This window comes from Gopherus evgoodei, unplaced genomic scaffold (genome assembly GCF_007399415.2).
Source record: "Gopherus evgoodei ecotype Sinaloan lineage unplaced genomic scaffold, rGopEvg1_v1.p scaffold_131_arrow_ctg1, whole genome shotgun sequence".
Taxonomy (NCBI): Eukaryota; Metazoa; Chordata; order Testudines; family Testudinidae; genus Gopherus; species Gopherus evgoodei.
In genome coordinates this window covers 18,452-89,219 of record NW_022059794.1, presented here as the reverse complement: position 1 = coordinate 89,219, position 70,768 = coordinate 18,452, and the positions used below count along the sequence as shown (strand labels likewise).

The 70,768-nt window shown below is 49.6% G+C and overlaps 1 long non-coding RNA gene and 7 other non-coding genes across 8 annotated transcripts; 2 read left to right on the top strand and 6 right to left on the bottom strand.

Annotated features, from left to right (window-relative positions):
- The first annotated feature begins 11,001 nt into the window (after nt 1-11,001).
- On the top strand, nt 11,002-11,074 carry TRNAF-GAA. The gene has a single exon. It is a non-coding gene; the product is annotated as a tRNA-Phe (tRNA).
- Nucleotides 11,075-12,057: 983 nt separating this feature from the next.
- Nucleotides 12,058-12,130, bottom strand: TRNAR-UCG. Its single transcript has one exon. It is a non-coding gene; the product is annotated as a tRNA-Arg (tRNA).
- Nucleotides 12,131-19,510: 7,380 nt separating this feature from the next.
- TRNAI-UAU lies at nt 19,511-19,604 on the top strand. Its single transcript has 2 exons — nt 19,511-19,548; nt 19,569-19,604. It is a non-coding gene; the product is annotated as a tRNA-Ile (tRNA).
- Nucleotides 19,605-30,302: 10,698 nt separating this feature from the next.
- On the bottom strand, nt 30,303-34,512 carry LOC115639822. The gene is made up of 2 exons (XR_003997749.1): nt 34,474-34,512; nt 30,303-30,406 (listed from the first exon to the last, which is right to left on the bottom strand). It is a non-coding gene; the product is annotated as an uncharacterized LOC115639822 (long non-coding RNA).
- Nucleotides 34,513-42,359: 7,847 nt separating this feature from the next.
- Nucleotides 42,360-42,432, bottom strand: TRNAV-AAC. Its single transcript has one exon. It is a non-coding gene; the product is annotated as a tRNA-Val (tRNA).
- Nucleotides 42,433-50,110: 7,678 nt separating this feature from the next.
- TRNAA-UGC lies at nt 50,111-50,182 on the bottom strand. Its single transcript has one exon. It is a non-coding gene; the product is annotated as a tRNA-Ala (tRNA).
- A 1,247-nt stretch (nt 50,183-51,429) lies between these two features.
- TRNAE-UUC lies at nt 51,430-51,501 on the bottom strand. Its single transcript has one exon. It is a non-coding gene; the product is annotated as a tRNA-Glu (tRNA).
- A 3,841-nt stretch (nt 51,502-55,342) lies between these two features.
- On the bottom strand, nt 55,343-55,425 carry TRNAS-AGA. The gene has a single exon. It is a non-coding gene; the product is annotated as a tRNA-Ser (tRNA).
- Nucleotides 55,426-70,768: the final 15,343 nt, after the last annotated feature.

The window sequence follows — 70,768 nt, the reverse complement described above, 5'->3', positions numbered from 1 at the left end:
ATCTCCTTTCCAACAAGAGAAGGCCCTGACTGAGACATCAGGCAAGCCACTATGGATCATCCGTGGACAAAAGACCTGGTTGATTGCTCCCCCTCACACACCCAGGAGGAGGCAAAGACCTGCACAAACACTTGCCCCTGTCAGCTTGAGCTCTGGGGGAATGGAATAAAAATCCCTGTCAGGAAGAAACTGTTGTCCCCACCCCGGATGCTGCTTGGACTTCAGGGAGACCACACACCTTCTAAGCATAAGCAAGGGATCCTGGCTGTTTTGCTAGGGTTAGCCCTATGACTCCCTGTTAAAGCTATTCTAGTGCCTGAGAAACTCACACTTGATACATGGTGGGTGAGCTTAAAGCATGGAACACACAACCATGAGGAGCCCCACTGCCTTAGGGTTAGGGTTATGCCATTCAATCTCTTTGTTGTTGTTAGTGCTGCAGTTGTTTGCCTTAAGCTTATGCCATTCAATCTCTTTCAGGGTATGTTTTGGTTCCTGAGAGGTAAAAGGCTGCTGTGTGGGTGGTGTTATGGAGTGAGGTAGCAAAGGTTGGTTGCAGAGGTTGTGCAGGTGCCACAGAAATTCGGCCCCACCGCCAACCCCAGCTCTGGTCCCAGAGGCCAGAATTTGCATTAACCCGCCTGCTGACCTCTGACTAAGAATTTCGCCCTGCTAACTCTTCCAGCAAAACAGGCCAAAGAAAGTGTACGCAAGCGTTGTACCGCAGCCCCAGTGCTCCTCTCGGTTCCTTCCCACAGAACTTTCACTGCATACCAGTCCAGTTCCTTGCTGTGGCTTGTCTAAGAGCTGCATGCATATGCTAGAGCGTACCCTGTGCTGATTCCCGACTTTTGTGTTCCATACAGCCTTGCATGTCTGTGGTGCAATGGGTAAGTGCATTTAGCTGTTAACTGAAAGGATGGTGGTTTGAGCCCACCTGGGGGCGGCAATGAGACTGTGCTGCTTCCCTGAGGCCTGCGGGGAGCCTCCAAAGTCCCATTTTGCTGCCTCTTGGCCTCAGTGCTTTCAGCTGGTGGCCCAAAGTGCGTGCTGGATGCCATTCAGAAACCCGTCTCCCAGCAGCCGTGCCGGAGGCTCAGGCTTAATCCTCGAGGCCGAGCACAAAAACTTCCAGCCGGGAACATTTTGCTCCCTTCCCGCCTCCGCCAAAGCTGCAAGGGAGAAGGGGACGAGACACGCCTGCTCAAAGACACCTCCCTCCCACTTCCCTGTAGGCTGTGCAAAGCTCTTGGCCTGCCTCATGCCTCGTCAGGAAAGAGCAGCCATTCTGCCCAAGCCTGAGTCACGTGCGCAGCCTGGCCCGCCCCGGCAGACGGCGCGCAGAGCCACGCGAGTCAATGGCAGGTTGAGTCGGTAGCCTCGGCTCTTTCCCCTGACAGCCACACAGCACTGCCTAGTGCCCTGAGAACCTCCCTCGTGTTCTTCCGCAGCCCGCCGGGGTGGGTGGGAAAAGGGGACCAGGAAGCACTGCAGCCTCATTCTGGGACAGGAGGCCCTTGCCACGCCCAGACCTCCCTCTTGCCTTCAGCCCAGGCAGCCAGGGAGCTCTCTGGCAGGCCACCGCCTCAGCCACCTCTTGCTGCTCTGCTGGTCACTGCCTCGCCAGAAGGCCCAGAGGGAAAAGAAACAAACACACACGCAGCAGAGGATGGTTTGGATCCATCGACCTCTGGGTTATAGGCCCAGCATGCTTCCGCTGCGCCACTCTGCTGGCTCTTCACAGCCTTGCCACCCAGCTGGCACTATCCAGATTAGTGCCTTACGCGCTCTCGTGCCTGCAGGCGGATGCGCAGGCTGCTAGGCAGCTGCCCTGGTCACAGGATTTTACAGCATCTAAAGGGTAAAAGGGATCTCTTTGGGTTTGGACCCCACTGGGAGCTGGGTAGCTGAGTGCCGGTGACGGGAGCACTTCTTTAACTGTTCTCAGTTAAGCCTTCAGCTGGTGGGGGACGAGGTTCAACCTTGGATCCGTGTCTGCAGCAGGCAAGCGCCTCTGGCTCAATCGGCCCCCCTTGCTGTCTTAGCAGACTAAAACCCAGAGCAAACGCACACGCCTTGCAAAGGAAGAGGAGCCGGGATCTCGAACAAATGTCAACATTTTATTAAGATGACGTTCAAAGAAAAAAAAAGGGTACGGTACAGCGTTTAGGCGCAAAAGTTTCTGGTGATCAGGGAACAACGTAGAGATTACCCAGGGGGTGCGAAGTTCGGTTTAAGATCGGGTGGCATAAGGAATACATAATCTGCAATAGCCCCGACTGGGGGTAAAAGGTTAACGTACAGACACTGAGTTAGGAGGGTATGTTGTCCATGTGAGGGCTAAGTTCAGGTGTGGAGTATAACGAGCAGATACGACGATGAGGATGGATTGACCCGCATTTGGTGAGTTTGAACGTTCAGTGTTTTTTAATCTTTTCCATAATCTAGTTTAAGCAGGGTCGCTATGAACTCTACCCTGCCATCTGTTGGTGATCTGTTGTAAAGGCCTTTTGAGGCTGCTGTCATTTGCATGGTTCCACCCACCCCAGATTGCATGATGGGAGTGCTTGTCCAAAGGGTCATTTCAGCTGCTGTGGGATCCCCAGTCTCTTTGTTATTGGGGCAGGAGTAATGCAGTGTATTTTGCTGTTCGTTTTGGATCAAGAAGAGAGTAACTGTAGCTGGCATTTGAGGCCTGAGAGTTTCACCCTCGCCTGAAAAGTACTCATCATTAAGGGGTCTGGGTTCCCAATGCCCAAGGTTTGTGTGAGGCTGCAATGGATGTTTGTTTGGCCTGTTCCTGTTGGCTTGGTTCTTGGTGTCTAAGGACAGAGATATTTTTGAATCTCTTTGAGTTGTTGTTAGTGGTGCAGTTGTTTTTCTTAAGCTTATACCATTTGATCTTTTTCAGGGTGTGTTCTGGTTCTGAGAGGTAAAAGACAGCTGCTGTGTGTGTGGTGTTATGGAGTGAGGTAGCAAAGGTTGATTTGCAGAGGTGGTGTATGTACCACAAAAGTTGTGGGGGCCCACCCCCAGCTCTGGTCCCAGAGGCCAGAATTTGTGTAAACCCACCCATTGACCTGTTACTAAGAATCTGGTTTCAGAGTGTGTCACAAAAAGCTGTGTCCCACAGCTTAACTCCCAGAATCCAATCTGCAAAATTTTCTTGCTGTCTGAGTGGTAGGGAACCTTTTCCCCAACTATGGAGTTGTTTTCAACTTCTAGTGTGGAAAAGAGATCACAGCCTAGCCCTTTAGGAATACCTGAAAACTGCATTTAGTCACTAACCACTTTTTATCTATGGCTAGTTCTAAATATGGGTTAGAAATACAAAACATCCTATTTTTAAACTGGAGAGACACAAAGGACATAAAATGTGCATTTAAAGATTTCACAAAAAAGCCATAGCAATAAGTACAAATATTTTTTTTCAATTTTTCTTATTTCACCATGTTTTGGAACCCATGTCCCTTGCCTAACGAGATTTATGTAGGTTCGGGTGAGTCCCGAAATCGTGAACCGCTAAGTTCCGTTCTACTGTCCTTGATTCATATCACTGGAATAACTGCACTTTATTACCACTGCCCTAATAAGAAAGAGACTGAGGATCCCACAGCAGCCGAAATGATCCTTTTGACAAGCACCCCTATCATGCAATCCGCGGTGGGTGGAACCATGCAAATGACAGCAGCCTCAAAAGGCCTTTACAACAGTCAGCTGCAGCGGCACAGGAGGCGGCGAACAGAGCGGCTAACAGGGGAGTTTTAGTGGGAGTTTCCAGGGGGAAGTTACAGGGGAGACCCAGGCAGAGGAACCAGGAAGGCAGACTAGGGAAGAGTCAGGGGTCTGCCAGCAGCCCAACGCTTGTTGGTGGCCTGCGGTGCGGTGTGAGGCGTGGATTGCCAGGCACAGACTTGGAGCGCTATGATGGAGGCGGAGGCAGCAGGTGCAGACACACTGAGGATGACCGGATGCGATAGCTGCGGCATGTACATGGTCCTAGAGGGAGCACCTGAAAGGAGTTTCATCTGCATGAAGTGCCGCCTGATAGAGCTGCTGGAGGAAATGGTAAGGGGACTGGAGATGCAAGTGGAAACTCTGGCTGAGTTTAGAAGGGGGTTTGAGCAGATGATGGAACACAGACATGATGAGGCACAGGGGACAAGCTCAGATGAGCGGATAGAAGCAGGACCAAAGGACTCTGAGGAGGGGCTGCTGGGTGAGGAAAGTGGACGGTGGAAGCATGTGACTAAGAGAACCAGGCAGAGGAAAAGACTGGCCAGCGATGGAGAAATAGAACTCAGGAACAGGTTTGCTGAGTTGGGAAATGAAGGCTGCTGAAGGACAAATGACGAGGAAGAAGAGGAGAGCAGCTAGTCCTGCAGAAGGAGGGGAGGAATCGATGGAGGCGACACCAAGTACGAGCCATAGGAGGATTGTAAGGGCGAATACAAATTGAAAGGAATTGCGACCACCTGCTGTGGGGGATAGACCGCAGAATCGCACTGTCGCCAGGAAAAGGCAAGTCTACGTGATTGGAGACTCTTTACTGAGAAGAGTAGATAGGCCTGTAACTAGACCTGATCGGGAGAACAGAAGGGTGTGCTGTCTGCCAGGGGCTAAGATACAGGATGTGGACCTGAGGCTGAATACGATCTTAGCGGGAGCGGGAAAGAATCCGTTGATTATCCTTCATGTGGGAACGAATGACTCGGCTAGTTACTCGCTGGACTGTATCAAGGAGGACTATGCCAGACTGGGGAAGAGGCTCAAAGACATCGAGGCTCAGGTGATCTTCAGTGGGATTCTGCCGGTTCCTAGAGCGGGGCGACGAAGGAGTGACAAGATTATGGCGATCAACAGATGGCTTAGGGAGTGGTGTTATAAGGAGGGCTTTGGGATGTACGGTCACTGGGAAGCGTTTACGGATAGGCGACTGTTCGCTCAGGATGGACTTCACCTAAGCAAGGAGGGAAATAGAATTCTAGGATGGAGGCTCGCCGACCTCATCAAGAGAGCTTTAAACTAGGAAGTTGGGGGGAGATGGTTGGGAGATGTTCGGGAGATCTCCACGCCGGAATATAACCTGGAGAGGAAAGTAAATAAAGTGAGAGGGGATACCCTTGCGGTCCCAAGATTTGATCCAAGGAGGAATAGTGGAGTAGAAACCAGAGTAACGGGTGATGCTGGTGGTAAAAGGTCTCTGCACGACGGGGGAAAGAATGTCACTGATGCCAAACGCCGAAAATTAAAAGGTCTGTACACTAATGCGAGGAGCCTAGGCAACAAGATGGAGGAACTGGAGTTACTGGTGCAGGAAGTGAAACCGGATATTATAGGGATAACTGAAACCTGGTGGAATAGTACTCATGACTGGAGCACGGGTATTGAAGGCTATGTGCTGTTTAGAAAAGACAGGAAGAAAGGCAAAGGTGGTGGAGTAGCCTTGTACATCAATGATGAAATTAACTGTAGCGAAATAAGAAGCGATGGAATGGATAAGACAGAGTCTGTCTGGGCGAAAATCACACTGGGTAAAAAAGCAACTAGAGCTTCCCCTGAGATAGTGCTTGGAGTGTGCTACAGACCGCCGGGATCGGATTGGGATATGGATAGAGACCTCTTTAATGTCTTTAATGAAGTAAACACAAAGGGGAAATGTGTGATTATGGGGGACTTCAACTTCCCGGATATAGACTGGAGGACGAGTACTTGCAAGAATAATAGGGGTCAGATTTTTCTGGATGTGATAGCGGATGGATTTCTTCATCAAGTAGTTGAAGTACCTACGAGAGGAGATGCCATTTTAGACTTGGTGTTGGTGAGCAGTGAGGACCTCATAGAAGAAATGGTGGTAGGGGACAACCTTGGTTCGAGTGATCATGAGCTGATTCAGTTCAAACTAGATGGAAGGATAAACAAATGTAGATCTGGGATTAGGGTTTTTGACTTCTCGAGGGCTAATTTTAAAGAGTTAAGGAAATTAGTTAGGGAAGTGGATTGGACTGAGGAATTAGTGGATTTAAATGTGGAGGAGGCCTGGGATTACTTTAAGTCGCAGCTGCGGAGACTGTCGGAAGCCTGCATCCCGAGAAAGGGGAAAAAAACCATGGGCAAGAGTTGTAGGCCAAACTGGATGAGCAAGCAACTCAGAGAGGGGATTAGACAAAAGCAGAAAGCTTACAGGGAGTGGAAGAAAGGCGGGATCAGTAAGGAAAGCTACCTTGGTGAGGTCAGAACATGTAGGGATAAAGTGAGGAAGGCTAAAAGCCGCATTGAGCTGGACCTTCCAAAGGGAATCAAAACCAATAGTAAAAGGTTCTACAGCCACATAAATAAGAAGAAAACAAAGAAAGAAGAAGTGGGGCCGCTATACACTGAGGATGGAATGGAGGTTAAGGATAACCTAGGCATGGCCCAACATCTAAACAAGTACTTTGCTTCAGTTTTTAATAAGACTAGTGAGGAACCTTGCGATGATGGAGGGATGATAAACGGGAATGTGGATATGGAAGTGGATATTACCGCAACTGAGGTAGAGGCCGTACTTGAACAGCTCGATGGGACGAAGTCGGAGGGCCCGGACAATCTCCATCCGAGGATATTAAAGGAACTGGCGCGTGAAATTGCGAGCCCGTTAGCGAGAATTTTTAAGCAATCGGTAAACTCGGGGGTTGTGCCGTATGACTGGAGGATTGCTAATGTCGTTCCTATTTTTAAGAAAGGGAATAAAAGTGATCCGGGTAATTATAGGCCTGTTAGCTTGACGTCTGTAGTATGCAAGGTCTTGGAAAAAATTTTAAGGGAGAAAGTAGTTAAGGACATAGAGGTCAATGGTAATTGGGACGAATTGCAACACGGATTTAGTAAAGGTAGATTGTGTCAAACCAATCTGATCTCCTTCTTTGAGAAGGTGACGGATTACTTAGATAAAGGAAATGCGGTAGATATAATTTACCTAGATTTCAGTAAGGCGTTCGACACGGTTCCGCACGGGGAACTGTTGGTCAAATTGGAAAAGATGGGAATGAATATGAAAGTTGTAAGGTGGATAAGGAACTGGTTAAAGGGGAGACTCCAGAGGGTCGTATTGAAAGGTGAATTGTCAGGCTGGAAGGAGGTCACTAGTGGAGTCCCTCAAGGATCGGTTTTGGGACCGATCTTATTTAACCTTTTTATTATTGACCTTGGCACAAAGAGCGGGAATGTTCTAATAAAGTTTGCGGATGACACGAAGCTGGGGGGTATTGCTAACACGGAGAAGGACAGGGATACTATTCAGGAAGATCTGAACCACCTTGTAAACTGGAGTAATAGAAATAGGATGAAATACAATAGTGAAAAGTGCAAGGTTATGCATTTAGGAATTAATAATAAGAATTTTGGATATACGTTGGGGGCGCATCAGTTGGAAGCGACAGAGGAGGAGAAGGACCTTGGGGTACTGGTTGATAGCAGGATGACTATGAGTCGCCAATGTGATACGGCTGTTAAAAAAGCAAATGCGATTTTGGAATGCATCAGGCGGGGTATATCCTGCAAGGATAAGGAGGTGTTAGTACCGTTATACAAGGCGTTGGTGAGACCACATCTGGAATACTGTGTGCAGTTCTGGTGTCCCATGTTCAAGAAGGATGAATTCAAACTGGAACAGGTTCAGAGACGGGCTACAAGGATGATCCGAGGAATGGAAAAACTGCCTTATGAAAGGAGACTCAAAGAGCTTGGCTTGTTTAGCCTGGCCAAAAGAAGGCTGCAGGGGGATATGCTTGCTCTATATAAATATATCAGGGGGGTTAACATTAGGGAGGGAGAGGAATTATTTAAGTTTAGTACTAATGTAGGCACGAGGACGAATGGGTATAAACTGGATATTAGGAAGTTTAGACTTGAAATTAGACGAAGGTTTCTAACCATTAGGAGAGTGAAGTTCCGGAACAGCCTTCCGAGGGAAGTAGTGGGGGCAAAAGACTTTCCTGGCTTTAAGACAATGCTTGATAAGTATATGGAGGGGATGTTATGATAGGATCGTTAATTTGGGCAATTGATCTTGGATTACCACCAGATAGGTCTGCTCAATGGTCTGCGGGGAGATGTTGGATGGAATGGGAACTGAGTTACTGCAGAGAATTCCTTCTTGGGTGCTGGCTATTGACTCTTGCCCACATGCTCAGGGTTTAGCTGATCGCCATATTTGGGGTCGGGAAGGAATTTTCCTCCAGGGCGGATTGGCAGGGGCCCTGGAGGTTTTTCGCCTTCCCCTGCAGTTTGGGGCACGGGTCGCTTGCTGGTGGTTTCTCTGCAGCTTGAGGTCTTCAAACCAATTTTGAGGATTTCAATAACTCGGTCCTGGGATAGGGGTTGTTATAAAATTGGATGGGTGGGGTTCTGTGGCCTGCCTTGTGCAGGAGGTCAGACTAGATGATCAGATTGGTCCCTTCTGACCTATGAGTCTATGAGTCTATGAGATCACCAACAGATGGCAGGGTAGGGTTCATTCTCACCCTGCTTACATCCTCCCCGCAGCCAAGAATTGGTGGTCCTGATAAATCACATTCTCTATTATATCAACTCATTGGTAATGAATGCGAAGTTATGGCTAGCAAAAGTTGTCACTCATCTCTGCTTTGTAGCATCCAGCTTAGCCCTTGTTAACACAAAAGTCAGTGGATTTTTCTCTATCCACACCTGAAACTGAGCACCACACAAGTAGTCTCAAAATTTCTTAAGGATGGCCCATTTCAAGACCAAGAACTGCAGCTGGTGGATGGGATAGCGAGTTTCGCTATCAGACAGTCCTCAGCTGGCAAAGCCTACAGATTTACATTTCCTTCTACTTCCTGGTACAGGACTGCTCCCAGACCTTCCACACTGGTATCAGCATGCAGGATAAACGGTTTGTTTGGGTTAACAAGGACTAGGACTTGCACATGAATCAGGCAAATAATGATTTCCCATAAAGCCCTGTCACTTCTCTCATCCCGCCATGTCCCAAATGGAGAAGAGAGGAGCCCCTCCTATGTCCCAGGCCAGGAACACTGGGGAGCGGTGGGGGAATGAAGTGTTCATGACTCAGTCCAGGTTTGCTAGTGCTGCAGAGAAGAAGAGTTCCTTTCTCAGTCTAGGTCAACTGGAATTGTTGCAGTGAGGGAAAGATGTCTCTCATCTGGATCTTGGATGCTTTGGTAAGAGGGGACAGGCAGAGGCTTTTTTCTTCCCTGTGCAGCTCAAATTGCACAATTCTTCTCTGCTTTTTGCTCCAGCTTGATTTCTCTCTTGCATCTCAATTTTCTCTTTCCTGATCTCATTCCAGAGCATTCATAGCCCAATTCTCTATCCTAACCCTGAGTCCTCTACTGCACCCTCAATGTCTCATTCTAACCCCACCCCAGAGTCTGCACCCCCAGAGCCAGTGCCTTCATCCCTCTGCATTCCAACTCTCTGTCCCATGTAGCCTGATTTAGGGAATACTAATAATATTAATTTGGATAATTTGATGAAAATTTAATTTATTAGCTTACATTTAATTTAATTTAATTGAGTTACAAAGTTACAGTTGCATTACTGCTATTCAGAAGATACATATGGCATTATATGCAACAAAGTTTTGGTGAATATACTCACAGCCTTCCTTGATTACCTGGTGGTAAGAGACACAGGACCAGCCTTGCAGTTCAGGTTTCTCAATTCTTAATTGAAAGATGCAGTGCTTAGAAAAAGCTGGTGTTACTTAGGGTTTACTTGAATATGTTAAACTTTAGAATCAAAACCTAATAAACAAAGACTAAAAAGTTTGGGAAATCAAGCTTAGCCTAGTTCCCTTGAAACTTAAAGTTTAAGAACAAGTACAGCCTCCTGATAGTACATAGAGAGAGAGTGGAGGAAGTAAGTCAGAATGATAGAGCAAAGTGCTCTAGCGAGGTGGGTTACCTCTTTTATAGGGCACAAGGGCCTGAAATCCTTCCTCCTATGCCCAAATTTCATTCCTCACCCATAAAACATTAGGGTACGTTTACTTCATAGGCTAGTATGTTTGTGCTTGGTGATGACATGTACATATGCACATAAGTTACCTTGTAGTGTACTGGTTAAATCTGTGGGTACAACACTGAAAAAAACCCTATGCCATTCTCCATTGTCGATTGGTCTAGGTAAAGGTCTTGGACAGGCATGGTTACTTATCTATTTAAGTAACCTGATAAAGGGGGAGGAGCAGGGGCTGGAAGAGGTGGGCGTGGTTGAGGAATGGGGCAGAAAGTTGCAGGATGGGAAGAGATGGGACAGGGGTGGTAACTTGGGGAAGGGGTGGAGTAGGGGCGGGGCCTGGGGACAAAAAGGGGGATTTGTCCTTGATCCCAGACCCCTCTAGGGCCGGTCCTGAAGGGAAGCGCTGACTATCACAGTGACAATACAACTGACCAGCCTTGCGGGGGAGGCTGAGGGAGATCTGCACCCATCAGGTCTCTTCTCTCCCCCAAGGTGAGCCAGACACTGCTCTCTCCTGGCTCTCACTCTAGCAGCTGGACGCCAATGAGCCATTTCCCCACAGGAAGTGCATTGAGTGCCCCTGTGGTGCTGGGGGGTGGGGCTGGTGCTGCTGCTGGCTGTGGGGCTGGCAGGGGGTTGATGTCTGCCCAGACTCTCAGCTGCCAGGCCGGAGGGGGCACGTGGGACCTTACCAGACTGGCTCAGTGAAGACGGGGGGTTGACAGAGCAATACAGACGCTCTCCAGAGCACGGAGCAGCATCCGCCCATGCAGCCAGTCAATGAGCATTTCCCACAGCCTGGAGCCGAGGGGGAGGCAGCAGTTGCTGTTCCAGCTGCTCAGGGACAGGCCCTGTCAGCAAACAGCCACTTCTTACTCACCACAGCTAACGGTGCAGGGTTCCTCCGGTGGGGGTATGAAGCAGCCGTTTTGTTTTCCTCTCCTTTTTGTGTGCAACTGCTGATAAAAACATCCCAGACAGAGAAGCAACAGGCCAAAACACTGTCTTGCAGGTGCTAATGTAGCTCAGCTGGGAGAGCGTTAGACTGAAGATCTAAAGGTCCCTGGTTCAATCCCAGGCTTTGGCAGGCCCTTTCGTTCCCCTTTGTGCAGGGATGGCTTGTTTTCTGGGAGCACAGCAGTACTTGTACCCAAGATAAGTTACTGATCTTGGGCTCTGCAGTAGGAAAACATAGAATGGGCTTCTGCCCCTAGTTGACCCACCTGACCTTTAATAATGAGAGCTGTCTTTCCCAACATGGTAGGAAGAAAGTGAGGCAGGGCAGCCCTCAGGAATGGTGCCAGAGGGCTGCTAGGCAGGGATTGGGGATGAAAACTCCTCTGTGCGGCTGAGCAATGGCAGTACCAGGGAAGGGGCATCTGTAAAAGTGACCCCACACACCTCTCCTCCTCTGGGCACCTAGAGCAGAGGCAGCTGGTGCTGACAGCTCCAAGGGAAGGCTTAAAAGCCACAGAGCAACTGAGGTCAGGGCTAGAGGAGGGCAGGACCATGCCTAGGTGTGGCCTTCAAACATGCACAAAAACACCCAGCCAGCCTTCTCCCTTCCAGGCCGAACACCCACTGAAGGTCACCAGCATGCAGGGCAGCTGCTGATGCTCTGTGGTCAACATCACAAGATGGTAGGAAGGCAGGGCCAGCCCCCATGGTGGGGCCTCTGACTGGTCCCACTCACAGTGCTCACTTTTGCAGTGGGGCAGGAGATTTTTCCCCAAGAGGCTTTTTCCCAGCTGGTGAGAAGCAGAGAAACACCCAGGCTCCCAAGGTGCTATGTAGCAAACCCCCTCAAGCACAGGGACTGGCGCACATTTGGAAGAGGGAAACTGCTCTACACACTAGCCCGGGCTGCCGCCCATTTTCTTTGGCAAGTCAGGAAGGGCAAAGGCTAGACCAGAAGCACCTGGGACTTCTGCCCCAGCCTTTGTGACACCCATCCCCCAACTCCTTCCCAGGGCTCTAGCTGAAGCCAGAGCATTGGCCTGAGCAGCCAAGAAGAGGTTCCAGCCCTGAAGGGAGCAGGACTTTTAGCCCAAAGGTAAAACTGGACAAGCACAACCACGAAGGGACTCGAACCCTCAATCCCCTGATCCGAAGTCAGATGCCTTATCCATTAGGCCACATGGTCACACGAAAAAAAAGCCCTCCAGGCACTTCTTTGGAAAAGACAGACACTGATGCATCTGACAAAGTGGGGATTCACCCACGAAAGCTCATGCTCCAATATGTCTGTTAATCTATAAGGTGCCACACGACTCTTTGCTGCTTTTGCAGACACTGTGTTTCTCAGGTCAGCTACTGAGGGGGGCCGAGACTCTCTGAGCACAAGAAGTCGAGTTTCCAGTGAGATGTGAGACTTAATTCTCTGGAGCCGGGTGCAGGGCTTTGGCAGGGAGGCTCAGGCATGGGGGACTGTGGTGCAGCAGATGGACCAGCTGTCTAGGTGCGGAGATTTAATCTCACTGAGGAGGAGGAGGAGGAATCCTGCTGATAGGCAGTGTCCACAGCTGGTGCAACCACTAGGCGAACTAGTCAGCCACCTAGGGTGCCAAGTGTTTCGAGGAACCAAAAGCCACACTCAGAGGAGGCAGTGGAGTGGAGATGAGCTGGGGCAGGGGGTTGGGGGGGTGCGGGGAGAGGGCTGCCCGCAGCAAGTAATGGGGGCGGGAGCATGCAGGGGAACCGCTCCCTGTCCGAACTCACCTCTGCTCCGTCTTCTCCCCTGAGCACGCCATCCCCGCTCTGATTCTCCTCCCCTCCCAGGCTTGCTGCACTAAACAGCTGATTGGCACCACAAGCCTGGGAGGCAGGAGAAGTGGAGCAGTACCGGCATGCTCGGGGAGAAGGCGGAGCAGTGGAGAGCTGGGGTGGGGAGATGCTGCAGGGGGGGCTGCCTGGCTCTTCCCAATGGCTCCTGCCCCTGCTCCGCCCCAGTCCCGCCCTCCTGCCCCTGCACTCACTGCATGGTAAGTGGAGTGACCCAGCCCCTGCCTGGTCCACTCCCCTGGTTCCCAGCCATGCTGCCAGCGAGTGCTGTGGGGTGCTTTCCCCCACTCCCCAAACTTGGGAGCCAGGGGAGTTCTATGGCCCTGGGTCTCTCATCCCTCCAGCCCCTCCCCTGCCCCCAATATCCCTCTTGGGCTCTGTGGGGCTGGGTCCCTCTCCCTGCCCCTGGGCTCCCCGCTGCACAGCATGTCCTGGGAGTGACTCAGTTTCCCTGGACCAACATTTCACCACTCCACACATGTCTCTTCTGTTCCCCACCTCCCTCCACCCCATCCCATTTTCGCTGCACTCCAGGCTGGGTCTCTGCCAACCCCCTCTCCTCTGCTCCTGACCCCAATATCTCCTGCCCCTATGGGAAAATGGGGCTGGGTCTCTCCGTCCCCTCATCCTCTCCCCCAATATCTCCCTGCCCCTATGGGTCTATAAGGCTGGGTCTCTCCCTCTCCCATTCTCCCCTCATCCCCTCCCCCAATATCTCCCTGCCCCAGGCTGTGACATGCTATGACGTGTGCTGGGGCTGTGACGTGCTGGGGCCAGGGCTGGGTTTTTGCCGCCCCAAGCGGTGGGGAAAAAAACAACAACCCACGATTGCAATCGGTGGCAGCTCCACTGCGCTGCCTTTTTCTTCGGCGGCAATTCGGTGGCAGCTCCTTCCCTCCGAGAGGGACCGAGGGACCCGCCGCAGAATTGCTGCTGAAGAGCCCGACGTGCCGCCCTTTTCCCTTGGCCGCCCCAAGCACCTGCTTGCTGAGCTGGTGCCTGGAGCCGGCCCTGGCTGGGGCTGTGACGTGCGCTGGGGCTGTGACCTGCTGTGACCTGCTCACTCCCCAAGGGCAATTCACTCCCTTGAAACCAGCAGGACAGAAGGTGTCACGTGTCCATGGGCGGGGTTATGCAGATGAGCAGTGTCTGGCGGCAGTAGGGAGAGCAGCGAGATGAACCGAAGGAGCCGGGCAGAGAGAATTCTCTGTGTGTGGACAGAATCCGGTGTGGGGAGTTCGTGTGGGGAGTGCCTGCACCGGAGTCACTTCGGGGCAGTGATTGCCACTGAGCTACGTACTGACAAAAGGTGTGTGAATGGGGTGTGGTGCCTGGCTGGGAGCAGCTTGTGGTGATAAGAAAAGGGGTGGGAGCAAGAGGTCCTGTCCTAGCAGGGGGTATATACCCTGAGAGGGTGTTTTGTGGGTGCAAGTAGGTTTGGGGGTTTCCTACAATGACCAGGGTTGTCTGGTGGGTGCAGCTAGAACCCTCCTAACCCCACTAGTTTTCTCTGTGTTGGGGGGGGCAGATTCTGTGATGTCACATTCCCTGGGGGAGGAGTTTGAATCATAACTGCAAAGTGGGAGAACAACTCCCCCCACTCCTGCTCAGTCTCCACTAGGGGGCTGGGCTGGGATCTCTAGGGAGGGAAGCACAGGGAAAAACAGTCTCCCCTATGGAACCCAGGAGTCCTGGATCCCAGTCCCCCTGCTCTAGACCCCCTCCACTTCCAGAGTCAAGGATAGAACCCAGGGGTCCTGGTGTCCAGCCCCCTCCCTGCTCTGACCACTAAACCCCACTGCCCTCCCAGGGTGGTGCAGGGGTCACTGGGTCTGTGTCCCAGCTCTGCTAAGGGCCTTGACTGATTTTCCCAAAGTGCTTCCTTCTGAATCTAGCTGACAAAGTGGGAATTCACCCACAAAAGCTCATGCTCCAATACGTCTGTTGGTCTATAAGGTGCCACAGGACTCTTTGCTGCTTTTACAGATCCAGCACATCTGCCCCCTCTGCCCGGTCACTGCCCACCCCCGTGTGGGGGCACCAGCATTGTGCCGAGTCATGATGGGAAATTGTCCAAGCTGGCCCAGGGGAGACGTGTGTATCCCTGCTGCCCTCTGCTGGTGGGGCTGAGCCCTGCTCTGTGTGTGTGAGTCTGTGACACTGTTTGTATCAGTGTGTTGCTGGGCTAACCAGTAGGAAATGGCTTTGCAGAATTTTGTACTCTGCAGCAAGTGACTGACACACACACAAAGGGACTCACACAATCCCAAGAACGCTCACACACAACACACCCAGAGGGACATGCTAGCCCAACCCCCAAAGAAAGAAACAATCACACCCGCAGCCACACTCACAATCACCCCCCTACACACACCATACTATTCACAAAATTGTGCTCAGAGACACAACTGCACGCAGTTCACTCCCACTGCTCCAAATAGAAGGACCTCCTGCCCCACACAGTTGGACAGCTACGAATGACAATGATCCCCTCATGCTGGATCATCTGCTTAGCCCCCCACTCCCTCTCGGGGCACGCTGTGTGGCGTGGCTGGGGATTGTGCAATGGCCCAGCACCAGGCAATGCAGAACGGACACCACACGCCCTGCCCCGCCTCACCTGAGCTGCTCTCCAGGTGCATTGGAGCCCAGCACCCCACACCTTGGCACTCCTGCCCCACAGGGGGTGAGCTGAAGCCCCTGCCACACTCTGCAGAGGGGAGAAGGGTCAGGCCAACCAGCCATTGTAAGATGGGGAAATCACTATCAGGGTCAACAGTATGGGGGCTGTGACATATGGAGAAGCGGTTGTTGCGCTGGCAGAGGGCAGTAGAGCATGCACATACACACAATTGCAAACAAACACATGCATGAATCCAGCCACACACACACAATTGCTAATATACACAATCACTCGCAGAAATCCAGCCAACACCAACACAAGCCTGGGAACCAGGGGAGCAGAGCAGCCTGGGGCTGGGTCACTCCACTTCCCACAGGAAGTAGCCAGCCCCCCTGGTCCCACGGTGGCCTGAGGCCAGCCCCCTTCTGCTCCCCCCCATGGAGGCCTGGGGCCTCAGCCTGCTCTGCTCCCCTGGCTCCTAAGCTTGAGGGGAGGGAGGAAACCACCTCACACACTCGCTGGCGGCATGGCTGGGAGCCAGGGGAGTGGACCAGGCTGGGGCTGGGTCACTCCACTTACTATGCAGTGAGTGCGGGGGGGCTGGGGTGGAGCAGGGGCCGGGGCCATGGGGAAAAGCTGGGCAGCCCCCGCTGCAGCAGCTCCCCACCCCAGCTCACCTCCGCTCCACCTTCTCCCCTGAGCATGCCGGCGCCGCTCCACTTCTCCTGCCTCCCAGGCTTGCTGTGCCAATCAGCTGTTTAGTGTGACAAGCCTGGGAGGGGAGGAGAATTAGAGTGGGGGCTGCGTGCTCAGGGTAGAAGACGGAGCAGAGGTGAGCTGGGACAGGGAGCGGTTCCCCTGCACACACACCCCTCCGTTACTTGCTGCAGGCAGCCCTCTCCCTGCGCCACCAGCGCCCCCTGCCCCAGCTCACCTCCACTCCACTGCCTCCCCTGAGTGCACTTTTTGGTTCCCCCAACCACTTGGCACCCTAGACAGCCGACTAGGTCGCCTAGTGGTTGCACCAACCGTGGACACTGCCTATCAGCAGGATTCCTCCTCCTCCTCCTCCTCCTCCTCAGTGAGATTAAATCTCCACACCTAGACAGCCGGTCTATCTGCTGCACCACAATCCCCCATGCCTGAGCAGCCTGCCCAGAAGGGGTAGACCTCTGTTGTTTTTTTTGTCTTTCAGATAATCAGAGAAAACTGATGCCAGCTGAACAGCATTCAACGTACCATGCATTTACTGGCACAATGGGAATTGTGTTTTGTGTTCTGTCTTGTGGTGTTTGTCTCGTGGCTGGAGTTGTTGTGTTTGGTGTTTTCATGGGATGGTCTGGTTTGGAATCAGGAGAATGTGATATACTAAAGTCTAATGCATTTCCTTAAGTAAGAAAAGGAATCTTCATTGGCCAAGTCTTTTAATTAAAAATTGTTGTTAAAATTTGCATACCAACAGTCTTTGAAAGCAAGGACATGAAAAGTTAACCCACTCCCCATATTGTACATGGGATCCTTCTGGCTACCTCAGATTTCTAGCCAGAGGGCTGGGGATGGTGGGAAGCTATTGGACTAGAGGTTGTATTAAATGAACTCCTCAAAGTGGGTGTGCTTGTCCTGGCTTGTTGCTCCAAAGCTCTGTAATAAGGTTATTTTAGTGGAAGGGTATATGTGGCATACATTCGTTAAATAATAAGACTAATGTACTGTATAATGGCAATGTTTATGTGTTCATTGTTGGAAAAAGGTGTATAAGTGAAAAGTGGAAGTTTCCTTTGTAGGTTAAAAGAAGCCAAAAAGGGGAAAAGGAAAAAGAACAGAATGAGTTAACTGGAAAAAAAGAATTAGCTAGCAAGCTCAGGCTATAGATAAGACACTGACTCCATTCAAGGACACTGCTCACAGTTAAGACTTGGCTAACAACCAGGAAAAGGAGGGCTTGAATATGCCCACACACCTATGAGATCTGAAAAACACTGCCTGGCACTAATGAAATGTGTTGTTTCTTTTCTCACAGGTAAAGAAGCGCTACCCAAAGACCCTAGCAGCCCTGCCACTCCTTGGAATCAGGAAACTGGATTGATGTAAAGGTCCACCAATGAAAGACTGCCTTGGCTCCATGCTGGAAAGGCCCTTATTAAGTCCTGCTGACTACCAACACCACTGTGAAGTGCCGAAGACTGACTGTCTGTACCTATGATTCTCACTGCAAAAAGACCCCTCCACATTGGGAGAATTCTCCTACTGAAGATTAGCCTGTTTCGCCTTCTAGCTCCACTGTGCCTTCTGGACAGCAGGGAAAAAGTACAAGGTGAAGTGCTAGTAACCTCTCCCTTGTCCACTGACAGATCTATTGTGCCTTTGAATTTTTCTAGTAAAAGCAAAACCATTACAGGGTGATGTGCTGGTAACCTCTCCCCTGTAGGATGCTGCACTACAACTGTTTTTGGGAAAGAAGAAGAAACACTCGCTCCACTGAAATTGCCAAAGTCCAGGAATTCCTGACTAGAAAGGACATTAAGAACTGACCCTGGTGAAGAAACAAAGAATTATACACTGGCCGGAGGACATTTGTAGGACCCATGCTTGGGAATGTGGTATTGATTGGGTTTTGGGGTTTATTCTACAGGCTGTGCCCTGTGTTCTGGATAAATCCTTCAGCATGTATTGCTCTCTCTAATTGGATTTTAAATAACAAATACCCAAAGAGTTTGTTCTGCCACTAGAAATTTTATCCGTATTGAAATCATTCCAGTGACTAATAATGTAACCCCCTCCTATGCTATTAATGTTAATGCCTTTTGACAGTACCTGAGAATAGTTAAATAACATTTGTATTATAGTACTACACCAAGGAAAGATGGTATTGAATATCACTGAGGCTGGGAAGGCATTGCAGTGGGATCTAGTATGTGTAGGAATTCAGGATTTCCTGAATGACCAGCTGATGGCCATTCGGAGTGATCTTGAGTACCAGACTTGGCCCACTGCCCTTACAGATGCATCAGGAATACCATCTGATCTGTGATTATGGAGACATACTTGGACACTTTCTGGGTGGACGTGTGGCTTCACAGGGTGGGCTGTGCGCCCTTATAGGGGATGAATGCTGTACTTATGTCCCAGAAAATGCACAGGATATTAACAAGCACATCATGTCAGCCGAACAGACTTTTGAACAGTGGAAAGCTGAGGAAAGGGAACCCACTATTTCTGATTCCCTCTGGGTCTGGTTACTCAACCTGGGGAAACTAGGGGAAGGCATTGTTCGCCTCCTGCTCACTGGTGTGGTGTTGTGTATCGTTACTCTTCTCTTGCTTGCTTGCTGTAAAGCACCCCAGCTCCCTAGAGCTTAATCGCATGTTATCCTTTGAATGTGAGAACACTGAGCCAAAAGTTTGTTGAGTATTCTCAAAGGAGGGGGTTGTTGGTGTCACTAGGCATAAATATAGGTAGCTTGGGAGGGTGGACGATCACGAGTGCCAATGAAGCCCTCCTGCTCAGGCCTCAATGAACCATTGTTCCTCCATGTTAAACACTTTGTGTAACCTAGTGTAACTTAATGTACTAATAGCTGCAAAAATGTAGTGTTAGCAGTTAGTTTTTGGTTGTAACAGCCAGTTTTGTGCTGTAACACGCTGAAGCGAGCTCAAGGTTGTTTTGAATACTGTATACATGTCTCAGCAGCGGAGAGGGGGGAGGAAGGGGGAAGACAAAAGATTGAATGAGAAAAGATACTGCAGCTGGATGGGAAAGGAGGGGGGAGTGAGAGATCAGCTAGTCAGCAAGAAAAAGTTTTGTAGTAAACAACTGGGATATAAAAGGAAGAAACTGCTTGTTTTAGGTGTGCAGGATTTGAGATTGTTATTTCTCCCTTGCACCTTATTTGAGCTCAAATAAACTTGGTTGTTTGCTTCTCCACCCTGGTGTGTTTATTGGCGCTACGCACTCTGGGCAACGAACCCCGCTGCTGCTGCTTGCCTCGGGCACCCTGTGCCGGCATCACCACCAAGTACAATGCTTGTTGATACCGGCTCTTAACCCCACTGAGAATGTTTTGGGGTCACTCCTTGCCTTTATCAACCTAGAGGACTGAGAGATTGCTAATTAACAGGTGCTCCAGTGGCACAATTGGTCAGTGCACAGTACTTATAGGGCAGTGCTGAGAAAAGCTATGCTGAGGTTGTGAGTTCAAACCTCACCTAGAGCACTGGTTTTCATTAACTAAATGGCTTCACCCCCCTCATTTGGCCCTATGGAATGTAGAATTCCAGCCCTGGGGACATTGAAGCAGGGGAGGAATCAAAAATTCCCCCTTCACTTATTACCTCCTCTCCAGAGTGCAGGTCAGAATCTACAATCTTTTCTCCCCCACCAGCCCCTGTGCCAGGATCCCTCCAGCAGAGCCTGGAGTCCTGCCCATCCTTGACCCCTGAGCCTGGGGAGGGAGAGGAGCAAGAAGCCATTGTTAGAGGGCTTTCCCTTCCCCTGCCCACTTCCCTGGCTCTTGTCATGCAGACAGCAAGCAGCAAAAGACCAGAAGTCCGAAGCGCAGACAAAGGGATGTTTACTGGGGTTAGTTTCCAAGCAAGCAGATTCTGAAGCCCTTCACATCAGTCAGGCTGATCTCTATACACGGACAGAGTCTGTTCCCCTGTGTTCCCTTCCCAGCTCTGACACCACAGAGCGTTTACCCCACATCCCTACAGACAATTCTTTCCTGGGTGCTGGCTGGTGAGTCTTGCCCACATGCTCAGGGTTTAGCTGATCACCATATTTGGGGTCAGGAAGGAATTTTCCTCCAGGGCAGATTGGCAGAGACCCTGGGGGGTTTTCACCTTCCTCTGCAGCATGGGGCATGGGTCACTTGCTGGAGGATTTTCTGCACCTTGAAGTCTTTAAACAATGAGTTGAGGACTTCAATAGCTCAGACATAGGTCAGGGGGTTGTTACAGGAGTGGGTGGGTGAGTCTGTGGCCTGCGTTGTGCAGGAGGTCGGACTAGATGATCATAATGGCCCCTTCTGACCTTAAAGTCTATGAGTCTATGAGCTCTGACACTGCAGAGTGTTTACTTCACATCCCCCTTCCCGGCTCCTACACTGCAGAGCCTTGCCTGTGTCCCTGTTCCCCATTCCCTATTCCCATCCCCCCATATTAGCAGCATGAGTCCAATTTCCCCGTTCACTTCCTGTTTGACCTCAGTTTATACAGTAATATTCTCAGCTAGAACTTAACCAATCATTTTACTGAAATGTAACTAACCAATTCTAACCTATTGTAACAGAATTCTCTAACCAATTACATCCCACTCCCCTAATTAACTTACACCCAGCAAAATTAATTTTGCAGCAGACAGAAACAATTAGAGAACCAAACAGATTGCCAATAGAAAAGTGGGGGCCATAAAGATAAACCCTACAGAAATAAGGGTTTCACAACCACACCCATGGAGAAGGGATTTCTTGCCAAATTAGATGCTCCCTTAAGGTCATGCATCCGACGAAGTGGGTATTCACCCACCAAAGCTCATGCTCCAATACGTCTGTTAGTCTATAAGGTGCCACAGGACTTTTTCCTCCTAAAGATCTGTTTCTTTATCTGGTGGTGACCTCAGGACCCTCCGCTACCAGCATCATCTGGGAACCCCGACCAGTTCAAGCTTCAGGGAGTGGTGAGATCCCCTCTCTCTCTCTCTCTCTTTTCATTTTTCCTTTCTACCTTAGGTATTAGCCTTTAATAATGTAGGTTATGTTGCTTTAGCCTCCTTGCGTAGTTATCACCTGTATTCAATAAATAACTTGTACGGTTAAGCTGGGTGCTTCTCTCTCTCTGGCTGAACCTTACTCTTGTGTTTTTAGCTTCCCCCATTCACTCTGCAGCAACACTTCTTTTACCTAAGCTAAAGATCCCTGCACCACCCAAATCCTGTGGGGTTTGCTCATCAAGTAGGTTACTGCCAGTACAATTGTGATGTGAAGGTGGGGACAGGGACGTGCTGAATCTGGGACACACAAGGGTAACAGCTTGACAGTGCTGATTGACCCGGTCCGCTCAGACTTGCTCTGTTAATGCATGTGTGCGTGGGTGTGTGCTCATCCGGTTTTGGAGCTGGAGAAACCCAGCCCTAGAGAGCCTAGGTCCTGCAGGATAGCTCCATTGGGAGGCGACTTGTGGGAAGGGAAAAGTAGAGCTCCATATGAGCACACAAGTGACACAAGCAGTACATTGATAGAATTACAGAATCCCCTTCCCCAGAAAGGTAACCCGAATAAATGAGCCTATCCCAAAGTAATGGGCAAATCTGGTAACATTTGTTCTTAGTTCGCTCTTGGGGCTAAGAGGCACCAGACGTGCAACCAGGTTTTCTCCAATCTTTCTGAATCAGTCTCTCATGTTTCAAAATAGTAAGTATAGCCAGGAAACGTGGATTAGTCTTATGTTTGTTTTCTTAACTTGTAAATGTGTCTTTTGCTGGAAGGATTTTTACCTCTGTTTGCTGTAACTTTCAATCTCAGGCTAAGTTGAGGGGAGGTCCCTCTGGGCTATATAAATCTGAATACCTTGTAAAACATTTTCCATCCTGATTTTACAGAGATAATTTTTACCTTTTCTTTCTTTAATTAAAAGCTTTCTCTTTTAAGAACCTGATTGATTTTTTCCCTTGTTTTAAGACCCAAAGGGATTGGGTCTGAACGCACCAGAGATTGGTGGGGGGAAAAGGAGGGGGGAAGGTTAATTCCTCTTTGTTTTAAGATCCAAGGAGTTTGGATCAGTGTAGCCTCTCAGGGTAACCCAGGGAGGGGAAAGTCTGAGGGGAAAAAGGGAGGGAAGGTTAATTTCTCTTTGTTGTCAGATCCAAGGGGTTTGGGTCTTGGGTTCCCCAGGGAAGGTTTGGGGGAACAGGAAGTGTGCCAAACACTATATTTTTGGCTGGTGGCAGCGTACCAAATTTAAGCTGGTAATTAAGATTAAAAGTGATCATGCAGGCCCCCACTTTTTGGAAGCTAAAGTTCAACGTGGGGAAAAAACCTTGATACCCCCTCCCAGAATGGACCTTGCCTGGGCGGACTCGCTGTGGGAAGCGCACGGAGGGTCAGAGGATGCTGAATGCTCCAAGGAGAGGCCCAGGAGGTGAAGACGTGTGAGCTTCTTGCCCTGAACAAATCTGCTCCAAGGGAGAGGAGGCTCCTCAAAGTCCTGACTGGCTTGGTGGGGAGCAGTTCCAGAGCATCGCCCGGTGACTCCGTGACAACTGGTGGCAGCGGCAGGGTGTACTGCACCCCGTGAATGGCGCTGCTTGCAGTAAGTGACTGGGGAGCAGTAAAACAAAGGAGGGATAATGAGAGCCAGGCGTGCTGAAGGCTCAGAGAGGGATGGTTTCAGGGAGCGGTTAACCTCTGGGAGTGTGTGACCAGCGAGAAGGACTGTTGGAGTAACGGGATCCCCCTGAGGAGTGCAGCGGACAGTCTCGGGGCGGAGGAGCTTGCTGCTTGACCATGGGAGACAGGATTTTTGCAGTGGCCCCATGAGCATATAGTATTCTATAGTATTGCAACTTTTTTTTATGGAAGGGGCCCCCCCACAGCCCTGACCCCCAGCTCCGAGCCCAGTCCTTCTGAGCTGGAAACCCCCTCGACTCCATCCCCCCCCACAGCCCTGACCCCCAGCTGACAGATAGTGTCCTTAACACAGTTATTGCTCTTTGCATCCTCTTGACTCTCCTAGTTTCTGTGGCCAGTGGTGAGGGAAGCTTCTGGAAGCTCAAATTGATAAAAACATACATGCGAACATCAATGTTGCAACAAAGACCTGAGGAAGTGGGTATTCACCCACGAAAGCTCATGCTCCAAAACGTCTGTTAGTCTATAAGGTGCCACAGGATTCTTTGCTGCTTTTACAGATCAAGACTAACACGGCTACCCCTTTGATACTTAACAAAGACTTGTTGGGCTATCTACCTTGTCACTAGAACATGACATTGCTCACAGCATTGACTTGGAGGAACTTGTTTCTAAATTTGCTAAACTTAAAGCACAGAAACATGAATTCTAAATTATAACATGTTACTCTGTGACTGTGTATTATCTATAATGTATGTGATTTTTTGGGGGTGGGGTGGGGAGGCGCAAGATGGAAGTTTCGCCTAGGGCGCAAAATATGCTTGCACTGGCTCTTCCTATGAGATGAGAAGCCATGTTTTTGTTCAATGAGCATTGAAGCTGAAAAGGGAGATGTTTTCCTCATTGATTTCTAGGCCCCCCCACTCTAATGCCCTAAACACCCCTTTCCTCCCACAGCCAGGAATAGAACCCAACGGTCATGACTACTAGCCCCCCTAATCCTGCTCCCCGTGACAAAGGAGAAGCTCTGAAACCCCTGTACTGGCCCCTCACCTCCCTGCTTGTGCTGCACTTGAAACCCAATGGGGTTTCCTTGGGCAGTTTTGACACTCCCAGGAAGGGTGCACTTTTAGGAGCAGGTTCCAAATAGTGCAATTAACCAGCCAGAAGGGGCAGCAGGTGTCAGCATAGGAGCCATTGAAATAACCCTGCACTTACTTAGATGCAGACATAATGAGCTCTATGGTTGGTAAACGTACAGAGACTCTGCTCCTGCTCATGAACTAGCAGCCCATGACCTGTAAACAGCTGCCATTTGAATACATCTGAAAGTTACACAGAACAACGATCTGTGTTAAAGGAAGGCTGCCATTTATTAGAGCCCCAATTGATGCCGTGTGCACAAAGAGAGGTTTCAATGTGTAACTGGGAGTTTGGTAAATTTTGGTTATTTTATTTTTCTAAGAAGTTCCTGTCCACCCCCAGTAGAGTTTTCAGTCCCAATGACAACTTACCAAATGTAATACAGACTAGTCCATTCCTCTCAAGTGGATGTGGTTCTTGTTCTTCTGCACATTGTAGCCCATGGAGGCCAAGGACCTGCAAATTTGTCTTCATGTGCCTTTGTTTAACTGATGAAAACAAACCTAGACACTTAGAGGATTGGAAGTGATTTCAGCTGGGGGACATGTTTGCTAGGTTTTTATGCATTTGCACAGGAAAACATTGAAGGGGTACATGTATTTCAGGGACCCCCATTTAGTGGAGCTCCTGAATATACTGGAAATAGAATCATTTTTACTGAAGAAACAGGTTTGTGAGAGGGCACTTGGATTTGAACCAAGGACCACTAGGAGCTGTAGTCAAACATGCTGCCACTGAGCTAAACCCCCATAACATTTGCATTGGCAAGTCAGTGATCTTAAGGATTTTGAAGGACAGGCTCTGCCTCAGAGAGCTCCTTTTCTATTCCCAGACCACAGGGGTTTTAAAAATGGGGTTTGATTAAATTTTATATACACATGTAGACACCACAGCTTGCACATACACCAGCATAGCTTCCCCCAGTGACATAGCTACCACCTCTCGGGGAGATGGATTAACTGCACGGACGGAACAGCTCTCTCCCCTCCACTTAGAGCATCTTCATTATTTATGAATAGGTGGGAAATAACCTCCTGAATGGACAGGAACCAATTTATCAAATATTGCTGTGTCTGCATTCAATATGGGGAACTGGTCATATTGGGCTGGATTAGTAGGAACATTGCAAGCAGATGAAGGGAAGTGATTATTCCCCTCCATTCAGCACTGGTGAGGCCACATCTGAAGCATAGCGTCCAGTTTTCACCCCCCTCCCCCCACTACAGAAACAAATTGGAGAGAGTCCAGGGGAGGGCAACAAAAATGATTAGGAGGCAGGGGACTTACGAGGAGAGGCTGAGGACAGCGCTGCCCAGAGGGGGGGGGCAGGAGGGGCAATTTGCCCTAGGCCCTGCAGGGGCCCCCATGAGCATATAGTATTCTATAGTATTGCAATTTTTTTTAATGGAAGGGGCCCCTGAAATAGTTTTGCCCCAGGCCCCCTGAATCCTGTGGGCGGCCCTGCCCAGCCTGTGGTGCTGTCCCCCCACTCCACCCCCTTCACTCATTCTCCTCCCTCTGAGGCCCCACCTGTGCTCTGCCCTCACTCCCATTTGGCCACTTCCCACACGTGCTCTTTGGCTGAGGCCTGCTGGTCCACCTTTTGCTCGCTCTTCTCCTCCCCCAAGGCCTCCTCGCACCTCTCCACCCTCTACCCCAAGGTCTGCCTGCTGCCCACACTTCTCTGCCCCCTCCCCTGAGACTCACTCTACCCATTGCCCACACCTCTCTCAGCCCTCCTCTGAGACCTGCCCTGCCCACACCTCTCTGCCCCCTCCCCTGAGACTCACCCTACCCATCATCCACACCTCTCTGAGCCCTCCCCTGAGACCCCTCTGCCCATACCTTTCTGCCCCCTCCCCCGAGACCTGCCCTGCCCACTGCTTGTACCTCTCTGCCCCGTCACCTGAGACTTACCCTATCCATCACCCACACCTCTCTACCCCTCCCCTGAGACCTGCCCTGCCCACCACTCATACATCTCTGACCCCTCCCCGGAGACCCACCCTGCCCATCGCTCACACATCTTTGCCCCCTCCCCTCTCTCTGCCCCCTCCCCTAAGACCAGCCCTGCCCACACCTCTCTGCCCCCTCCCCTGAGACCAGCCCTGCCCACACCTCTCTGCCCTCTCCCCTAGACCGGCCTTGCCCACCACTCACATCTCTCTGACCTTCCCCTGAGACCTGCCCTGCCCACTGCTTATACGTCTCTGACCCCTTCTCTGAGACATGCCTCGCCCACCTCCCACATCTCTCTGCCCCCTCCCCTGACATGACCTGCCCATCACCCACACCTCTCTGCCCCTCCCCTGAGACCCACTCTGTCCACCTCTTTCTTTGGTCATCTGTTGTTATTCCTTGAAACATCAAGGATGGAATAAAAAGCAGAGTTTACTCCAGGGTGAGGAAAGAAAGGAGCCATCAACCCCCCGGCAAAGCTCAGTGCCCCAGAGAAAACCTGCCCCCTGCTATTGCAATCACTGATGTACTGGGGATATGACAGGAAAGGGACTGTCTGAATGATCAAGGCAGGAAATGGACAACAAGCTACAGCTATGTCATTAACCACAAACAGGGCCGCCCAGAGGGGGGGCAAGTGGGGCAATTTGTCCCAGGCCCCGGGCCCTCAGGGGCCCCCATGAGAGTTTTTTGGGGCCCCTGAAGCGGGGTCCTTCACTCGCTCCGGGAGCCCCAGAAAACTCTTGCGGGGCCCGGGCCCCCGCAGCTTATTCCTCTCCCGGTCTTCGCCCTGAAGACCCAGCTGCACTTCGGCTGCGGGTCCCGTTTCAGCGGTAATTCGGCGGCAGGGGCCCCCACTGCGAGTCTTCGGGGCACTTCGGCAATGGGTCCAGGAGCAGAAGGACCCCGTGCGGCCGAATTACCGCTGAAGCGGAGGCACCCTGCCACCGAAGACCACAGGCCCCCAGAATCCTCTGGGCGGCCCTGACCACAAACGCACTCTCCTCATGCTCCAGCCAGAAGAGAAAGGGGCAGGAATTCTTGCTGTTCAGCCATGCACACACTTACAAAACGGCACAGCAGTGTGTGCGTTGTGGAAGCTGGTCTGAGGAAACCACTGGAATTGATCACTCAGTGAGAGCAGAACTAGAGTGCAGTGAGAGCCACATATCAAGCAAGTAGTTGTGGCTGAGCGGTTAAGGCAGTAGACTAGAAATCCATTGGGGTCTCCCTGTGCAGATTCAAATCCTGCCAATTATGGAGCAAGTTGTGGTTCTTCAGTTTTGACGGAGCTGAGTCTCGTCTCATTCTTAAGCTATGTCTACATGAAAGAATAACATGGCTTTAGTTAAAGTGTTTTAATTGAACAGCTGTTGCATGTCCACCCTATGCCCTGTGTCACCAGAGCACATCCATGCTAGTATCTCTTAGATGACCACAGAGAGCAGTGCATTGTGGTAGCTATCCCACTGTGCAACTGGCTGCAGGGTGCTTTGGAAAGGGTTTGCAATGCCTCACGGGCTGGTACAGCATCACATGATACAGTTTTCTGTTCCATGGGCATCCTACTAGATTGCCAGCTGCTTTTCAACTGCAATGTGCTTGGTGGGGGAGAAACAGTGTGTGCACTGCAGAAGAGTGAGTATGTCGGCACACTGTCTCTAAGTTCAGACAGCTGCTGGAAGCAACCAGTCCTGAGGCCGGGGGCAGGGGACAGCCCCGACATCAGCCCCCCTTCTCTCACTGGCTCAGCTCAGCACAGCACAGCACTCTCTGTCACACACACACACATACACGTACACACTGCTGCCTGCTTAGCTCTGTGTCGGGGTGCTGGAACAGGGGGGTTAGAGGGCCATGGCCCCACCACTCTTTACTGGCTGTTAGGACAAATGATGGAGGGGGGGAAGGGTGCAGTCTTGGGGAAGAGGCGTTCTGTGGGTGTGGCCTCGAGGGGAGAGGTGCTGTGAGTGGGGGTCCTTAAGGAAGGAGTGTCATGGGGGTGCCACAGTTCGGATAACAGTGCCCCCCCACTGTAAGGAAGCTTCTGCCACCCCTGCTCTGTGTTCGCAGAGCGGGAGAGAGCAGCATCCATGGCAGTGATTTGCTCCCCAGGGCTCCGGCAGGGGGGCTCGGGAGGTGATTTAAAGGGCCCGGGGCTCCGACCGCAGCAGGGAGCCGTGGGCCCTTTAAATCACCAGCCTGGGGAAGCCAGGCCGGGCTGGCACAGCGTACTGGCTCTTGCCAGTACCCCATACCGTAACATACCGGCTTACTTTCACCTCCGGAAGGTCCTCACGTGGATCAATAACTGGTTAAAAGATAGGAAACAAAGGGTAGGACTAAATGGTCAGTTTTCAGGATGGAAACAGGTATCTAGTGGTGTCTGTACTGGGACCAGGACTAGTCAACATATTAATAAATGATCTGCTGAGCAGTGAGGTGACAAAATTTGCAGATGATCCAAAACTACTGGCTTGCTTCCTAGAACGAACGCTCCTTGAGTGGGGTGATCCACAGGGAGTAGCTCAAACCTCCAAAGTGCCTGGCCAGGGGCAGGACATTAGCACAGCAAGGGAGGGGTGTGACAGTGACATCACAAAAGCCTTTTGCAGGACCTCAGACTATTGGTCAAAGGTGGTGGGGAAGTGATGACCTCACAGAGAGATGCTGACATCAGCCAGGCAGGAGAGGGGCGAGGGGCCAGGGAAACCTCAGAGACCCCTGTGGCTTTGCTTCAGCAAGTCTCCTTCTCCAGGTCTCTCTTTGAGGACTGAGAGAGTATTCGGGTTCACGTACGTGAGCGCCAGGAGGAACTTCTTTCCAGTTTTCTCCTTCCCTTTTCCTGATTTTACTAGAAAACAGCCATCCCTGTTTAGAAGGTAAGAGCCTCCTCGAGGTTTGAAATCTGTTCAGTCTGATCCATCTGGTGACAGTTGAATTCTAGGCATGGAAAACACGAGGTCAAGGAGGCAGAATTTTATTCCACACCTGAGATTTTGTCCCTTAGAATCACTGGGGACATTAGGGTTTGTCCTTTGTGTTTCACCTTTTCCTCCCTCCATCCCTCCCTCCTTTCTCTTTGTCTCTTGCTTCTTTTGTCCTTTCACCTGTTCCCCTCCCAACACCAAGAGTGAGGGGTGTGTGTGTGTGTGTTGCGAGGGAGTGCTCTGTAGCTCCCACTCTGGGAGGTCCACCCAAAAATGTGGGGCTGAGATAGTGCTCGGGCAGTGATCCCCACCAGTGACCTGGGCCATCCTTTGGGCTGTCTGGTGAGAACCCTCAGCCTCCCATCCTGAGTCTCTACCCTGATTGGCTGAGCAGGGGGTTATTGACAGGGAGGAGACTCAGGTCCTTGTTCTTCTCTTTTACGACCAAGTAAATAAGTCATAACCAGTCATATGTTTGAAGAATTTTGCTGCTTCTCTGCATTAATGGTCTCTGAGCAGTTCGTGATTCTCTCTAACATTGCAGTTCTCCTCAGATACTTGCTGAATAATTACTGTGCACTGTTGTTGGTCTTGAGCTCATGTGAGAGCACTTTACTCAGGTCATTCCATGTATGAAATTCAAGATCTGATGGTTAGTTTCAAAATCAGGGCTCTTGAGTCCTTTTCCCAACTCTGCCACTGACTGGCTGTGTGACCTAAGACAAGTCAATTCTCCTTTCTCAGCCTTAGCTTCTCCCTCTTTCAAGTAGGGATAATAATGATCCGGTCTTACCTACCTCAACACACACACTGTCTCTCCCCGCACACAAACAGTCTCCACACTGCAGTTGAAAGGCAGCTGGCAATCTAGTAGGATGCCCGTGGAACAATGGGATAGAGAAACCTGCATCACTGAAAGTACAGCCATGAAGACACCACACACCAGCCTTTCCTAGCTGGCAAAAATCAAACCTCCACAGAAAGACCCCTATGGTGTCATACCCCAGCTCCCTAAGCCCTCAGCCACAACCACTTAACACAGGGGCCTTTCTACACTCTGGTTCTGTTCTCACTGAAGGGTCATTTCCAATTGTTTGCTCAGACCAGCTTCCCCAGCACACTCACTGCTGTGCAGCTCTGTACATGTGGCCATGGCTGAACAGCAAGAATTCCTGCCCATTTCCCTACTGGCTGGATCATGGTTAGAGTGTGTTTGTGGGTAATGATGTCGCTGTAGATTGTTCGTTTCCTGCCTTGGGAATTCAGACAGTCCCTTTCCCAACATATCTCCAGCACATCAGTCCCTGGCTGGGTCTCCTGCGCAGTGGAAAACATCCCTTGTTTGGTGCTGCCAAGGGGAACGTGCAGAGCTGAGATGTCCCTTGACTTGGATCAAAGGGGGATGTTGGATGGAATTTATCACACAACACTCCCTGCTCCCCAGAGCCCCATGGGGAGAATCCAGAGAAGGGGGAGTCATTTCTCCCCTGCACTCCCAGAAGAGCTGCTAGGACTCCTTCCTGCCAGCTACTCACCCCTGGATTCCTCCTCAGCTCCTGGGATCTTTCTGCTCCAAAGGCTCCAGAGGCCTGGGGTAGGGAGGGCGTCACTGCACAGTCTGAAACACAAGGGAGGTTTCTGGAATTGCAGGAAGGAGCAGAAAATGGAGAGGAAAGAAACAGAGAGAAAACGCCTCATCTCTCTCCCCTCCCCCTCCCAGCAAGAAATGTTATCAAGGATCAGCGTTAGGGGAAATGGTGCCCTGGGCAAAACTTGTACTTTAGCACTTCCCCATCGCCCCCGGACGATCCCCCTCCCCCTTTCCCCCCAGCTCCTGCACTCCCAACTCTTGCACCTCCTTCACCCCTATCTCCTGCCCCCTCCTGTGCCCTAACCCCTACACTGTGTCCCCTTTGCCCTTAAGTCCCACACTCCCTTCCTGTGCTACCAGCCACTGCCCCTCTGCTGCACCCCCTTCACCCCTAACCCCTGCACCGCCTCCTGCACCCACATGGGGACAGTGACCTGTGTGCATGGAGCAGCTCACGTTGCTTCCCGCTCCTCCCTGGAAGGCTGCTCCTCCGGGCACCCCTAGGGGCTGCGGGGGTGGGGTGCGGGGGCAAGAAGCAACATCACCTGAGTTCCTGCATCCGGGTCACTTTCCTCAGCCAGGCTGCATAAGGGGAGGGCAGAGAGCAGCAGCTTCTGATGCTCCCCTCACAGCACAGCCCAGGTGGGGAAAGTGACCAGGATGCACGGAGCACATAGTGTTGCTCCTCTCTCCCCCCAACCCCCTATGGGGCCATGGAGGAGCACTGGGGCAGGGGAGAGCAGTGAGCACCTTTGCACTGGCACACGGTGCCCTTTGACCCCCTGAAGTCCTGGGTGGCTGCCGGGGGGCCCCACCCCTAAGGCCAGCCAGGCTCCCCAGCACAAACAGCAGAGAACACAGAGAGACTGGCCACACACTGAGCAGCGGTAGCCTGGGCAGCACATAATGGAGGCTCGGGGGGGCTCAGCCTCCCCAAACCTTGTGTCACCAAGGGGCAGTGGAGCCCATGACTAGGGGCCCTGGAGAAATTAGGTCCCCCTGGAAAAGTCTCCCCCATGTCAGCCCCAGGGCTGGAGGAGCTCTCACTCCGTGCTACGGCCCGGGGGCTGCAGCAGGGGCACAGAGCTTCTCTGGTCTTGGGGCCACAGCGGGGCAGGGGTAAAGGAGTGACAGGGTGGGGCTAGTGGGGGAAGGGGTGGAACAGAGGTGACATAGTGGATGGGGCCGTGGGTGGAAGGTGTGGCAGGGGGCAGAGCCACAGACAGAAGTGAGGGGGCCTAGTTCCAGTGCTGGGGCCCCTGCACTTGTTCTCCCTTCCCCTGGGCTTTGGCATCACTAGCCCCTGCTTAACGTGTAGGGTTCAGTGGTCCCCAAAATGTGGGGCATGACTCCTAGGGGAACAAAGAGGAAGATTCATAGGGGCACCTCAGGGGCTGAGCCAGCCCCCATGGAGGGAGCACCAGTCAGCCCGACTCTGTCCCAGCTCTTTTCCAACCCCACCCTCAGCCTGGGCCCCTGACTGCCAGCTCGGCCTCGACCCCCTTGCCCCTGTCTGCACCCCTCTCTTCAGCAAGCAACACCCCACTCCCAGCCCCAGTTTTCAACTGTGGCTCCGAGGGCCCACAGCCATGGATAAGAGAGCACAGTGTGAAATGTTTGGGGACCACTGCTTTAGGGTGACGTTCTGAATCACTTCTATGCAGTCCAATAGAAGCTATTCCTCATCCATCAGGACTGACTAAGTATGTTCTGCTGCCCTTCACTCATGCAGGAAGGATAATAACATTTCATACCACTCAGTGCTAAAGTGATTTGTAACCCGCCACCAGCTAAAACTGGTCATTTTGGGGAAGCGGCCCCATGCAGGACCGGTGCAAGGATATTTTGCGCCCTAGGCGAAACTTCCATCTTGCGCCCCCCCCACCAAAAAATCACATACATTATACACAATATACGGTCACGAAATTGTGTCCCAGACCTTTTTTTTTTATCTGCCATGAGGCTGCATCAACTGCAAACGAAAAAAAATGAAATTTTATTCCTATCAGTCCTTTTTCTTGTTCACTATTAAAAGTAAAGGATAGAGAATGCGTGTCACTTACTATAATTAACTATTTGAATTTCATCAACCGTTTGACTTAAATATTGATTAAGAGATCAAGATAACTTTCCCTTAAAATTAAGCAATGTTGATTGTAATCAGAAATACACCTTTTTTAGTCACGTATACGTCCTTCCTTCATATCAAAATCTGACTGGGAGTGCTGCGGAACCCATTCTGCCTAACTAGCCATGCACCTCCAAATGATTAAAAACATCAAATGGTACAAACTCAATTTGAATGAAAAATTCCATTTTCTAACTAAATAGGTCACACACACTCAAATGGTTGCCAAGTGCTCTCTGTGGTGGTATGTTCATCTGCTCTAAATGCCTACTAACTTCCCTGTGAAAATAATCTTTGACTTTGATCCAATGAAAGCAGGATGGAAAAGCTCCCCCCCCCCCAGAAGACCTAAGACATGATGGCTGGATGACATAAACAGACACCTGTCCCTCACAGGCACTCCCTCATAACATGCCAATTGTGCTCAGGACAGAACATCACAGAGGAATATTATGCATTCAGTGGTCTCTACACTGGCCAAGCAACAGCATGACAACTAACCTAACCAGTCCATCCAACTTTTTTGACTGCTTCTTGGGCACTGGTGAGGGGTAACGGTGCCAGACTGAGCCCAGTGATGGGTGCAGTACAAGTCCACAAACTGAGGCAAGGTGCTGGGCCTAGAGTCCTGCTGAGACTGCTGTCCTGCACCAAGTGGAGCACAGCCTCCATGAGGAGAGAACTCAAATAAATATCACGCTCCTTCTGCATGATTCCCCCAAGCACTTCTTCAGGCAGCTGCTATGGGGGTCACTCACAGGCTTAGGCCTGCCTGTTGCAGGCAAAACACAGCAGCAGGGTTTAAAACTCAGACAGGGCTGCCCAGAGGATTCAGGGGGCCTTGGGCAAAGCAAAATTGGGGGCCCCTTCCATAAAACATTTGCAATATTATAGTAACATGTATTAGGAAATGTAAAAAATAACTAGTGAAATACATTCAAAAATTAACTTGTAATAATTTGAAAATACACTAAATACATTATTTAAAAACATTAAAAGCTGTAATGGTCTGTATACATTTGCAATTATATAATGGGCAGATGATGGATGATTGTGATCGTTGGTACCAATGGGCTGTCGCTGCCTGGGGGTGGTGCTGTTGTTGCCCAGGGCTGGGTGGGGAGCTGGGCTCTGGGTTCAGGGGTGCCCAGTTCACAGGGGCTGGGCTCAGGGATGTGGGGAGATGGGGTCAGGGTGGTGTCCAGCTCAGAGGGGCTGGACTCGGAGCTGGGGGTCAGGGCTGTGGGGGGGATGGGGTCAAGGGGGGTGCCTGGGGGCACTGGGGCAGCTCAGCTCTGCAGGCTGCTGTTCTCTGGAGCAGTCCACATACAAGGGGAGCAGGAGCAGGGACCAGCCAAGGACCAAGGGAGCAGGAGCACAGGCGCCTGAGGCCGAGCTGTGGGGAAGCACTTGCGTACCTTGCCCAGCACATGAGCGTCAGGGTCTTCTTTCTTCCTCCACTCCACCAGACCATTGCTGAGGCTCTTTTTTTCTCCTTCCCCTTGTTGGGGCCGATGTGGAAGCTGAGCCAGGGGGCAGCCCCCGCTTTCCTCCAGAAGCCCTGGTGTCGCGCCATCGCAGGGCTCCTACCACACGTGCTAAGCAGAGCTGCGCAGCTCTGCCCAGGCCCCCCCCATGAGAAAAATTGCATAGGCTGAAGCCCCTGCTCTGGGAGGGCCCTGCTTTCTGAGCCTCTGCTAGCAGCCCAGGGATTCCCCTGGGTCAGCGCGCTGCCGGCAGCCTGAACCTCTGGGCAGTCGCAGCGGCGCCCTGACCCAGGGGACTCCCTGGGCTGCCGGCTGCCGCAGCGGCACCCTGACCAGGGGGACCCCCTGGGCTGCCAGCTGCCGCCAGAGGCAGCGGCCAGTGAACCATTTAAAAAAAAATTTGGGGGTGCTTTTTGGCGCCCCCAAATCTCAGCACCCTAGGCAATCACCTAGTTCACCTAAATGGTTGCACCGGCCCTGGCCCCATGATGCCGCATACCTAGGCAGAGTAGGTGTGTCTATGCAAACAGGGTCTGTTCCTGAAGCCTTTCCCACAGCTGGTCAGTAGGTGTGAGGGGGGAGCTCATTCAGCCCCTGCTTCCGCTTAGTATTTAAAAACACCTTAGTGTCCCTATCTCTGCTGGCCTTAGATTTCTCTTCTTGTCCATTTCCTGACAGCTCAGATGAGGTGGCTGAGTGTTTAAGGTGATAGACTGTTAATCCATTGTGCTCTGCATGCATGGGTTCAAATTTTGTCCTCATCAGATGCATTTAGTCTTCACTCCTCCTTTCTAGACAACCATTTCCCCCTTTGGTACAATGACAGATCAAACAATGTTACTTCCTGCAAACAAAAGCCTGCTCAGAAACCCCTCTGCTTTAAATAAAATGTCTAAATCTCATTTCTAAAAAAAAAATTCTCTAGTCCTGTATGTCTTAGTTTTTATCTCAAAAGGTAACAGCCTCAAAATCTCCCCCAAACACCCTGAGACCTCCCCAAATTATTAAAATACCCCAGTTCTCAGCAAGGCCATGACAGTGACCCACAGCTAGAGTGTCTAGGCTAAGCTGTTCTGAAGGAGGCAACTCAAACATTTTCTCCCTGCTTCCCTTGGCAAGGTCTGACTGGGAAAACAAAATTCCCCAAACTGAAAATTTTCGGCTGAAAAGCCAGTACTAGCTATTTGGGGACTTTGGTTTGAATGTATTATTATTATTATCTTCTGATTTATGAATCAGTTTTGTCATCCAGGTGTGTTTCCAGCTGTTGATTTGTGGGGGAGAGATGCCAAGTCATGATGTCTCTTCCCCTCTTTCATAGTTTCTTCCAACTTTCTAGAAAGCTCCTTTGCTATGATGAGAGTCAAGCAGTGTCCATTGTTGCTGTGTTATCTCGATGAAGTCCTTGGGACTGTAGCCACCTTTAATGGGCCAGCAGTGAGTCTGGCTCCTCCCTTGTCGCACCTGAAAGGCTGGTGGTGGGCATTTCCCAATCTCATAACATATTTCTGTAATGCACACAGAGCAAACTTCATAACTTCCCAAACCAATGTGAGCACATAGAATGCAAGAAGACATTAAGGTTCAACAGATGAACAGTTCAAGATTTTTGAAATGATACCTCTGTCACGGAGTCACCGGGCGATGCTCTGGAACTGCTCCCCACCAAACCAGTTAGGACTTTAGGGAGCCTCCTCTCCCTTGGAGCAGACTTGTTCAGGGCAAGAAGCTCACACGTCTTCACCTCCTGGGTCTCTCCTTGGAGCATTCAGCATCCTCTGCCCCTCCGTGCGCTTCCCACAGCGAGCCTGCCCCAGCGGGTTCCTGGGGAAGCCACAGGGTCCTGCACGCTCACTTTGCAGTCAGACATGACTCAGCCAGCCAGTGAAACAGAGGTTTATTCGATGACAGGAACAGGGTCTAAAACAGAGCTTGTAGATACAGCGAACCGGACCCCTCAGCCGGGTCCATTCTGGGGGGCAGTGAGCCAGATCCTTCACATCTGCCCTTCACTCCTCGACCCCAGCCAGCTCCAGACTAAACCCCCCCAGCCCCTCCTCTCTGCTCAGCCCCCTTCCTGGGCCAGGAGGTCACCCGATCTCTTTGTCTCCAACACCTTCAGTTGGCACCCTTGCAGAGGAGGAGCCCAGTCCATCAGTTGCTAGGAGACAGAGTGTCAGGCATTTAGGTGTACTGGCCCTTTGCTCTGCCAGATACTTAAGAACTGCTATGGGGACACTGAGGCACCAAAACAGTATTCACAGAAAACATTAAGAACATTGCTAGTTCATCACAACCTCACCAGGCAGACTTTGTTCAAAGCGTATCATCACTATATGAGAGTGGTGAATATGGGGCTTGCAGGGTGCTGCTTTGAGCACAGCGTGCCACACCTGGGCTTCCATTGCAATGGAGACGTATCCTTAGAGTCCATCTCTCCTGGGATAAAGGTGGCAGCATGGCTGGCCTGGGTCATCTGACTTGGGCTCATGGAGCTAGAGCTGAGAGGCTAAAAACTGTGGTGCAGATATTTGTGTTCACACTGAAGCCTGGGTTCAGAAACCCTCACCCCTCGTGGGGTCTCAGAGGTTGGGTTCAAGTCCATATGTCTGCACTGTAATTTTATAGTCTTGCAGTTCAAGTCCCATAACCCTGAGTCAGCTGACCTGGGCTTTGAGACAGGTGACCTGGGTGTTTTAATCATAGTGTAGACATAACACTAGGATAGGTCTAGGAGCCCAGAAGGTTGGGAGGGAGTTTAGCAAGTGGAAATGGTAAAACCGCAGGGAAGTATTACCCTGGACTCATGGCAGTTCTCCATTGGTCTGTCTGCTTTTGAGGCAGGGATAATAACTGCCAGTGGTGCCCTGTTGAGTGGCTTTTGGGGTACCTGCTCTTGGCTGTTGTCAGAAGGACCTTTGGTCTAGCCCAGTGTGGTTTTTCTTATGGTTTAAATTACACACACAGGCACTGATAACAGAGTTACTGAACGTTTGGGAGTTAGGAGCTGGTAGGTCAGTGGTCCAGTCCCTTCATGGATGACCCCCTCTCTCTGGGACAGGGGCAGGTCTGAGCTCTCACACCAAATGCTCATTGTGGCTGCCAGAATCTGTGGGCAGCTCACCTAGTTTATGCCAAGGGTTGAGTCCTGCTTTGTGAGAATGAAAATCCTAAACCACCCTATGAAATAATGAATGCAGCAGGATGTGCTATTGTCCCTGCCCCAAAGCAGGCAGACCAATGGAGAAATGCCATTGAGTCCACGGTAATACTTCATTGCGGTTTTACCTTTTTTGCTTGCTAAACTCCCTCCCAACTTTGAGGGGGCCCAGAGCCCAGTATTGAGCCTGAGCTGAGACATCTACACTGCAAATTTACCACCCCACGGCCAAAGCCTCGGGAGCCTGAGCTGGCATTGGGCAGCCCTGGGTGTTTCATTGCAGCGTGGACATAGCGTAGTATTATGTCTGCACTGTCATAAACACACCCAAGTCACTATTCTGAAACCCTGGGTCAGTTGATTCAGGCTTGTGGGGCTTGTGCTGCAGGGTTATAAAATTACAGTGTAGACACTTGGGCTTGAGCCCAGCCTCCGAGACCCCACAAGGGGTGAGGGTCTCCTAACCTGGGCTCCAGTCTGAGCCTAAATGTCTACACTGCAGTTTTTAGCCTCACAACCTGAGCCCCAGGAGTCCAAGTCAGATGATCCAGGCCAGCCGGGCCACACTGCTTTTATTACGTTATAGATGCCCTCTCAGGGTATGTCTGCATTGCAATGTAAGCCCAGGGTTAGCAGAAGTCATGTCAGCAGCCCTAATGCATAAACATAAACCAAGAGGAAAAGACCCACCCCCAAATAAGCTGGGCAGTGTCCTTCTCCCTACGGTTCATAAGTCCAGCAACCAAAAGTCCTTTAACATGAGCCATCCCCTCTCTGCACCCCACTCACAGCTGTTGTCCTTAGTCAGTGCAAGCCCAGAGGTGCCTCTGTAGAGTTCACCTGCCATCCTGGGTGGAAAAGGGGGAAAATAAGAAGGCACTATTCTCACTATGTTGTCTAGGGACTCACTCATCCCTCCACAGCCACCCTGTCCTAACACTGATCTAACCCCTAAATTTTAGTATTAGGACCTACATGCCAGCCCATTTGGCTTTCGAACCCCTGTCCCCTGCCTAGCAAGTGCTATTGAACTGAGCGTGAGTCCCTCAGTCGGGGTCTGCCGAGCACAGTTGTGCTGCCCTCAATTTACACAACAAGGATAACAATGCTTTATTTCTCCTGCCCCAATAACAAGGAGACTGGGAATCCAACACCAGGCAAAAGTGATCATTTTGGCAAGCAATCCAACATATTTCCAACATACTGTAAAATCCACATGCAGACTCATACACAAAACCTTGCAAGAAAATCTTCCTGAGGGAGTCTGAAGCACCTGCTGCTGGAGGGAAGGAGGGAGCTGTGGGTTGGGATTGAGGGGCACTGGGAATAGGAGGGGGCTGTGGGTTGGGATTGAGGGGGCTGTGGGTAGGGACAGAGGAGAAGGGTGAAGAGGAGTAGGCTCTGGTTGGGAGTGAGAAGCAGTGTGCATAGGAGGGACTGAAGTTTGGGATTGAGGGGCACTGGGAAAAGAGGGGACATGGGTTTATGCTGAAGAGCATCATCATTTGGGGATCCAGCAGGAAAGGGGAAAGCAGCAGGTGATTCTAATTCCTAGGGATATTCTATGTGTGTGTGTGTGCAGGGAAGGAACATGCTATATGCCCAGAGGCCTTTATTCCTCCAGGCTGCAAGGACAGAGGGGCTGTCAGGAAGTTGCCCCTTCAAACCCACACACAAAAAGGCCCTTCTGAGGAAAGGGAAAATCCTGAAGAGAAAACGTTATGTCAAAGAGGACTCCAGAGAGACAGTTTAAGATCTTGGAGAGTAGTTTACCTCCTGACCACAGACTTGAACCCTGGACCCTCAGTTTAAAAGTCTGATGCTCTGCCAACTGAGCTTGCCAGACTCACAAGGTAGAAGAGCAACTTGGTGCAGAGAAGAACTAGTCAAGAAAACAAGAGTGGGAAACAGTAGGGAAAACCTGCTGCTCTCTCTGGCCTGGTCAACACTACAAGTTTATATCTAATTTAGCAGCATTAAATCACATTAACCCTGCACCTGTCCACACAACGAAGCCCTTTATATCGATATAAAGGACTCTTAATACCGATATCTGTACTCCTCCCCGACGAGGGGAGTAGCGCTGAAATCAGTATTTGCCATGTCGGATTAGGGTTAGTGTGGCTGCAATTCAGCGGTATTAGCCCCCTTTGAGCTCTGCTTGCAGAGGCAATAAAGTCAGTGTTGTTTCACATTCCTGCATTCTTTATTACTTTATCACACAAATGGGGGGATAACTGCTGCAGTAGCCCAGGAGGGGTGGCGGAGGAGGGAAGCAACGGGTGGCGTTGTTGCAGGGGCACCCCCTGGAATGGCATGCAGCTCATCATTTCTGCGGGATGTCTGGGGCTCTGACCCGGAGCGGCCGTTTGCCTCTCTGGTTCTTTAGTAGGCTTGCCTGATAGTCTAGACAGGACTGACTCTCCCTTTAGACAAAACTCAAAGAAGGGAATGACCTGGGGAGTCATTCCCATTTTTGTCCATGCGCCCCTGGCCAACCTCACCGAGGCCGGCCAGGAGCACCCATGACAGCAGCAGATGGTACAGTATAACTGGTAACTGTCATTGTCAACTTGCAAAGCAGCAGACGGGACGGTATGGCTGGTAACCATCTTTGCTAACTTGAAAAGGCAAGGGGATGCTGCTGTGTAGTGCTGCAGTACCGCGTCTGTCAGCATCATCCAGTAGTCATACGGTGACGGTGAAAAAAGGCTGAACGGGCTCCATGGTTGTCATGCTATGGCACCGGCCCAGGCAATCCAGGGAAAAGGGCGCGAAATGATGGTCTGCCATTGCTTTCATGGAGGGAGGACTGAGTGACGACATTTACCCAGAATCACCCACGACACTGTTTTTGCCCCATCAGGCATTGGGATCTCAACCCAGAATTCCAATGGGTGGGAGAGACTGCAGAAACTATGGGATAGCTATGGGATAGCTACCCACAGTGCAACGCTCCGGAAATTGACACTCGCCTCGGTATATGGACGCACACCGCCGAACTAATGTGCTTAGTGTGTCCGCGTGCACTCGACTTTATACAATCTGTTTCCAAAAACTGGTTTCTGTAAAATCGGAATAATCCCGTAGTGTAGACATACCCTGTGATTAACAGCTTTGGTGGCTAATTGAAAGGCTGATGGTTCAAACCCAAGTGAAGATGGAGGTGGTTTTTTTTTAGTGATGAGAATCCAGTTCATTTTAATGGGCAGAAAATCTCCTCAATGCTTGTCTAGCCTCATTGGGCAAGCATAAGTGGCACTTTCACCAGATGCATTGGTGGTATAGTGGTGAGCATAGCTGCCTTCCAAGCAGTTGACTGGGGTTTGATTCCCAGCCAGTGCAGTGATGTGATGTTTCCTCTGCTGGGAATTAGTTTAATTTCAGTCACATTGTATCAGTTTATCAATGGAATGAGAGAATCAATGTTCTGCAGGTCATTCAACACACAATGGAGGAAGAAAGGGGTGGGACTAGACAATGAGCAGGTGGAGTTATCCTGGTATTACAATGTTTGGTTTATTTTTTTAAAAAACTTCCTTTACTTCCCTCTCCCTTTTAGACTCAGAGCCTTTAAGGTCAGAAAGGACCAATGTGATCATCTAGTCCGACCTGCTGCACCTTACAGGCCAAAAGACCCCCCTCCCCTCCTGTAATAGACCCAGTAGGGGAGGCAGCTCTGTGCACTGCCCCTACCCCAGGCAGCACATGGACGACCTCTGCCCCCCTCCCCTAATGGGTGTGCAGAGATGTGCCAGCAGCACTAAGGTGGCTCCCTGCCCACTCTGCCTCCGTCCCTCTGTGTCACTCCCAGAAATGGCCGGCATGTCCCAGCATCCCCTGGGGCGGGGGGAGTGTCTCCATTCACTACCCCTGCCCCGAGTACCAACTCCGCAGCCCCCATTGGCCAGGAACTGCAGCCAATGGGAGCTCTGGGGGCAGCGCCTGCAGGCAGCGGCACACAGAGACCCCCTGGCATGGCCCACCTAGGACCTGCTGTCGCAGGGTTGTGTGTACCAGTCACTTTGGGAGCTGCAGTGCCCGGGGTAAGCGCCACCCCTCCTGCACCCCAACCCGCTCCCCCAGCGCAGAGCCCGCATCCCACACCCAAATTTCCTCCCAGAGCTTTGCTTGTTTTCCTTTCACCCAGAACCATCCTTCTTCTCCTGGGATGCAAGTAGCCATCCCTGGGAAGCCAAGAGGTAGGCACAGGATTCTACCTCCCAGCAGCCAACCGCACCTCCCCAGGCTTTTCAGGCTTTGCAGAACAAATGGGCTTAGCTTCTGCCCTGCCTTCCTCAGCTAGACTTTCCTCTTTTTCCCCATTCCTGCCTCACTCCCTCCTTTGGCAAGTCACACAAAGGAAGCCAGCAGGAAGAGCCGGCCGCCATAGGCCAACCTCCAAGGGCAGAGGAGACCAAGCCACAAGGCTTCAAAAGGTGACTGGCCAAGGTCCTCTAGCTTTCACCTGCTGATGCTAAGGCTTTTTCCCAGCTCATTTCACCACCCTCTGTCCTGCAGGGGTTGAGCTTATCGCAGCTGTTACCCAAAATTGGGCCAGCTAGTAAGCGTAGGGAGGACTAATGACCCACCAGAGTTTGGCAGAAAGCAGCACATTTATTATACTGACAGCTAAGTTCAAAAGAAGAAGCAGGGGTGTCACACTCACACTTGCATACTCATGCTCCCAGGACAGGCACAGCACTGGAGATGTCAGGATTCTGCAAGGTAAGTGTCCCACAGTGCAGCTGTGGACGGTGCGAGGAAGGTAAGTCATCCTGAGGCACAATGAAATACAACGCAGAGAACCAGTGGCCAGGCAATCCAGGCAAAGGGCATTCACTGGAGGTACAAGCTTGTGAGTGACTCCTGAGCATGTGGCCCCTTCTCCTTTTAAGGACCTGCACCTAATGGCCTGCAACTAGAGATGACTTGGCTGCATCTGGTTGGTCATGCTCTACTTTGGGCAGTGTCCATGCTCTGGGTGTGTGAGTGCTGCCTAATTAGAGTCCCAGACACCTTGTCTACCTGGAAGCTCTTCAACCAGCCCATTCGTCCGACAAGCATTCCAGGAGAGGGAAAACCACTTCACAGGTATTCAGAGAGGGAGAGGAGAGAAGTATAACACACCTATTAAGCATACAGGTTATACATTGCATAGAAATCACTGCTGCTCCTACAACAGCAGGGACAGGCCAGTAGGAGCTGGGGAAAGGAAGCCATCATATTTCTGCCTGGTTTTAAACCAGGGACCTTTTGCATGTTAAGCAAACATGATAACCACTACACTACAGAAACTCTGTTGCAGTGTTCTGCCCCTCCCTTCATAAGAATATAAGAATGGCCATACTGGGTCAGACCAAAGGTCCATCCAACCCCATATCCTATCTGCCAACAGTGGCCAATGCCAGGTGCCCCAGAGGGACTGAACCTAACAGGTAATGATCAAGTGATCTCTCTCCTGCCATCCATCTCCACCCTCTGACAAACAGAGGCTAGGGATACCATTCCTTACCCATCCTGGCTAATAGCCATTCATGGACTTAACCTCCATTAATTTATCTGCAAAAAGAACAAGGAGTAATTGTGGCACCTTAGAGACTAACAAATTTATTTGAGCATAAGATTTCATGGGCTAAAACCCACTTCATCGGATGCTTGCAGTGGAAAATACAGCAGGAAGAGATATAGATATAGATATAGGTACACATACACACACACACACACACACACACACACACACAGAACTTGAAAAAATGGGTGTTGCCATACACACTATAATGAGAGTGAGCAGTTAAGGTGAGCTATTATCAGCAGGAGAAAAAACCTTTTGTAGTGATAATCGGGATGGCCTATTTCCAACAGTTGACAGGAAGGTGTGAGTAACAGTAGGGGGACAAATAAACATGGGGAAATAGTTTTACTTTGTGTAATAACCCATCCACTCCCAGGCTTTATTCAAGCCTAATTTAATGGTGTCCACTTTGCAAATTAATTCCAATTCAGCAGTCTCTCGTGGGAGTCTGTTGCTGAAGGTTTTTTGTTGTAATATTGCGACTTTTAGGTCTGTAATCAAGTGACCAGGAAGATTGAAGTGTTCTCTGACTGGTTTTTGAATGTTATAATTCTTGATGTCTGATTTGTGTCCTTTTATGCTTTTATGTAGAGACTGTCTGGTTTGGCCAATGTACATGGCAGAGAGGCATTGCTGGCACATGATGGCATATATCACATTGGTAGATATGCAGGTGAATGAGCCTCTGATAGTGTGGCTGATGTGATTAGGTCCTATGATGGTGTCCCCTGAATAGATATGTGGACAGAGTTGGCAACGGGCTTTGTTGCAAGGATAGGTTCCTGGGTTAGTGTTTATGTTGTTGGGTTGCTGGTAAGTATTTGCTTCAGGTTGGGGGCTGTGTGTAAGCAAGGACTGGCCTGTCTCCCAAGATCTGTGACAGTGAGGGATCATCCTTCAGGATAGGTTGTAGATCCTTGATGATGCACTGGAGAGGTTTTAGTTGGGGGGCTGAAGGTGACGGCTAGTGGGGTTGTATTACTTTCTTCGTTGGACCTGTCCTGTAGTAGGTGACTTCTGGGTACTCTTCTGGCTCTGTCAATCTGTTTCTTCACTTCAGCAGGTGGGTAGTGTACTTGTAAGAATGCTTGATAGAGATCTTGTAGGTGTTTGTCTCTGTCTGAGGGGTTGGAGCAAATGTGGTTGTATCTTAGAGCTTGGCTGTAGACAATGGATTGTGTGATGTGGTCTGGGTGAAAGCTGGAGGCACGTAGGTAAGTATAGCGGTCAGTATGTTTCCAGTATAGGGTGGTGTTTATGTGACAATTGCTTATTAGCACAGTAGTGTCCAGGAAGTGGATCTCTTGTGTGGACTGGTCCAGGCTGACATTGTAGGTGGGATGGAAATTGTTGAAATCATGGTGGAATTCCTCAAGGGTTTTCTTTTCCATGAGTCCAGAAGATGAAGATGTCATCAGTGTAGGGCAAGTAGAGTGGGGGCATTAGGGGATGAAAGCTGAGGAAGGGTTGTTCTAAGTCAGCCATAAAAATGTTGGCAAGCTATGTGGCAATGCGAGTACCCATAGCAGTGCCACTGACTTGAAGGTATACATTGTCCCCAAATGTGAAATAGTTGTGGGTGAGGACAAAGTCACAAAGTTCAGCCACCAGGTTTGCCGTGACATTATCGGGGATACTGTTCCTGACAGCTTGTAGTCCATCTTTGTGTGGAATGTTGGTGTAGAGGGCTTCTACCTCCATACTGGCCAGGATGGTGTTTTCTGGAAGATCACCAATGGATTGTAGTTTCCTCAGGAAGTCAGTGGCATCTCGAAGACAGCTGGGAGTGCTGGTAGCATAGGGCCTGAGGAGGGAGTCTACACAGCCAGACTATCCTGCTGTCAGGGTGCCATTGCCTGAAATGATGGGGCATCCAGGATTTCCAGGTTTATGGATCTTGGATAGCAGACAGAATACCCCTGCTGCTTTTTTGGCCTGTTGCTTCTCTGTCTGGGATGTTTTTGTCAGCCCTGGCATACAAAAATGGCATCATTGTGAGCGCCTACGAAGGCAAGATGAATTTTGGCTGCCTTGCTCTGCTTGACTTGCTTCCTCACCCCATTCCTGCCTTGGATCCTAGTGGCTGAAGATGGTCCATTGTCTCAAGCAGTGCCAGAGCCTGACACAGTGCCCCTGGGCAGCCTTTGCTCTGCACATGCCGGCCATGCACATTTGCAAATACTTTAAAGTGCCTGTCAGTAAGTTCTGGGAACAGTTGCTCACCTTCAGAGGAAGCTCCCTAAAATTGGCCTGTCTCACCCAGTGGTACATTGACCTCTGTTCAGATTGAGCCAAAGGAGGGGGTGGGGCCTAGCTGCTGTGGCCGCCGCTTCTGTGAGGGCAGCCACTCTTGCGGATGAACCCATCCTGCAAGAACCTTCCACCTAGCCACCCACTGAAAATCGTGTAGGGTGTAAGGTGAGAGTAGAACACTAGAGGGGGGCCCTCCCCCTTCCCTCATCATCGGCCATCCCATACCCGGTGCTGCACCCAGTGGGGTAAAAATAATACAATAATACAATCGGAAGAGTCAGTTGCATTCTTTGTGGTTGTCCCACCATTTCCCTTGGGCCTGACCTGCCTTCCAGTTCAGCCACCACTGAGAGAGCCGTACAAGGCTTCAAAGCCCACCAAACCCAACCCCCCTTCTAATATGGCAGAAAAGCCACATGTCTCCTGACTAGGTAGGGATGTCCTATTGCCCCACAGGAAGTGGAAGGCCCTCGTGTTCGGTCTCAGCAGCACTCATGGAGGGGGAAACACATGGCTGAGGAAATTCCTCACAGCCAAAAGATAGGTCTTGAGCATCACAACTTTGTAGGCTAATGACAAGGTCCACTTATGCCACTGGCTGAGCCTTTCCTCACAGGCCAGCAACCGCTTCTCCCAGTTCGCGTACCCCACCTTGTCCCCAACCAAACGCTAGAAGGCCCAGCTCATCAGCCTGCCCACTCTTGCAGCCCTCCTCTTCCGCCCTGACTGATAGGGAGGAGTATTGAGCCTCCCTCCCTTAGGCCCTTCAGCATTCCTGGGGACACCAACACTGCCCAAGTGACTTTGGGCCAGTAGGTCAACCAATAGGGCTGCCTCCTAGGCCAGGCTGCAGCCCAGCTTCAGGACTCAGAGGAAATGCAGCTCGCATCCCTACCTACAGGACTCCAGGCAAAGCCAGGCTTCTGGATCAAACATCCCCTCTTGTGCTCAAGTCACAACAGCTAGCCGGGGACAGACAGACTTTCATGGCCTTTGAGAAAGCAAGACAGAGCCTTGGAAGACCCAGTAGGGTTAGGTGCCACAGGAATTGCTCTCAGATCCCACTGAGACTTCAACTCAGATTGCAGGATTCAAAGTCCTGAGTGCTGGCCCTTACACCATGGGACCAATAGGGAACACCCAGACCTCTGCTGAGTTCTGGTAAGGATGACCCTGTGTGGGCAACCCTGCATTTGCTCACCAAGTTGTCATGCAGCAGCTTGCTGCAGCTCCCAGAAGCCTTTCTTAATCCAGACTGAGAGGCCAGTGGGCATGTGAGGAAGTTGCGCCTTCAGTCCTAGGCAATACATGGCCTTCCTAGGAAAGGCCAAGTCCTGAAAAGGAGAAGCTGAAGTCAAGGAGCGTCCTCAAGAGATGCCTTCTGAAGATCTTGGAAGATATTACAGGGAGAACTGTCTTTTTCACTGACCTGAACAGTAGACCCTCATATTAAAAGCCTGATGCTCTACCAACTGAACTAGCCAGGCTCACATGTACAAATGGAAAATTTCATGCAGAAGAGAAATTAGTCATGAAAATGAGGGCAGGAAACAATACAGAAAACTTGCTACTCTTGCTTTCTTAGCAGTCCTAGCCCCAGCCTGCTCCTCCATCTGGCGCCCTGAGGCCTTATTCTTTCTTTAGTTAAATATCAAATCCAGGAGAAAACACAGTTATACAGAAATGTCATTGGAAATACAAAAATTAAAAAGGAAAATGCAATTCCCATCACTTTAGCGTATCTGGGCCATTCCTGTATTGAGAGCACCCACTAAGGTCCCTGTGTGCTTACGAGAAACCTGGAGGAACTCATACCACAGCCTGAACATGAAACTCAACTGCTCCCAGGTGCTGCAGTAAAACCCTTTCCCTGCTGTGACATTGCACTCCATAGGAATTTATGAAAATATGCTAGTGAGTGTGAATATAAAGTAACTGAAATATGCTTCATGCAAAAGGTCTCTTGTAAGGTATCATTACAAAGCTTATAATCTACTGTGTGTGTTCATCCTATTTGTATGAACCGATCATTCCTGTATCTGAAACTAGAAATATGAAATATAACTCTGAGGTCCTATTGTAATGATGCAAAGTGTGGGCCATTAATAGTGGTTTGGAGTCTTGATGGCTCCCGTTAACCAGGACAATAGACTGCAGATGGCTCTGTCCTGCACCATCTGTGAGTCAGGCCAGGAAGAATGAAGGCTTGGGGTCTCCCAGGACATGTGACCATGTCACCTGGTACAGGAATCCATCTTAAACCTGGAGCTTTTCCCCAAGAGAGAGACAAAAGATTCCTGCCTTGTAGCAAAGCTGTATAAGGGGATGGAACAGAAGAAAGGTGGGTGCAGTCATGAGAAATCCCCTAGCTACCTTGAGCTGGAACAAGGACTACACCTGGTGAAAAGATTGGGCCCAGACAAGAAATAAGTCTAGTCTGCAAAAGAAGCGTATTGGAAGATCTCTGAGGGTGAGACTTGATCTGTATTGAGTTTCATGCTGTATTAGGCTTGGACTTGCATGTTTTTGTTTTATTTTGCTCTATGGAGAATACAAATGGCATAGAGAAGGAAAAGATAATGCCATAGAAAAGTCTGTGTGCGTGTGTTAGATGGCTGGGAGGGTGTCTAGAAACCACTCTCCTCTAGTTTCTTTTCTCTGATTTCCTTTGGGAAATCTGAAGCAGGGAGCAAACACCATTGCCACTTCTGATGCTTGAACTCATGACCTTCTGACTATGAGACTGACATGCTGTCAACTGCACTAAGAAGACTTAGAAAAGCTTTAGGCTCCGTGCATATAGGACCCTCCTACATCGGTGACTGGGGCAGGGAAGGAGCCAGGGGTGTGCTGGAAGAAGCAGGGAGCTCTGGTGCCCACAGACCTGTCCTGGCAGCTTTCTCAGCAGCAGAGAAATCAATTTGCCCTGCCAGTGAACAATCTCCTGGAACTAATGGCAGCACAGGGGGGATGTTTCCAAGCTGTGCACCTACTGCCACATTTTGGAACTTACTCTCCTTTTCCTAGCAGGGCACTTTCCATGGGAATTAGGCAAAGCAAACTACACAGGTAAGAGGAACACGTTGGGGAAGGTACATGGGGAACAGAATCCAGGGCTCCAGATAAGGCCTGAATTTATAATCCCAGCAGCTTGCCCTTCTGCACTAACCAATTGCACCACTGCAGATGCTGTTTAGATGGATTTGGGAAGCAGGCAGTTCCCAGTCTCTGTGGTTCACACCCTTGTCTGGTAATTGAAAAGCAGCTGGTTCAAACCTAATTCAAGATGCGGCTTTTCAGTGATGAGACTCCAGTACGTTTTAACAGGAAGAAAATCTCCTCTATTCTGGTTTAGCCCCATTTGACTCCTTCTGCCCATCTTCTCTGCCCCCCCAGTCTCTTTCCTTCCCCACTGGGGCCATGCAGAGAGGAGCCGCAGTCAGTCTCTGTCACAGAGAGTCTGTATCCTACAAACGGAGGGAGGGGTCACTCTAAAACATTGATAACGGGAGGGGAGGGGTGTGCGTGGTTAGGGGGAGAAAGGATGGAGACCTAACGGTGGGGCCCAGAGAGATTCCTCCAAACAGGGCAGATCCCCTGCTGCCCCCCATCTGCCAGCTATGGGAAGAACAACTGTGTTTGTGGGGTCTCCACATGCTGTCCCCGCCCCAAGAGCCAACTGTGGCAATGGGAGCTGCAGGGCTGGAGTCTGTGGGCAGCAGTGCTCAGAGATGCCCCCAGCCCTCCTGCTTAGGGGCTGCTGCCAGAGGCGGGTGTGGGTTGCTTTAGAGACATGCCCGAGGTAAATGCTGCACCCTTCATCCTCTCCTGTACTCCCAACCCCCTGCCCCAACCCAGACCCCACACCTGCACCCAAACTCCTTCCAGGACCCTGCTCCTTGCACACCCTCCTGCACCTCAACCCCCTGACTGAGCCCAGACCCTGCACCCAAACTCTCTCCCAGAGCCCAGCCCCTCTCCCTCCCACACCCAAACTCCCTCCCAGAGCCTTAGGCAGGTGTGGGGAGGGGGGCAGGACTTGGTCCCATTCTGGGCACCACCAAAAATTATACAAACCTGCCGCCCCTGTCCAGCCCAACCTTCTGCTGATGCACCTCAGCCCACACCCGTGCAGGGTTTGAAGCTTCCATTGCTTAAATTCCAGGACACTGAGGGATTTCAGCTCCACTTTGCCCAGAGGGAACCTTCACCCCACTCCCAACCAGGTTCTTGTCCATGGGATCACTGTTAGGGGGGCTGGGTCCCTCGGTGTCTTTTCTCTCTCTATGACAGGCCAGGGTGCAATAACTGGGGCATCAGAGCACCCAGGGCCTTCTGTGGGGCTGCCATTCCCCTTCCCCTTCTGTGGTCTCATCTGTCATTGACTCCAGCCTTTTTCCTATCCATCGTCAGCACCTCCCAAGCAAGCTGCACTCACCTCAAAAAGACATAAAGTCCTGTGGCACCTTATAGCATAAGCTTTCGTGGGTGAATACCCGCTTCGTCAGATGAACGTGGCGGAAATTTGCAGGAGCAGGTATAAATATGCAGGTAAGAATCAGTCTAGAGATAAGGAGATTAGTTCAATCAGGGAGGATAAGGCCCTCTTCTAGCAGCTGAGGTGTGAACGCCAAGGGAGGAGAAATTGCTTTTGTAGTTGGCTAGCCAGGCACAGAATTCCCACTACATTCAGCCGATGAAGTGGGGATTCACCCCTCAAAGCTTATACTCCAATACGTCTGTTAGTCTATAAGGTGCCACAGGACTCTCGCTTTTTACAAATCCTGGTTATCGCAGCTACCCCTGTGATACTCAAAATGACAGTGTCCCCTGTTGGGTGTACATAACTGACCTCTCTCCTTTCCGAGCACTGACTGCCCCTCTGTTTCCTTGCCTCTCAATCTGAGCAGATGGGACCTTTCCCTCCAGTGCTGGAGGATTCATCCTTCTCATCTACCCTTGTCCCAAGCAGCACAGTGAGAGGGAATCTTAAATGTACCAAGGTGACTTTGGAGCAGAAACCCTCCCCCAGACCTTCCATGCAATTGGCACTTGCCCCTCACTGAGCAGGACTGAAACTGGTGCAGGGATACTGGTGGGCCACATCCCCTCTGGGCATGAGCAAAGAGCAGGGTGAAAAAATGAACCTGGAGATGCTGGGGATTGAACCCAGGGCCTCATACATGCAAAGCATGTGCTCTACTACTGAGCTACATCCCCAGATGGGCTGTGTTTGCTATGGGTTATACTCAGAACCTTCCTGTTCTCACTGCATCCAGTGACTTATAAGCTTCACGAGAAGCCCATTCCCCTCTCTGAGGACCAGGCCTGCTCTCCTGGAGGTTACTTGTTCATAGGAGTCACTTTGCAGCAGGTCCAGATTCTATGTGTGGGGCAGAGAGAGTTTGTGCCCTGGACTCAGGGTGCAGAGATACACTCAGCCCTCTCCCCTGCATTGGGTGATGGGGGTGCTGCAATCCCCTGCTGTAAGGTCATTGTGGGCGATGCTGTGAGCAGCTCAACACCTCACCCTGGTGGCAGAAGTGGGGTGCGGAGTTCTAGGTGTTTCCACCTGCCTGTGAAGTCCAGCTTTCCCCAGCACATTCACTGCGGTGCAATTGGGTCACTGTTTCCATGGCTGAACAGCAAAGAATCACTCCCAGTTTCCCTTCTATCTGCAGCAGGATTAGCCTGTGTCAGTGGTTAATGAGGTGGATCTGGTTGTAGATTGTTATTCATTCCCCACCTTGACAATTCACACAGTCCCTTTCCTACTCAAATCCCCAGCACCTCAGTGATCCTGGTAGCAGGGGTTGGGTCCTGAGACTTTGAGGGTCCTTCTTACCCTCCACCTGGAGTGAACTCAGCTTTTCCCCCATCCCAGACAATCCATGAAATAACAACAGGAGCATAAAGAAAGAGGGGAGGGAACATCTCACTGCCAGGGCTGGATGCACCCAGGGCCCCAACTCATCCATTGTTTCCATGGAATTTGGCCCCCTGCTTTGCACAAGGGACAGAGAAAGATCTTGCTGTTCCTGTGTCCATGCAAGGAAAATTGTGCTTCTGTATGAAAGAGAGGAGGGAAATGGTCCCATGATGGGACAATATCCTCAGGATTAAGACCTAAGGACTCAGGCTGAGAACTGATAGAACTCCACTCATCTGGGATATAACAAATTGTCTTCCATGGAGCAGGGCCAGATCCAGCATTTTTGCCACCCCAAGCAGAAAAAAAGATGAAGAAGCTGCAACTCTTCCTCTTTTGGCAGTGAGTCTTTCCCTCCAAGAGGGACTGAAAGGACCCAATAGCCACAGAAACCTCCCCATTCCATTGGCCATCCCTAGTGCCTGGAGCCAGCCCTGCCATGGAGACACTGGGAAGACATGGGAATCAGGAAACAGCCACAAATTTATTTACATTGCAAGGGAAGAATAACTGAAGCTTTTTCTAATTGAAGTCATTTTTCCCTGACTGGGAATTGAACCCAGGCCTTGGCAATGAAAGTACCAAACCCTAACCACTAGACCACCAGGGAGCTGATGATGTTGGTTTTTTTTCTCACTTATGCTACACTGTCTTAGGCTACTTTCTATCCACTTTCTGACAGTGCTCCATTGTCCACTCCCTGAGGGGTTAAGAAGAGAGAGTACAGGAACCCCTGTACTCAGGGTCACAATCTCAGCCCAACAGAAGCCACTGAAATAAACTCTAAGGATGCTTCCTCCAGCAGGATCACAAAGCCAAGCAAAAAAAACCCAGCAGGAACAATCCTCCTCTGTCTTCATTTACCCCATCGCAGCCCTCTCAGCAGCCGACTCTTGCAGGAAGGACACTCAGATGACAGGAGCTCTGGCATAAAGACCAAGGGAGGGGTGTTGCTTCCTCTCACTGTGAGCTGATCACAGTCTGACTCCGTGTAACAGGGCTCTGAACTTTGCCATCTTGTGTGTTCTGAGAGCAGAGCTCCCCGGACCCTGCTGCTGAGAGCATGGTGATTGCACAACAGCTGCAAGGCCTTTTTCCTTCTCCTTGGCTTCCCCAGACTTTCCCCACAAATGGTTCTATCAGGTGCTGGAGGGATCTAAGGACCTGCAGGTTTCCCTCACCCATCTCTTAAAGCAAACAGTGATTCCCTTCTCTGACACTCCTGGGTCTGGGCTTCTTTTGAGTTTTTCCCAAGGGGGGGCCTGATTCCCTGTGAAAATGTGTGTGTGGCACCAGCTTGTCTGCCCCCTCTCTGGGAAGCGAGAATCTTTTTCAGACTCTCCCCCACTAGATGAGTCCAACAGCACCTCCCCTTGGTGGGAGAATCCTAAATTCCGACCTCCCGCCCTGGTTGCTCTGACCAGCTGATGGCGGCAGCATGCTAAATCAACCCCAGCTCTCTGGTCTAGAAAGCAGCATCTAACCAGCCTTGTGACAGCTCCGGTTTGCTCGCTGGAGACATAACAAACCAGGAAAGAAGGCAAATGTCAGACAGGGAACCTCAGCTCACAAATAAAAACCTTCAGGGCACCTTCTACACTGCGTCTGGGCAGTTGACTGACTTTAAATCTAGCTAGCTCTGTTGGTAGAGCATGATGCTCTTAATCCCACCATCATAAATCCAAGCCCCATGGTGGGTGGTAGCGACAGCCCTTAGGTGTCACTCTTCTGCTAATAGTCACAGATCAAAATGAAACAAACTCTCTATGCTCTTTGGCAGGTCATGTTTCTTCTTCTCTCTGAACTTCAGTAAAACATGAAGAGAGAACAAACTGACATTTGCATCCTATGTTAAGAGAGTATTTTCTCCTCTTCCATTGTACCCCAGGCAAGAAGAGGGGATAATAACCAGTTAACGGATGATTGCAGAGGGAAAAGTTTGGTCTTTATAAATAGGACAATGATCAATTGGTCTCCATGTCCACTGATGGTAGGACAAGAAGTAATGGGCTTAATCTGCAGCCAGGGAGATTCATGTTAGATATTGGGAACAGCTTTCTAACTCTGAGGGTAGTTAAGCTCTGGAATAGGCTCCCAAGGGTGTCTGTGGAGTCTCTGTCCTAGGAGGTTTTTACGAACAGGTTGAACAAACCTCTGTCAAGGATACTCTGCATATACTTGGTCCCATAGGCAAGCTGCTCTGGCTCTGGTTCCCTCCTTCTGCTCCCTGCCTGGGCCGACTGCTGTGGGCACTTGATCCCACATGCCCCCAATGCATCGTCTCTGCTTGGCTCTGCTTCAGCAGAGAGGGCTGGATTTCATGACCTCTCCAGGGCCCTTGCAGCCGTACAGCTCTATAATTCGATGCCATCGCAATACAATATAAACAACAACAAAAGTGGAAACACCCCAATCTAACATCTAACAATTCAGCGTGAACTGACATTCCACAGCACAAAGTGACAACACGTAGGAGTGCAAAGCCTGACAATTCAGCACCATGCAAATGAACATCCCATAGGGCAAAATGACGCACTGCAAAAGAGCTCAGCTCAAACCAGTGCAACACAAGCCAGTGCAAAAACCATACAACACGAAACAATGCATCAGAGTGCAAAGTGACACTGTGCAAAACAGCTCAGCGTGGAATGACACAGCGCAAACCCACACAACAGAATCATATAGAAAGGTAGGGCAGGGAGGGACCCTGAGAGTCAGGGCCAAGTATCCCTAGGCCACCCCGACAGGTATTTGAAGAACAGGGAAACAAAGGGCACCACGAGCTTATATTTTTTGGATGAGTCAAGAAAAGGGAGTAGCATTGTCCCCCTCGGGTAGCCCCTGTTCAATTCCAGATCAGAAAGCAAAACTCTTCTGCAAGAATATCCAAAAAATGTTGTGTTTCACTTCACTTCATAAGTACAGTTGTGTGGCAATTAAATGATGAGCCTAATGTTTCATAAAAGTGTGGGAAATACGGATGTATTTGAGAAAATGGCTTGGAATGAAGGAAGACAAAAAATTGATCAGTCGAGAGAACAGGCACTGTTTCCCCCTGGTTTGGAGCTTCTCTCACAGCTACAGGAATAGAAAAGGTAAGCAAATGGGGTTCTATTGTTCCAAAGGAGATTGAAGTGAGGCCATTTTCTCCAGATAGAATTAAATCGTAATGTCAGGAGTGGGATGTGAAACCACGTCTCTATGCAGAGACCAGAACACCCAAGGGACTGGAAGAAAAAGTCTTATAACTAGCACTTTAGACCAGTCCACCATCCTGATCCTACAAAGAATATGACTTATCAACCCTAGTTTTCATTAATAGTTGATGAACTCTTTAGGGAGGTCGAGATGGCACATCTCTTTCAACTCCTAGAGACCTTCTACAGCACAGCTGATTTTTAGACACACTCACCTGGACCTAAAGTTACATGTTTCCTGGAGCTCCATGAGTTCTGAGGTGTTGGAATCTCCCTGCTCACATTTTAAGTGAACAAAAGATGGGTGCTGGCATTCTGAGACAGTAATGGTGCACCGCAAAATCCTGCCCTGGGGGCCAGAGAGTTAAGCAACCAGTCTCTACCAGGATAGCCTCCTATCTGGGAACAACTCACTGGTCAATAGCTGGGGTGTGAAATTCTCATTTCTTTGTTGTTCTGTCACTGTAGTCCCCACTTTGCTATTGCTTGTCTGTATAATCTCTGTCGGGTGCTGTGATTGTTTCAGCCTGCTGTATAATTAATTTGTTGGGTGTAAACCAATTAAGGCAGTGGGGTATAATTGGTTAGATAATCATGTTACAATATGTTAGGATTGGTTAGTTACATTTCAGTAAAATGATTGGTTAAGGCACAGCTAAGCAGAACTCAAGTTTTACTATATAGTCTGCAGTCAATCAGGAAGTAAGGGGGGGAATGCGAATGGGAATTGGGGTAGGGGAATTGGAATTATGTTTTGCCAACGGGGGGAATAGGGACAGGGAAGGGGAACGGGGTCACAGGCAAGCCTCTGTGGTGTCAGAGCTGGGAAGGGGGATGCTGAGGAAGGAAACTGGAATCATTGTTTGCTAGAAGTTTACCCCAATAAACATTGAATTGTTTGCACCTTTGAGCTTCATGCATTGCTGCTCTCTGGTCACGTGAGAAGGACCAGGGAATGGGAGGGTGATGGGACAAACCCTCTAACAAGTACGTCTTTCAGGGTGTGAAACCCCCCAGAACCAGTATAATTAAGCTGACCTAAGCCATGGTTAGATAGTGCTAAATGAAAGGAAAGATTGTTTTGCCAATGCTGCTATTACAGGGATGGAAAACCCCTCCCCTCACTGTAGCAACTGTCTACTCCACAGTGCTACAGCAGTATTTTAAGTGTAGACAGCCTCAGACTGAGACCAGATTTGGCTCCATGGATGCTCACGCACTAAGACAACAACAATGACAACACACTAATGCTTCCATAGTTGACAGGATTCGAAACTGCATGGGGAAACCCCCAATAGATTTCTAGTCCATTGCCCTAACCACTCAGCCACAACTACTTGATGTGCAGCTGCTTCACTACACAATATTTCTGTTCTCACAGAATTGTCACTTCAAATTGCTCAGACCAGCTCCCCCAGCACACTCACGGCTGTGCATTAGTGTGTGTCCATGGTGAACAGCAAGAGTTCCTGCCCATTTCCTTTCCGGTTGGAGCACGATGAGAGTGTGTTTGTGGCTAATGACATTGTTATAGATTGCTGTTCATTCCCCACACTGACAATTCAGACAGTTCTTTCCCTATTTGAATCTCTACATATCATTCCAACAGCCGGAGTCAGGATTTCTCTGGGGCACTGAACTTTTTCAGGGGGTTGATGCATGAATACAGCCTTGCATTCCATCCCTGATGTTTCCTGGACTAACAACAGCAGCAGAAAGAAAGAGCCGAGCCAATATCTCCCTGGCAAGGATGCAGATGACCACGTCCCCTCTGTCTGACCATTCCCATTGCAGGAGAGAAGGGTTCACTGGAATCGAATGCCCTGGCTCAGGGCTGGTCTACACTACGCATTTATACTGATTTTAGCAGCGTTAAACCGATTTAACCCTGCACTCGTCCACACAACAAAGCCCTTTATATCGATATAAAGGGCTGTTAAAATCGATTTCCGTACTCCTCCCCAATGAGGGGAGTAGCGCTGAAATCGGTATTGCCATGTCGCATTAGGGTTAGCGTCGCTGCAATTCGACGGAATTGGCCTCCGGGCGGTATCCCACAGTGCACCATTGTGACCACTCTGGAAAGCAGTCTGAACTCGGATGCACTGGCCAGGTACACAGGAAAAGCCCCACGAACTTTTGAATTTCATTTCCTGTTTGCCCAGCGTGGAGCACCGATCAGCATGGGTGGCCATGCAGTCCCAAAACCAAAAAGAGCTCCAGCATGGACTGTACGGGAGATACTGGATCTGATCGCGGTATGGGGAGACAAATCTGTTCTATCAGAGCTCCATTCCAGAAGATGAAATGCTAAAGCATTTGAAAAAATCTCCAGGCTATGACAGACAGAGGCCACAACAGGGATCAACACAGTGCTGTGTGACAAGCATCACGGAAAGCCAAAGAATCAAATGGACCCTCATGGAGGGAGGGAGGGGGAACTGAGGACTCCAGCTATCCCACAGTTCCTGCAGGCTCAGAAAAGTATTTGCATTCTTGGCTGAGCTCCCAATGCCTGAAGGGTCAAAAACATTGTTGCCAGTGGTTCAGGGAATATGTCATCAATTTACCCCTCCTCCCCCCCTCAAAGAAAAGGGAAAAAATTATTTCTCGCCTCTTTTCAATGTCACCGTATGTCTACTGGATGCTGCTGGTAGACGGGGTGCTCCAGCACTAAACAGCAGCATCCTCTCCCTTCCTCTCTCTGGTGGCAGATGGTATGGTGCATTATGACTGATAGCTGTTCTCCTTCTCCTCATCATCATTCTGTGAATGCTCCTGGCTGGCCTCAGTGAGGTTGGCTGGGGGCACCTGGCAAAAATGGGAATGACTCCCGGACATTCCCTTCTTTAAGCTTTGTGTTCTGGAGATTCAGTTCTGGCAGGTGGTGCAATAGGGCTGGTAACCATCCTCATCATAGCAGTTAGAGGCTGAGCTCCTCTCCTCTCCCCATCCCCTTTCATGTCTAATGGAGATTCTGGACTATCATAGCAGCAGGAGGCTGTGCTCCTCTCCCCCCCCCGACCCTTTAATGAGTAATGAAGATGTTCTGCCTGGAATATCATAGCAGCTGGAGGCTGCCTCCCCCTCATTTTATCTCACTAAAAAGTCAGTGTTTCTTATTCCTGCATTCTTTATTACTTCACCACACAAATGGAGGGATAACTCCACGGTAGCCCAGGAGGGGTGTGGGAGGAGGGAAGCAATAGGTGGGGTTGTTGCAGGGGCACCCCTTGGAATGGCATGCAGCTCATCATTTCTGCGGGATATCTGGGGCTCTGACCCGGAGCGGCTGTGCTCTCTAGTAGACTTACCCCATATTCTAGGCAGGACTGACTCTATTTTTAGACAAAACGTAAAGAAGAGAATGACCTGGGAAGTCATTCCCATTTTTGTCCATGCACCCCCGGCCGACCTCAGCGAGGCCAGCCAGGGGCACCCATGACAGTAGCAGATGGTACAATATGACTGGTAATCATCATCACCAATTTCCAAAGCAGCAGACGGTGCAATAGGGCTGGTAACCGTCTCTTTAACCTTGCAAAGGCAAATGAATGCTGCTGTGTAGACTGCAGTACCGCGTCTTTCAGCAGCATCCAGTACACATACGGTGACAGTGAAAAAAGGCTAAACGGGCTCCATGGTTACCGTGCTATGGCATCTGCCAGGGCAATCCAGGGAAAAAGGGTGTGAAATGATTGTCTGCCGTTGCTTTCATGGAGGGAGGAATGAGTGACGACATTTACCCAGAATTACCCGCGACACCGTTTTTGCTCCATCATGCATTGTGATCTCAACCCAGAATTCCAATGGGGGGGTAGACTGCGGGAACTATGGGATAACTATGGGATAGCTACCCAGAGTGCAACGCTCTGGAAATCGACGCTAGCCTCAGTACATGGACGCACACCACCAAATTAATGTGCTTAGTGTGGCCGCGTGCACTTGACTTTATACAATCTGTTTTAAAAAACCGGTTTCTGTAAAATCAGAATAATCCCGTAGTGTAGACATACCCTCAGACAAGAGACACAGGGAGGCTTTGCTGTTCACGGATCTGTGTGTAACCCTTCTGCCCCTCTGAGTTGGCAGCAACAAGGGCTGGGTTCAGTATCCAGGGGTTCCGTTTCAGTAACACAATGCATAACCGGCTCGAGCCCCCACCCAGTGACCTGGGACACTCACATACCACACCCCCCTGGGCGCCTCTAGGAGGCAATACTTCCCCTCTTGCAAGCACGGAGTCTGAGTGTAGCAAAATCTTTTTAATAAAGGAAGGAATCAATGCGGCATCCCATTGGAGAAACACCACAAACAGGGTTATAACACAAACCATAAACAAAAACCCACCTCCAAGTACGTTTGGCACTGTCCTTTTTCCCCTTAGGGTTTTAAGTCCAATCACCCCAAAGTCCAACAACCCAAAAGTCTCTGGTCAATGCCACCTCAGAGTTCGAGAGTTTAGCTGTAGAGGTCCCTCCCCCCAGCCTGGGTAGAAAGGGGCACCTTACGTGGTCGGGGGCCAACTGCCCTGCCTCTCCGTGGGTTCTGCTTCCACCTTCTCCACGAACTGCTCCGCTTTACCAGCCGCTCCACTCTGCTCCTCCAGCCGTCCTCAGAAACTGCTCCGCTCCACCAGCTGCTCTGCTCCATGAGCTGCTCCAGTTCTCTCTGCAAACTGCTCGGCTCCGCTCGCTCTGTGGGCCGCTCCACCCGTCCCACAGCTACTCCGCTCTGCCAGCCGCTCCGCTGCCACCAGCTGTCCCATGATCCGCTCCAGCCATCCCCACAACTGCTCCACTCCACCAGCTGCTCTGTTCCACAGTATAGCTTCAGGCTCCCCCACTAGTTAGCACAGTACTCAGTGCTCTCAGCTCAGTAATTTCAGCTCTTTAGTGATTTCAACTCTTAGTGATCTCAGCTCTTAGTAGGGGAGCACCAGTGCTAGTGCACCATTAGCCCAAAGTGAGTTCAGCTCAGTAACCTGTATTTAGAGTCTTGAGGGAATAAAAAAAATCAGCTCTGACATTCCACAGTGGAGAGAGAAGGGGATGGAACTGGTGCTTCCACCTCCACAAGGCACCTTCCCCACCACACACAGATACATTTCCCTAGCCTCTCTCAATTCACTGGGTTTTGGAACCCATGTCCTTTGTCTAGCAAGTACCACCCAACTGAGGGTGAGTCATTTGTCACCAAGCAGTCCCACAGCTCAGCAGTCTGGGATAGGGTAGGCGTGCCTATGCAAATACACTCTCTGAAATTCTTTCCACCAGATGTCAGGGTAGAGCTTATCCTGACTCTGCTTACATGTGCAAAGGAAATTGTGTCTCTGTGTGAAATTGAGGAGGGAAATGAAATGTCCACATGGTGGTCCAGTGCCTTAAGGAATGTTGGCGATGGACTCTGGCTGAGAAACGATTTAACAGGAATTTGTATCAATGTATTGCCCTGATTAAAAGCTATGGCTGTAAGGCACCACTGTTGTTAGTACTTGAACCTGCGTGGAGACACCCGAGTGGGTGTCAAGTCCATTACCTTAACGAGGGGTAGTTGATTATTTTGTCAAGTTCCAAATTTTTTGGTCAAGATCTAGTCAATGTCTAGATGCCAGAGAAAATAATACACTGATGATAATAAGAAGTATATAGAAATATTTTTCAGTCACTATGGGCATAACTATGATGATTGTTTCATGCTTCATTCTTTATATCTGACACCACCACCGCCTTTCCCTTTAGTCTTGTAGTTTACCAAGAGTAAAACTAAACATCTCTTCAAATACAAGGGAGTGTTTGTGTTCATTCCTTCGAGCTACACAGGGGCTTGATGTAGCTGCTTTCAATCCTGCGACTTTGCTGGGATAAGTAACATTTCAGGGTGTCACTGAACTGAAGGAGGGAGATCATTTTTGACAGGTTATGCCTCCTCTTAAAGGTGTTTGTCTGGCTGGCAGCCCTGGTTCCCAGGTCTCTCTTGAGGGAAGAGAGTTTCTGTGCAAAATACCAAAACTTTTAACAGAGAGGAGGGAAAGGCCATGGCCACATGATGGGGCCAGTATGTACCACAACATGGTTCTTTTATGGGGGGTGATTCTGAACACTGACTGATCTCCACTCCCTTGGATTTGAAGAGATGTTTAGTTTTGCACTTGGGAACCTGTAAGGCTGAAGCAATTTTATGGATGGTGACCCTACGATTGAAGGGTTATTTAATGTTGTAGAAATTGTTAAAAACACTTAGCTTCAACTTAAGCTGCCTGTTATTAAAGGCTGGTTTCCCCACGTCAGTTCCATAAGCTCTGCTAGAAAGGCCCTGGGTTCTCTCCTGCCTTGGTGAGAACTAAAGGGAGTCACCCCGTGCTCTCCTTGGCTCCAGGCTAATTTTCTGGGGAGGGGACGTGGAATTGATTTGTTCGCTGTTGAGAAGGGAGCTAGGCCAGTTCTCAGGGAGCGAGAACCCTCAGCACCTTCCCAGCCCAACCCAGGATGCTGCCCTGTCCCAGCCTCTGTTCCCCTGGGAGCCCTGCTTGTTTGACTCTAGAGCAGCCCGGGAGCAGCAGCTGAGGCAGAAGACAGCCTGGGCTGGGCAGATGCTAGGAGCAGAGCTCCAGAGGCCTCTACTGGCTCCCTCCTCAGCAGCAAACAATCAGTCCCCACCCACACCCTGGGACAGCAGCCTGGAGCCAAGGGCAGTGCCCAGTGGGAGTTTCTCTTTTTCTTCTTCCTGGGGTGAGCAGGGACCTGGGGGTGTTTCTAGCAGGGAAGTTGGAACTGAATTGGGGAACCAGCTTTTAATAACAGGCAGCTCAAATTCTGACTACTTTTGTTACAATTGTATTTATAATGTAAAATAATTCAAAAGTAAATGGGCAGGAATGATTGGAACTCTTTTCTCCCTGTCATACAAAGAAATGGCTTTTTGGCTTTTCATGATACAGGAGTCAGGTTCATTCACTGTGCAGAATCAATGTGCACAGAAGCCTGTTGTGTTTCATTTCTTAGGTTCCGCTGCCATCGTGTGGCCATTTCCTTCCCCTCCTTTCTGTTCAAAGCGCAGAGCCCAGTTCCTCCAGGGAGAGAAGGACATCTTTCTTCTTTCCTTCCTCAACAGCCCCCTTCCTTGGAGAGCCCTTTGCTGGGGTCTGGGTGGGGAACAGCCGTTTCTGAGGATTAATTTCACACCATATTTGGGGTTGATATATAGATTTTACAGCCCGACTAGATCACTAGGTACCTCTGCTCTGACCTGAGTCATAACAGAGTGCAGAGAATTTTACCCGGTGACTCCTACACCTACCCCAAGATCTTCTGGCTGAACGAGGTGGGTTCATTCAGAAAGTCATCGTGTTTGGATGTAAAGGTGTGAAATGATGCGGAAACTGGCCCCTCTTTCAAGTTTCAGTGTTGTAACTTCTACATCTAGACCGGGGTGGCCAACCTGAGCCAATGTAACTGCCAAACGTGCATCTTTGCATGCAAATTTGCAGATGAACTACAAAAACCTGTAGGAGAGCACTTCAACCTCCCTGGCCACACTATAGCAGACCTTAAGGTGGCCATCCTGGAGCAAAAAAACTTCAGGACCAGACTTCAAAGAGAAACTGCTGAGCTTCAGTTCATCTGCAAATTTGACACCATCAGCTCAGGATTGAACAAAGACTGTGAATGGCTTGCCAACTACAGAACCAGTTTCTCCTCTCTTGGTTTTCACACCTCAACTGCTAGAACAGGGCCTCATCCTCCCTGATTGAACTGACCTCATTATTTCTAGCTTGCTTGCTAGTATATATATACCTGCCCCTGGAAATTTCCACTACATGCATCTGAAGAAGTGGGTATTCACCCACGAAAGCTCATGCTCCAAAACGTCTGTTAGTCTATAAGGTGCCACAGGATTCTTTGCTGCTTTAAATATTCTAAATCTGTCCAAATTTTAGTACTGAATCCAAAGTTCTCTTAAAGATCCCATCAGTAACCAAAACCTAAATGAAAAATTGAAACCAAAAACAAGGCTTAATTTAAAATCCAAACATTAAGAAAAACTTTGTTTGTAAAAATAAAAACTAACAAATGCTGTAAATTAATAATTTCAACATTTTATCAAAAAGGTGTGCTACAGCAGAATGATAAAATAATATCAAATAAATAAGCATGACCATTAAAGCCTCCTATTAAGGAATCGAATCCTTGAATACTGGCCAAATCTGTATAAAATATGCAGAACTATGTCAAAACTGGTGTTGCAGGTCAGCCATTCAAATCCAGCAAATGTCAATTAAAAGCTTCATTCCAACTAAAAAAACCAAAACAACCCAATAAACCAAAACCGTCACAGCCTGAAACAAACCTACACAGAAGCAAAATTAAACCTGTACCAACACTGGAACAAACCATGTAAATTTCTAATTCTAACTTCTTGTTTCTCCCAGGAGGAAAGTGTTTTGCACCCCAGTAACCAGGCTGTCACTGCAGCTTTCCTTTCACTAAATAAGATTTTTACCAAATAAAAATTGCTCTCCAATTTCTCTAAAAGAAATTGTAATTATATCTTTGCACTAGTATCCCAAGTGTGCAAGTCCATCCCCTCAGAGCAGCCCCACACCCTGAGGCCAGGGGAGAATCCCAACTGGTTTGTGCATTTGTAACCCTGGGGCCTGAAGCTGATGAGAGAAAGGGAAGTGAGCCATCTTGGAGCTTTCCAATACCACCTGCGGGGAGCACAGGGATTTGACTGAGTGACATCCTGGCTAATTTTCACCTTGTTCTCCACCAGCAGGATCCACTGGAGAGCTCCGGAGTGACTTGACCATGGCAGCACCCTATTTACATATTAAAAGCTGGCATTTTGGGGCCAATGGGGTGAAATGTGAGTACTTTTGGGGTTGGGACCCACATGAGAAGGGATGTGGACAAACTGGAGAGAGTCCAGCAGAGGGCAATAAAAATGATTAGGGGACTGAGACACATGACTTATGAGGACCTACAAGCCATATCCTGTATATTAAGCTAAGGCAAAGTTAGCATATCTATATCGTGACCTTTTACTCAGAGAGGAAAATCGACCTTTATCATGTTACTTAAATAGATATGTACCCAGGCCTGTCTAAGACCTTTACCTAGACCAATTGACAATGGAGAATGGCATAGGGTTATTTTCAGTGTTGTACCCACAGATTTAACAGGTACACCACAAGGTAACTTATGTCATATGTACATGTCATCAACACGCACAAACATACTAGCCTATGAAGTAAACGTACCCTAATGTTTTGTGGGTGAGGAATGAAATTTGGGCATAGGAGGAAGGATTTCCGGCCCTTGTGCCCTATAAAAGAGGTAACCCACCTCGCTAGAGCACTTTGCTCTATCATTCTGACTTACTTCCTCCACTCTCTCTCTATGTACTACCAGTAGGCTGTACTTGTTCTTAAACTTTAAGTTTCAAGGGAACTAGGCTAAGCTCAGTTTCCCTAAGTTTTTATTCTTTCTTTATTAGGTTTTGATTTTAAGTTTAACATATTCAAGTAAACCCTAAGTAACACCAGCTTTTTCTAAGCACTGCATCTTTCACTTAAGAATTGAGAAACCTGAACTGCAAGGCTGGTCCTTTGTCTCTTACCACCAGGTTATCAAGGAAGGCTGTGAGTATATTAACCAAAACTTTGTTGCATATAATGCCACATGTATCTTTTGAATAGCAGTAATGCAACTGTAACTTTGTAACTCAATTAAATTAAATAAAATGTAAGCTAATAAATTAAATTTTCATCAAATTATCCAAATTAATATTATTAGTACACCCTAAATCAGGCTACATGGGATAGAGAGTTGGAGTGCAGAGGGATGAAGGCCCTGGCTCTGGGGGTGCAGACTCTGGGGTGGGGTTAGAATGAGACATTCAGGGTGCAGTAGAGGACTCAGGGTTAGGATAGAGAATTGGGCTGTGAATGCTCTGGAATGAGGCCAGGAAAGAGAAAATTGAGATGCAAGAGAGAAATCATGCTAGAGCAAAAAGCAGAGAAGAAGTGTGCAATTTGAGCTGCAGAGGGAAGAAAAAACCTCTGCCTGTTCCCTCCCACTAAAGCATCTAAGAACCAGATGAGAGACATCCCTCCCCCACTGTAACAACAATTCCAGTTGACCTGGACTGGGGAAGGAAATCTTATTCTTTGCAGTACTAACAGACCTGGACTGAGTCATGAACACTTCATCCCCTCCCCCACCCTGCCCCCAATCTGGTGTTCCTGGCCTCGGACATGGGAGGGGCTCCTCTCCTCTCCATTTGGGACATGGCAGGATGAGAGATGTGACAGGGCTTTACGGGAAATCATTGTTTGCCTGATTCATGTGCCAATCCTAGTCCTCGCTGACCCAAAAAAACCATTTATCCTGCATGTTGATGCCAGTTTGGAGGGTCTGGGAGCAGTCCCGTACCAGGAAGTGGAAGGAAATGTAAATCTGTAGGCTTTGCCAGCTGAGGACTGTCTGATAGTGAAACTCGCTATCCCATCCACCAGCAGCAGTTCTTGGTCTTGAAATGGGCCATCACTGAGAAATTTCAAGACTACTTTTGTGGTTCTCAGTTTCAGGTGTGGACAGAGAACAATCCACTGACTTATGTGTTAACAAGGGCTAAGCTGGATGCTACAAGGCAGAGATGGGTGCCTACTTTTGCTAGCCATAACTTCACATTCAATACCAATGAGCTGGTTTAATAGAGAATGTGATTTATCAGGCCCACCAATTCTTGGCTGGGGGAAGGATGTAAGCAGGGTGAGAAGGAACTCTACCCTGACATCTGCTGGTGATGTGTTGTAAAGGCCTTTTGTTGCTGATGTGCATGGTCACACCCACCCTGCATTGCATGATGGGGGTGCTTGTCCAAAGGGTCATTTCGGCTGCTGTGGGATCCCCAGTCTTTTTCTTATTAGGGCAGGGGTAATAAAGTGCAGTTATTCCAGTGATATGAATCAAAGACAGTAGAATGGAACTTAGCAGTTCATGATTTCGGGACTCACCCGAATCTACATAAAACTCGTTAGGCAAGGGACATGGGTTGCAAAGCTTAGTGGAATAAGAGAGGTGGAAAAAGAATGTTTGCATTTAGTATGAGGGCTTTCATGTGAAATCTCTAAATGCATATTTTATGTTTTTTGGATCTTTCTAGTTTAAATATGAAGTTTTTTAAAGTTCTAATTAGTATTTGCATCTGTGCCACAGATAAAAAATTGTGAATGACTAAATGCAATTTTTAGACATATGTAAGCTGCTGGGCTTTGATCTCATTTACACACTGAAAGTTGTAAAAAGCTCCATAGTTGGGGAAAATGCTCCTTACCACTCAGAGACCAAGGAAATTTTGCAGATTGGGCTCTGGGAGATCAGCTGTGGGACACTGCTTTTGTGACACACAAACTATCTCTGCAATCAGATTCTTAGTCACAGGTCAGCAGGTGGGTTTATGCAAATTCTGGACTCTGGGACCTGATTAGGGGTCCTATATAAGGAGCCAGGCACTCAGGCAGTGGCACAGACAGCTGCAGCGGCACAGGAGCCAGTGAACAGAGCTGCTATCAGGGGAGTTTCAGTGGGAGTTTCCAGGGGGAGGTTACAGAGGAGACCAAGGCAGAGAAACCAGGAAGTCAGACAAGGGAAGAGTCAGGGGTCTGCCAGCAGCCCGGCGCTTGTTGGTGGCCTGCGGTGCGGTGTGAGGCGTGGATTGCCAGGCACAGTGTTGGAAGGGTATGATGGAGGCAGAGGCAGCAGGTGCAGACACACTGAGGATGACCGGATGCGGTAGCTGTGGCATGTACATGGTCCTGGAGGGGGCACCTGAAAGGAGTTTCGTCTGCATGAAGTGCCGCCTGATAGAGCTGCTGGAGGAAAAGATAAGAGGACTGGAGATGCAGGTGGAAACTCTGGCTGAGTTTAGAAGGGGGTTTGAGCAGATGATGGAACACAGACATGATGAGGCACAGGGGATAAGCTCAGACGAGCGGATAGAAGCAGGACCAAAGAACTCTGAGGAGGGGCTGCTGGGTGAGGAAAGTGGACGGTGGAAGCATGTGACTAGGAGAACGAGGCAGAGGAAAAGACTGGCCAGTGATGGAGAAATAGAACTCAGGAACAGGTTTGCTGAGTTGGAAAATGAAGATGGAGCACAGCAGGCTGCTGAAGGAGAGAGGGCAAGGAAAAAGAGACGAGCAGCTAGTCCTGCAGAAGGAGGGGAGGAGTCAATGGAGGCGACACCAAGTACGAGCCCTAGGAGGATTATAAGGGCGAATACAAATCAAGAGGAATTGCGGCCAGCTGGTGTGGGGGATAGACCGGAGAATCACACTGTCGCCAGGAAAAGGCAAGTCTACGTGATTGGAGACTCTTTACTGAGAAGAGTAGACAGGCCTGTAACTAGACCTGATCGGGAGAACAGAAGGGTGTGCTGTCTGCCAGGGGCTAAGATACAGGATGTGGACCTGTGGCTGAATAGGATCCTAGCGGGAGCGGGAAAGAATCAGTTGATTATCCTTCATGTGGGAACGAATGATACGGCTAGTTACTCGCTGGACTGTATCAAGGAGGACTATGCCAGACTGGGGAAGACGCTCAAAGAAATCGAGGCTCAGGTGATCTTCAGTGGGATTCTGCCGGTTCCTAGAGCAGGGCGACGAAGGAGTGACAAGATTATGGCGATCAACAGATGGCTCAGGCATTGGTGTTATAAGGAGGGCTTTGGGATGTACGGTCATTGGGAAGCGTTTACGGATAGACGACTGTTCGCTCAGGATGGACTTCATCTAAGTAAGGAGGGAAATAGAATTCTAGGATGGAGGCTCGCCGACCTCATCAAGAGAGCTTTAAACTAGGAAGTTGGGGGAGATGGTTGGGAGATGTTCAGGAGATCTCCACACCGGAATATAACCTGGAGAGGGAAGTAAACAAAGTGAGAGGGGATACCCTTGCAGACCAAAGAATTGATCCAAGGAGGAATAGTGGAGTAGAAACCAGAGTAACGGGTGATGCTGGTGGTAGAAGGTCTGTGCATGACGGGGGAAAGAATGTCACTGACGCCAAACACAAAAAATTAAAATGTCTGTACACTAATGCGAGGAGCCTAGGTAACAAGATGGAGGAACTGGAGGAACTGGAGCTACTGGTGCAGGAAGTGAAACTGGATATTATAGGGATAACCGAAACCTGGTGGAATAGTAGTCATGACTGGAGCACAGGTATTGAAGGCTATGTGCTGTTTAGAAAATACAGGAAGAAAGGCAAAGGTGGTGGAGTAGCCTTGTACATCAATGATGAGATTAATTGTAGTGAAATAAGAAGTGATGGAATGGAAAGGACAGAGTCTGTCTGGGCAAAAATCACACTGGGTAAAAAAGCAACTAGAGCTTCCCCTGAGATAGTGCTTGGGGTGTGCTATAGACCACCGGGATCTGATTTGGATATGGATAGAGACCTCTTTAATGTCTTTAATGAAGTAAACACAAAGGGAAAATGTGTGATTATGGGAGACTTCCACTTCCTGGATATAGACTGGAGGACGAGAGCTTGCAAGAATAATAGGGGTCAGATTTTTCTGGATGTGATAGCGGATAGATTTCTTCATCAAGTAGTTGAAGTACCTACGAGAGGGGATGCCATTTTAGATTTGGTGTTGGTGAGCAGTGAGGACCTCGTAGAAGAAATGGTGGTAGGGGACAACCTTGGTTCGAGTGATCATGAGCTGATTCAGTTCAAACTAGATGGAAGGATAAACAAATGTAGATCTGGGATTAGGGTTTTCGACATCTCGAGGGCTAATTTTAAAGAGTTAAGGAAATTAGTTAGGGAAGTGGATTGGACGGAGGAACTTGTGGATTTAAATGTGGAGGAGGCCTGGAATTACTTTAAGTCAGAGCTGCGGAAACTGTCAGAAGCCTGCAACCCAAAAAAGGGGAAAAAAAACATGGGCAGGAGTTGTAGGCCAAGCTGGATGAGCAAGCAACTCAGAGAGGGGATTAGAAAATAGCAGAAAGCTTACAGGGAGTGGAAGAAAGGCGGGATTAGTAAGGGAAGCTACCTTGGTGAGGTCAGAACATGTAGGGATAAAGTGAGGAAGGCTAAAAGCCACATTGAGCTGGACCTTGCAAAGGGAATCAAAACCAATAGTAAAAGGTTCTACAGCCACATAAATAAGAAGAAAACAAAGAAAGACGAAGTGGGGCCGCTATACACTGAGGATGGAATGGAGGTTAAGGATAACCTAGGCATGGCCCAATATCTAAATAAGTACTTTGCCTCAGTTTTTAATAAGACTAGCGAGGAGTTTCGCGATGATGGAGGGATGATAAACGGGAATGTGGATATGGAAGTGGATATTACCGCAACTGAGGTAGAGGCCATACTTGAACAGCTTAATGGGACAAAATCGGAGGGCCCGGACAATCTCCATCCGAGGATATTAAAGGAACTGGTGCGTGAAATTGTGAGCCCGTTAGCGAGAATTTTTAAGCAATCGATAAACTCGGGGGTTGTGCCGTACGACTGGAGGATTGCTAACGTAGTTCCTATTTTTAAGAAAGGGAATAAAAGTGATCCGGGCAATTATAGGCCTGTTAGCTTGACGTCTGTAGTATGTAAGGTCTTGGAAAAAAATTTAAGGGAGAAAGTAGTTAAGGACATAGAGGTCAATGGTAATTGGGACGAATTGCAACATGGATTTACTAAAGGTAGATCGTGCCAAACCAATCTGATCTCCTTCTTTGAGAAGGTGACGAATTACTTAGATAAAGGAAATGCAGTAGATATAATTTACCTAGATTTCAGTAAGGCATTTGACACGGTTCCACATGGGGAACTGTTAGTTAAATTGGAAAAGATGGGGATATATATGAAAGTTGTAAGGTGGATAAGGAACTGGTTAAAGGGGAGACTCCAGCGGGTCGTATTGAAGGGTGAACTGTCAGGCTGGAAGGAGGTCACTAGTGGAGTCCCTCAAGGATCGGTTTTGGGACCGATCTTATTTAACCTTTTTATTACTGACCTTGGCACAAAGAGCGGAAATGTGCTAATAAAGTTTGCGGATGACACAAAGCTGGGGGGTATTGCTAACATGGAGAAGGACAGGGATACTATTCAGGAAGATCTGGACCACCTTGTAAACTGGAGTAATAGTAATAGGATGAAATACAATAGTGAAAAGTGCAAGGTCATGCACTTAGGGATTAATAATAAGAATTTTAGATATACGTTGGGGACGCATCAGTTGGAAGCGACAGAGGAGGAGAAGGACCTTGGGGTATTGGTTGATAAGAGGATGACTATGAGCCGCCAATGTGATACAGCTGTTAAAAAAGCAAATGCGATTTTGGGATGCATCAGGCGAGGTATTTCCAGCAAGGATAAGGAGGTGTTAGTACCGTTATATAAGGCGCTGGTGAGACCCCATCTGGAATATTGTGCGCAGTTCTGGTGTCCAATGTTCAAGAAGGATGAATTCAAACTGGAACAGGTCCAGAGACGGGCTACTAGGATGATCCGAGGAATGGAAAACCTGCCTTATGAAAGGAGACTCAAAGAGCTTGGCTTGTTTAGCCTGGCCAAAAGAAGGCTGTGGGGGGATATGCTTGCTCTATATAAATATATCAGGGGAGTTAACGTTAGGGAGGGAGAGGAATTATTTAAGTTTAGTACTAATGTAGGCATGAGGACGAATGGGTACAAACTGGATATAAGGAAGTTTAGACTTGAAATTAGACGAAGGTTTCTAACCATTAGGGGAGTGAAGTTCTGGAACAGCCTTCCGAGGGAAGTAGTGGGGGCAAAAGACTTTTCTGGCTTTAAGGCTAAGCTTGATAAGTATATGGAGGGGATGTTATGATAGGATAGTTTAATTTGGGCAATTGATCTTGGATTACTACCAGATAAGTCTGCTCAATGGTCTGCGGGGAGATGTTGGATGGGATGGGAACTGAGTTACTGCAGAGAATTCCTTCTTGGGTGCTGGCTGGTGAGTCTTGCCCACATGCTCAGGGTTTAGCTGATTGCCATATTTGGGGTCGGGAAGGAATTTTCCTCCAGGGCGGATTGGCAGGGGCCCTGGAGGTTTTTCGCCTTCCCCTGCAGCGTGGGGCATGGGTCGCTTGCTGGTGGATTCTCTGCAGCTTGAGGTCTTCAAACCAATTTTGAGGATTTCAATAACTCAGTCCTGGGTTAGGGATTGTTATAAAAGAGGATGGGTAGGGTTCTGTGGCCTGCCTTGTGCAGGGGGTCAGACAAGATGATCATATTGGTCCCTTCTGACCTATGAGTCTATAACTCCCACTGAAACTCCCCTGTTTACAGCTCTGTTTGCTGGCTCCTGTGCTGCTGCAGATCAAGTAGAGTTCAACATGGAGGAGCTTTGGTTCACTAAGGCTTAGATTTACGCCTAGTGACACCAACAATGGGGAGCGGCCGTTCCTGCGGGGGTGGGGCACTGCCTTCCTTCCCCAGCTCTGTGAGGGGACTTTGGAGTGGCTGTATCTGTGGGGGCAGGGTGCTGGCTTCCCTCCCCAGTTCTGCGAGGGGACCAGGAAGCAGCCTTTCGTGCGGGGGAGAGGCTCTGGGTTCCCTCCCTATCTCTGTGAGGGGACTGGGGAGCGGCCGTTCCTGCGGGGGCGGGGCACTGAGTTCCCCTTCCAGCTCTGCAAGG